Source organism: Carya illinoinensis, chromosome 12, assembly GCF_018687715.1.
Source record: "Carya illinoinensis cultivar Pawnee chromosome 12, C.illinoinensisPawnee_v1, whole genome shotgun sequence".
Taxonomy (NCBI): Eukaryota; Viridiplantae; Streptophyta; class Magnoliopsida; order Fagales; family Juglandaceae; genus Carya; species Carya illinoinensis.
In genome coordinates this window covers 21,070,913-21,143,001 of record NC_056763.1, presented here as the reverse complement: position 1 = coordinate 21,143,001, position 72,089 = coordinate 21,070,913, and the positions used below count along the sequence as shown (strand labels likewise).

The 72,089-nt window shown below is 33.7% G+C and overlaps 6 protein-coding genes and 1 pseudogene across 12 annotated transcripts; 1 reads left to right on the top strand and 6 right to left on the bottom strand.

Moving 5' to 3' along the window:
- Positions 1-200: 200 nt before the first annotated feature.
- LOC122288948 (gibberellin 2-beta-dioxygenase 1-like) lies at positions 201-1,871 on the bottom strand. The gene is made up of 3 exons (XM_043095786.1): positions 1,291-1,871; positions 853-1,201; positions 201-674 (listed from the first exon to the last, which is right to left on the bottom strand). Exons 1-3 carry the CDS (start codon positions 1,689-1,691, stop codon positions 426-428), a joined length of 999 nt encoding a protein of 332 aa, XP_042951720.1. The 5' UTR covers positions 1,692-1,871; the 3' UTR covers positions 201-425.
- A 16,880-nt stretch (positions 1,872-18,751) lies between these two features.
- LOC122290143 (heme-binding protein 2-like) lies at positions 18,752-21,935 on the bottom strand. The gene is made up of 2 exons (XM_043097701.1): positions 21,579-21,935; positions 18,752-19,413 (listed from the first exon to the last, which is right to left on the bottom strand). Exons 1-2 carry the CDS (start codon positions 21,839-21,841, stop codon positions 18,981-18,983), a joined length of 696 nt encoding a protein of 231 aa, XP_042953635.1. The 5' UTR covers positions 21,842-21,935; the 3' UTR covers positions 18,752-18,980.
- An 840-nt stretch (positions 21,936-22,775) lies between these two features.
- Positions 22,776-29,110, top strand: LOC122290194 (O-methyltransferase MdmC-like). 7 transcript variants are annotated; one of them, XR_006236325.1, is made up of 10 exons: positions 22,776-22,960; positions 23,808-24,040; positions 24,198-24,251; positions 25,024-25,107; positions 27,252-27,377; positions 27,572-27,639; positions 28,011-28,080; positions 28,202-28,280; positions 28,523-28,600; positions 28,692-29,110. XR_006236325.1 is itself a non-coding variant. In XM_043097772.1 (10 exons), the coding sequence occupies exons 2-10, from the start codon at positions 23,699-23,701 to the stop codon at positions 28,731-28,733; spliced, it is 930 nt and encodes a 309-aa protein (XP_042953706.1). In that variant the 5' UTR covers positions 22,781-22,960; positions 23,688-23,698; the 3' UTR covers positions 28,734-29,110. The 7 variants fall into 7 exon arrangements, 4 of the variants coding, with proteins under 4 accessions (XP_042953706.1, XP_042953707.1, XP_042953704.1 ...); XR_006236326.1 differs by having other exon boundaries at positions 28,509-28,600; positions 28,692-28,806; XR_006236324.1 differs by having other exon boundaries at positions 22,778-22,960; positions 28,215-28,280; positions 28,509-28,600; positions 28,692-28,806.
- A 6,995-nt stretch (positions 29,111-36,105) lies between these two features.
- LOC122289026 lies at positions 36,106-39,424 on the bottom strand. The gene is made up of 3 exons (XM_043095908.1): positions 39,012-39,424; positions 36,633-36,797; positions 36,106-36,305 (listed from the first exon to the last, which is right to left on the bottom strand). The coding sequence occupies exons 1-3, from the start codon at positions 39,256-39,258 to the stop codon at positions 36,271-36,273; spliced, it is 447 nt and encodes a 148-aa protein (XP_042951842.1). The 5' UTR covers positions 39,259-39,424; the 3' UTR covers positions 36,106-36,270.
- A 5,829-nt stretch (positions 39,425-45,253) lies between these two features.
- LOC122290145 (pentatricopeptide repeat-containing protein At1g79080, chloroplastic) lies at positions 45,254-47,730 on the bottom strand. Its single transcript, XM_043097706.1, has one exon. The coding sequence runs from the start codon at positions 47,311-47,313 to the stop codon at positions 45,607-45,609; it is 1,707 nt and encodes a 568-aa protein (XP_042953640.1). The 5' UTR covers positions 47,314-47,730; the 3' UTR covers positions 45,254-45,606.
- Positions 47,731-61,073: 13,343 nt separating this feature from the next.
- Positions 61,074-64,000, bottom strand: LOC122288967 (annotated as a pseudogene).
- A 4,368-nt stretch (positions 64,001-68,368) lies between these two features.
- Positions 68,369-71,842, bottom strand: LOC122290368 (SUMO-activating enzyme subunit 1B-1-like). Its single transcript, XM_043098012.1, has 10 exons — positions 71,607-71,842; positions 71,370-71,421; positions 71,070-71,265; positions 70,731-70,810; positions 70,529-70,645; positions 69,810-69,860; positions 69,340-69,406; positions 69,064-69,167; positions 68,837-68,941; positions 68,369-68,751 (listed from the first exon to the last, which is right to left on the bottom strand). Exons 1-10 carry the CDS (start codon positions 71,687-71,689, stop codon positions 68,635-68,637), a joined length of 972 nt encoding a protein of 323 aa, XP_042953946.1. The 5' UTR covers positions 71,690-71,842; the 3' UTR covers positions 68,369-68,634.
- Between the last annotated feature and the right edge of the window lie 247 nt (positions 71,843-72,089).

Sequence of the window (72,089 nt, the reverse complement as noted above, 5' to 3'; positions counted from 1 at the left end):
AAAATATGTAGAGTATCTTGGGGCTGACTGTAATCATTGACAGTTGAAACCAGACAGACTTGGCCAATAGATATAGTCCCAATCCATGTTGGAGAAGGCAATGGTTTGAGTGGGAAAAGTTCTTAGGCCCACTTAAATGTAATATGATTATGAGCAACGACTCAGCAATATCAAAGAAAATCTAAATCTGCAATGGTAGATAAGATAATGATAGTAAGCTTGTATTAATAACAACAAAGGAAGTTTACATTGTTTGTAGAGGAAAACAAAGACAAAAGGTAAAAATGAAAAAAGAAAAAGAAAAAAAAGCAAGATTGAAAACAGAGTATTACATCTACGGGAAATATGACTAATTTTACCTTTGCAGATATATCTTAATATATTTGAGATACCATTTTCTCCTAAAAGGTGACAATCATGTTACATTATGAGGCTATGATTCTCTCAAAGTTCACAAGCCTGTTATCTGCCAAGCTTGAATTGAAAGCAGATTTTTTGTACTCAAACCATGTAAATTCTTTGTATAAGCTTCTTTCTCCTTTCATGAGTGAGGGTAATGGAGCTATTTTCTCACTCAAAGGTGGTCCACCAAAATATATCATTGAAACTCTAGATTTCATGCTGTTTGCCAAAACCCTGTGTCTTACACTTTGGAACCTTCCATTAGTCATAACCTGCATGCAATTCACCAACAAAACACAGAAAAACACATCAAAACAGATTATATTGGTAAGGAAGAGGGAAGAAGCCCCATGCTTGACAGTGTTAATCAACACTGAAATTATCCAGAATTTATTTCCTAGTTTTCATATTGAAGTTTCTTTGTTTTTTTAGAACTGTAGCTAGCTGTACCTGTAAAGAATCCCCAACATTGATGAAAAATGAGTTCTGATCAGGTGGGACTGAAATCCAACTCCCATCTCTTAATGATATTTGGAGGCCAGATGTGTTATTAGATCTCAGCACAGAAATGATTTGTGGGTCGGTGTGCTCTCCAAAACCAATCATATTGGTATCTGTCAAGGCCTGAAGCTCTGGGCATGGAGGGTAATGATTTAGCCTGAAAAAAGAGTCACTCTGTTTATCCATCAGAAGCTTACTGAACACATTTCTTGGTTGGAGCTTCAATCCATCAGCCATCTGTTCTAGAATTTCACAGCCCATTTTCCTCACAGCTGATACATAGTCATTCAAAGCCGAGCTACAGCAACAAAAACAGCAGACACAAGAAAAACAGAGTTATTAACCATCAAATTCAACTTGAGGATGATTCTGTAAGACTTTTCTTACCGAAACTTTTCTTGGTTTTCTCCAAAAACAGAGAGAAATGACTGAGAACTTGAATCTGGATTGGTTGTGAAAAGAAGGTATTCCACCCAGCCACTGTCACCGTTGAGTCCAATCCTCTTGTTGCCATACCCCAGTGGAGCAGGAGGCCCTGCTTTTTCTTTCTCTGAGAGAGGTAAGGAGAAGAATCTTACAGCTTTAGCTTCCAAGTTGGTGATGAACTCCATTGGGACCCCATGATTAATGACCTTAAAGAATCCAAACTCTTCGCAGGCCTTGACTATGAGGTGCCCGGAGTCGGGTTTTGAGAGGTCTATCAGAGGAATTCCGGAGCATAATGTGGAGGGCATGCAGTTTCTGATATCAGAGTACTGCTCAATTGCTGGTTTGGAAAGGACCAACATTGTTGTTGGTACTGGTCGTGTTTGTTTTCACTATTTTGTGATTGGGAAGAGAGATTTGGATGGAAAGGTAGAGCTAGAGAAGAGAGATGGATTTGGGTATGAGTTGATGGATAATGGTATTGTTAGCATGAAAAGAGTTGATTCACATGGTTTGGGGTTCTTAGCTATTTATAGAACAAACTTCATGAGGAGGAGTAGAGTATACTTTCATAGCAAGTAATCGAGATTACAATTCAACTTTTTAAAATGGAACGTAAATTACGATGCCGTTAAAATGCGGTCACGTAAGAATTTAAATACTTTTTATAATTTTATAAGAAATTAAAAATAAAAATAAAAAATAGAATCAAATTAATTGTTTTAAAAATTATAAAATATATGTAAAAATAATAATAAGTTTTAGACACAGTACAGAGCAGTTGGATTTCCTTTGTATTAAATTGACATGACAAGTTTACTGCACAACATTGAAAAGGAAATGGTCACATCAATAAGATTCCTTAGATTCGATGTTCTTTTCGTCCTTAAAATTTATTTAACCATCTGGTTGGAGAGCTATCAATTGCATTCCTGTGGGTTTAAAAATCGAGAGAGAGAGAAAGAGATAGAATAAATGGGACGTGGAGAGCTATCAGTTGCAATCAATATGACTAGACGAAGAAGACTTCTTTCTGTACTTCAAACAATAAATTTGAGTGCCTGCACACACCTCTGTTCTGCTCTTCTGTTCTGCAACTTCTACCTAAACCCTTCTGAAAGTCGGTAAAATTGACACCTAAATTTGAAAAGGAAAAAAAACATAATTATATATTAATTTATATATTAATATAATGTGATTGATTAAAAAAATAAATTTTATTAAAAATAATATTAATTTAAATTTTAAATATGAATGAATTAATATTAATATACAGATTAGTATATGACTATATTTATATATAGTAAATTTTATTAAAAAATTAAAAAAAAAAAAACTTGCTCTCTACCATTCTTTGCTAAAAATACTGTTCATTAAAGACTTTTCTGCATGGCCTACCATAAATGGTAACAGGGATTTTCCCATGAGCTTTCCCTCTCTATATATCTCTGTCCCTGCAACAGATCCTGAGAAAAAATTGCATTCATGGATATGGTCCTACCCACCCACATTAATTTCTTGAAAGGGGAAAAATCATCTCAAGAATCATTCAAAATTATAGGTACCTTTCAATCACAACTTCATTAAGATCCGTTGACCAAGAGTGGTCTAAAGATAGAATGTCTTAAAATTTTACCAATGCAGCTGATAATGCTAATATAATCTACCCAATAAAAATAAACCATTGCCCTCAATTTTTTTCTCTCTAACCAAACAAAAAATTCTATAAAAATTGATCGAAATCAAAATAAAAATCGATACACGCAACAAGGACACCATTCTCCAACTTGTGTATAATGATGCAACATGCAAAGTAAGAATCAATGAATCAAGATAGACTTTTCCACAGTTTGAACAGTGGATATACAAAGGCAGTAAACACGAGCTGCATAGGTAAGGTTCAACTGAAAAAAAAAAAAAGGGGGTCCAGAGATGAACAGGACTGAAAGGGATGGACATGGCCAACAGTTTTATTAATTTATTAATTATTTATTTAAAAAAAGGGGTAAAGATTCTTTCTAAGTTCCTGTCAATGCAGCCTCTGTTGCTGTCTGCAGGGGACCATTAATATTAATGGTCAATAATAATAATAAACAATAATGGGGGAGGCCCAAAAAAAATGTGGTGAAAAGGGCTGAGAGATGGGAAAGGAGTCGGCTAAGGCCATGGAGCAGTGTGTGGGGACAGGAAGAAGAAAGCACACGTGTTAAAAGGTCAGCGTGTATTTTGGTATCTAAGTACGCGTGCATGGATGCCTATTTCCCCCATGTCCTTTTTTTTTTTTTTTTTCCATGACGTGGCTTCCTTCCATTCCTCAGCTTTCCGTGTCGGTCATTCTATTATTATTTCTATTTCTGTTTTGATCAGATCTGTCAGTGCCACGTCGTCCATATCTGTCTCCTCTCTTTTTCCTCTCAAATTCCCCGACTCCATTTCATTTTTTATTTGAAAAATACTTGTCTGCTCTCCCTCCGCGCTCCCTCAAAATTATCGTTGATTATAATTTTTTTTAATAATTAAAGAAGTAATTTTAAATATATTAATATTTTTTTATATTTTTTTAAAATATTTAAATATATTAAAAAATCTAAAAAAAAGAAAAAGATGATTATGCAATAAAATAGAACGGTACACTCTGAGCAATAAAATAACACTGTCCTTTTTATTTTATATTGTTAGAATAAAATATTATTTTTAATTAATTAATATCAAATAGAATCGACGTGTAAAATTAGTATTTTTTTTTAAATAAACTTTTTTATTTACATACTTTTTAAAAAAAATGAAGATTTGCTTATTTCTTCCTTTTTATTTTATTTTTTTAATAATTTGGGCGGTTTTGAAAGTTTATGATAATTTTCTTGTCTCATGACATGTATATTTATTGCAAGATAATAGCAATCGAGATGCTATACATGTCAATAATTGTTTGGTTGTCTCAAAGGAATAAAATGAAAATAAATATAATATTCAAAAAATTAATATTTTTAAATGAAATATCCCTTCCCTGGCCTACACAGGTGGGCCATGCTTTGGGTTGGGAGGCAGAGACTCGGCAAAGATAATAAATAATAGAATTTAGAAACCTACAGAGCATTTAAAAAATAAAAAGAAGTACAAAAATAACATTTAACCATTTTTTATATGTTGAAAGAAAATAAAAATAAAAAATAGTTAATATATTAGGCATATAATTGGCATCATGAATTTATATTTTTATTTCTTTAGATAATTATTAACGTATGAAAAATAATAGTTACAGTAATAAGTGTTTAAGCGTTGTATAATCATTTTGAAAATAATAAATAACTACAGGACTTATATAAAAAAATTAATTTTTTAATAATAATCTACTCTTTTTTAAAGTAATTATATAACGTTTATATACCCTACTACTATAACTATAATGATCTCTTCTATGAATTTTTTCATAAATTCATAATTCCTTGATTCCATGAATTCAACCGTTCTCATTTATGAGTTGACCAAATAGCAATAACAATAATTATTATTTCCACTAACTATGAAATTAAAGATATTTATTTATGTGTGTATGGACATGTCGATATATATCCAGATTGAAAGATACGATCGATCAGCTTTCATGTCATTCTCCAAAAAATAAAATAATAATAATAATAAGAATAATAATGCATGCAAGGAATCTAGGAAAGGTCAAGGCTTAAGATTAATGAATTTTCTTGTTTAAAGACCATGCTCTAAAAAAATAATATACCACCTACCTATTGTGATGTTCTCATAATTTGATCACCTACTTGTTCGAACCTCTAAGAGTGGGCTTAAGTAGTAAAGGTTTTGGTTTTAGTTGTATACTCCTTCAAGTCTAAAACTCGAATCCCTCTTATCGTAAAGAATTTCCAAGAGCTATCAAACTAAGGAAAATTTCTTTTGAATTATCTGAGGTACGGTGGATTTGCGGGAGCTACACTTATGAAAAACTTATAGTTAAGAGTCTATACATCCCCATAATTAGTTGGAATTTTATTTTTAGACCCTCGGTGCCAATAAAAAAATAAATAATACTACTTATTATTTTAATTTTCACCGTCTTATAATATGAAGAATATGATACTAAACTATATACTGCAGAAACGGATAAACATCTTATCCAAGAAAGGTCGAATCTAGACGCGGTCGACATTTGTGCCATTGGTGCGAAAAGAAGAAGAAAAAGAAGAAGAAAGAAATGCATTAATAAACACAAAGTCCACGTTTTGGGAATCTTCAATACATCTTGAATTCACTACATGACTATTTTTTTTCTCTTGTTTTGAAGATTTGAAAAATCATTATATGATAATTATAGGCTTGAATTGATGATGATGATGATGCGTACTTGTTTTTTTTTTTTTAGATATTTATTTGGGAGTCGGGGAGCTTTCGGCTTTTGGTCTGCATGCAGATGTGAATGAATCTGAGCAGCCAGGAGACATTCGGTGCCTCCATTTTAAAAAGTACTTAACTTGGTCGGTCTGAGAGCTTTAGCTATTTAGGTATGGCTGCATAAATATCTCAGCATCTGGTCGCCCTCTTTGGAAATAATAAAAAAAAAAAATAGAAAAAGAGGGAAAAAAAAAATACTTTTAAGGAAGTACTTGTTATGATCATGAGCTAGCTTTAGTTTTTTAGGCATTTTTTTTTTAATTTCTTGTGCTGCATGTAAATATAAATTATTATTATTATTATTTATCTAAAACGTTAAAGCCCTTTATTTCAGTTCAATAACTTTTTAGTCTAATATTATATTAAATCACCAATCATGATTGATTATCCAAAAGCTTAAATTGTTGGAAAGAGATATATTTAATTATTTATATTATCTTTTTAATAGTTTAGTGATCGATAATTTAATTTCGATCTTCTCCTACTATGATAGTTTATTGGAAGCAACATATTGTCATTGTGCTTAAGTTATTGATATATAGGATAATAGCTTGCTATTGATCAGAATTAAGCTTGTTGGTGAAACGACAAGAAATACCTTAAAAAGAAACTAAAATTGGGACAAAATGGGTGTTAATATGTTATGTTAGAAACTCTAGATCAGAGTATAACGGAAAAGATATTACCTCTAGCGATAAATCCTGAATCTAATCTGGTTGTTCCGTAGGCTTTTCCATAATTGTTGTTTATTCGAGTTCATCCTTCTCGAATATCTGCAGTGGGGTGTGCTATGTCAAAAAAATGAAAGGAATACCCACATGCATGTTCCATGATCAAGAGAGACCCATCCATTGAGAGAGAGCTTTTTCTTTCTTCATGTGTAGTACGAGCCAAATGGTAAGGAGAGGCTTACTATTAGCCCTCCCCACCGTTACCATTTTGCTGGCCATAATGGCCGGCCAGCCTTTTATCTTGCATGCATTTAAGTGGCCAAGGTGTAAAGCTTGTAAATCCTTAACAAGCCAAGGTGTTTTGCAAAATACTTGTCACTTTTGAAATGAAGTTCTAAACCAGCCAGAATTTGAATGCAATCGAATATGCGAAACATGTATATAATATAATTGTTTTGACCAATCATATCAGTAGAGTGCACAAAAAATACGTAAAAATAACTATATGTAACAGAACTCTTCTAGAAATATGAATAAATATATAATATTATAAAGCTGGGGAAAGATATCAGCTCATTCATATATGCCATAATGGGCTATGGCATTCTGGAGAATAAAAGTGGATGTTTGCCACTTTATTGCATGACTTAATGAGATGCACATGAAGGACTATATATAACTCCCTTAGATGATTCTCGATAATTTTTAAAAAAGTATATAATTTCTCTCTTTTTGTTCTCTTTTAAAAAAAGCATCTAGGTTATGGATGTGTTGAGTTTTACTTTAATTTATTTTACGTAGTCCACTTCACCATTAAAAGGAGACGTTTGAGGCCTTTTGAATTATTTATTCAAGTTGGACAAACTTGTGGAGCAACTTAATAAGTTATACTAGAATATTCTACTGTTTTTTCTTACAATTTATAAACCAACCAAAGAATCAGTCTTTCCCCCTTAACATAATCTCTTTGTACTCAATTTGCTCATTTCACCATGATGCACCGACAAAAATCTTATATTTTGACCAATGTAATATAAGATATAAACATATATAGAGGGAGTCTTAGAGGCATCACGTTCCTCCCCAAAAATTGTTTTTTGTTTTTTTTTTTTTTTTTTTTTTATATAATTTTTGCAAAATACTTGTCACTTTTGAGATGAAGTTCTAAACCAGCCAGAATTTGAATGCAATCGAACATGCCAAACATGTATATATGGCATATATACAATGGATTTCATAAATTGCTTGAAACTTGTCTATTGAATAGAAAACTATCTCATTTGGTTAATCAAAACAAAAAATCTTATTTCATTTCATCTTAACTCATCATTATAACTTTTTCAAATCCCAATACAAAATTAATATTAAAAAATTATATTATAATAATATTTTATTCATTACTATTCAAAACATCTCATCCTATCTCATCCGTGTAACCAAATAGGGCCTAAAAATTCAATTCTTTATCGTGGATGATGTATATAACGTTTTTTTTCATAGTAGAATCCATGCTTAGCGAATTATATATTGAGATTTCCTCAAATAATGATATATAAATAGGATAATTGATATTTGCAATTTTAGGTTGTGTAAGTTTTATGTATTCATTTTTTAAAAAGTGGGTAAATCTGGAATCTACAGAAAAAAAAAAATTTATTTTAAAAAAAATGTGCAAAGCTTGCATTTTTTATAACTTTATCTAACATTACTTTATATACAGAGTATTTTTTTTCAAACACGGCTCTCATGTCTTACAAATTTTCCTTCTGTGCACATGGGTTGCAATATTTTTCTTCCCAACACACGTAAGATCTAATGAGTAATAATTATGTACTTTTGAAATATGAGCATATAATATTCCCAACTTCTAAGATGTCAAAGTCATTTGCATCATGAAATTAATAGCGATTTGCCAATAAGATACTTAAAGATGACAATATCAATGACCAATCAATGTAAGAATCAATCTTTTCCCATACCATAACCTCCATCATCGATTAGTGATGAATTATTTAGGTCTCTAATGTTGAGATGTATTTCTTGAATATAACCATGTATTGGAGTAATTTCTTCAAACAAAAGTCCCATATATATCTTGACCTCTTCATCTTTTGTACACATGGGTGGGAGTACTCATTTTCTTCACTAGACTTAAAAGAAATTTAATAAATAATAATTAGGTATTTTAGAAATAAAAATTTTATATGCAGTTTTATATATTTTTTATATATTTTATTAATGTAATTAGATGCGTCACTTTATTTATATAAAATAATTATTTTAATCAATCACATCAATATAATATATAAATAAAAAAAATTGTATATAACATAAACTCTAAAATATAAATAGATATATAATATTTGGTGCTGTGAAAAGGTAACAGTTCTTTTACATCACGACACTGTATATTAACTGGTCATCTATTACTTAAAAAAAAAAAGATTATAATATCAATTATGTAAGGTGGAGAGACGCCCACATCAGCAAACTCTTTTATGCCATAAAGGGTTACGGCATGCTTGAGAATAAAAGCGGTTGTTTGCCACTTTATTGCATGAATTAATGAGATGCACATGAGGGTTATATATAGCCCCTAGATGATTCTAGATACTTTAAAAAAAAAAAAAAGTACATAACCTTTCTTTTTATTTTAAAAAACTCTACACAACCTTCCAATATTTTCAACATCCTACTTTTTTTTTTAAGTTTTTAATATTTTTTTAATATTTTTTTTGAATTTATTCTTTTTAAATTAATTTAATTATTTTATTCATTATTTATATATTAAATATTTAATAAAAAATAAAATAATAAAAATTAAAAAAAATATGAAATGTTGGAATGTTGGGAGATTGTATAACAAATCCCTTTTATTTTAGCTTAAAAAAGTATCTAATATATTGAATGTTATTTTAATTTATTTGCAACTTATGAAATAACTCAATAAGCCGTGCTAGAAATATTCTGTTATGTTTTCTTACAAATTATAAACCAACTAAAGAATCAATCTTTTCCTCCACTAACATAATCTCTTTGCATACTTATCTTATAAGTAATGTTACATATAGTTATAGAGTATATAAATAGCGCATAATTATTTAAAAAATAAAATAAAATTTACGATTAAAAAGTTAATTTTTTTTATATAAATTTTATATTAATTTATTTTTTATAAAAAAACTGTGAAGTGCTTACACAATCATTAGTACGGATATCATTTTTCCTATCTTCTTTCGCCACGGTGCACCGACAAAAATCTTATATTTTGACCAATGTAATATAAAGATATAAACATATATAGAGGGAATCTTAGAGGCATATGTTCCTCCCAAAAAACTGTATATATATATAATATTATATAATATTAAGAATATTTTGTAATTTTGATTTTTTTTTCTTCATCCTCGTGTTTATCTTTTTGTAGATCACTAGAACCTACTAGGACCCCTCAATCTGATAGAATTGCAGAATTAGCATATATACTTTTTACGTGGAACACGTCCCCACAGTTTAAAGATGAAATCGTCCTTTCATTTTCCCATTCAGAACACTGACAATACGCAGTACCAGAACATTACAAAAATATTATATTTTTATTTTTTATTTTTTATTTAAAAAGAAAAAACAAGAGAAAGATTACACACGCTTCGTACACCTTACAATAATTTGGCCACAGAACACAGCTCATCAGTTGGTCGAATGCATGATCGGCTTACATTTCTGATGTGACCCATGTACCTTTGACCCATGATGTTACAAATGTACTAAATTTCCCAGAGTAAATAGTGCCTTTTAAACAGAAACAACACGTAGATCTTATGATATTTATTTACAGAGAAATAATATTTACATTCTTAATTATATAAATTATATAAATGTTATATAATTTTTTTTAAAAAAATAAATTAATATGAGATTTATATATAAAAATTAATTTTTTAATCATAAATTCTATTATTTTTTAAAACGATTGTATTATTTTTACATAATTACGATTATATATAACATTATTTTTATTTATATAAAAATTTAAAATAAAATATTTTTATATTATTAAATTATAAAATAAATCTAACATATTATATAAAATTATGTTAGTTTATATATTTATTTTTATGAAATCTTTATATCTGTAATACTTTTTATACTACATATAATATTAAAATATGCAAATTTCGTCCACTCATTTTTATTTTTAAAATGCGATCTACTTAAAAAAAAATAGATATTTTTATGTGATTTTTAAATTTACCTACTTTCAAGACTTGAACACTTTTGAACTTACAAATTATTTCCCATCATAATATATACTTATAAATAAGTTTTTTCATTATGTATTTTTTTGAATTAGATTTAAATTTATTTATTTTTGTTGGGTTAAAAATATTTATTTTATATTTTATATTTTATGAAATTATCATTTATTTTAAATTTAATTATTTACATGTGGGTCAACGTCTCCCTTCAATAAGTAGATCAAATGCATAAAATATTTAATTAAATAAAATGTAAAATCAAAATTTAAATTTAATATCTCTATTATGATAAATAAAATTAAACTTTGTCTAATTAAAAAAAAGTAATTTAATTATATTATATTATATCGTGAGACTTTTAATCACACTTTGATCGTTCATAAATAGAAATACACGTCCTTTATATGGAAAGTACTACTCTTGAAATAGCAATGACCTGTGCAATGACATCTGAACAACCTAGCTAGCTAGCTAAAAAGCAGCACAGATTATTCAATGGACGTAGCACGCACATGAACGCCTCGACACGAAATATTTGCATAATGTTGACCTACCCTAACAAAATAAATAACAAAAAATAATATTGGTCGGATATTCGAATTTTTTGTGCCAACGTGGACGTTACTACTACTTCTCATTAATTATTATTCAACCCATGTAATTATTAATAATATCTCTTTCATGACACGTCACACGTGCATGCTCTTGAAATTATCTTCGATAATCTCTAATATTGCATTCAATTTCAACGTGGAAATTGGAAGGAGACAGTACGTACGTAGTACTTTGATTGAGTGATCAAACACTCCCTGTTGAGTTCCCTAATGATAATAATTATTATTACTATTAAATAAAGAAGAACACAACATTATAGAGAATAATGCATTCTACACACACACACATATATATAACTGTGGAGTCCGTGTAACCAATTTGAAAAAGAGAGATATTTATTATTAAAAAATTATTATTTGTATATAAGTCTCATATTTTATTTACTTTTTTAAAAATAAATATACTTTTTTAATTATAAAAACAAGCTTTTCAATGATATATCCTTTTCATTCATGAGTAATTATAACGTTAAGACCGTTGAAAAGTATATGCTTAATATGAACAAAGAACACGAAAAATGCAGCCTAATTAATTACTATGAAAGCCATTACAAATATAGAGAAAAAAGTTCAATTTTATAGACGTAGGACTCGTACAATTAGTAGCTAGCATGAGTCAAGCCACTTGCAATAAGAGAAATAAATATCTCAATCTTGACGTTGTGTCTAAGAGATATATATGCTAAAATATTCACAGATTATAGTATTAATTGTTATTATTATTTTGGTCGTAGGGTTCGATCTGATGATCAAGACAAGTCTTGATCTATATAACGTACGGTACACTCAAACTATGCGCTATTTTCAGGAGGCCACGTTGTATACATATTAGGTGAAACATGATGGACCAAGAAAAAAAGATTCAGATAGAGTTCCCGACGTAGAAACTACATATACCATATGACTTTTCATGCATAATTGCGTATGTATGGAGAGATATTTTCTTCTTTTCTTGAAATATCTTGCATCATGCATGTGTTTGGTTTCGTACGTTCGTTATCAATTAAATTAAAATATGCATGTACGTTCACCTATATATTAATATATAAATTAACATGTTATCTTAATGCATGATCTAGAGTTAATATATATTTTTAGAGATTATTTAAATATATCTAATCACGTTGTAGTATATTAAATAATTAAAGATAATTGCAATATATGAATTTATAGGTATGGATGTCCTAAGTAGAGCTCTCGTACTTCGAGTTTTAGGATTTCTGAAAGAAAAGAGATAGATGAATACTAATGTTAGATACAATCGAGAAATGGCCGGACACGCTGCGTCGTGCAATATTTTTAAAAAATAATGAGGTTCACTATTAAAAAATTAATTTTTTTCCTGTAGATCCTGTATTTACATGCACCATGTTCCATGACTGCAAATATATTTTCTTTTTATGTTTATTCCTCTTGCATGGCCACAAGAATTCTAGGAGGTCGATCTTGGTCTAGGCTTGGTAGGCTTAATTTACAAACTAGTGGCATATGTACGTTCTTTCTATATATATAGTGTCATGTATGGAGGTCCATAATATATGATAATTAATATATATTTGATCAGTAATGTTCTTCTTCATAATAAATGTTGTCATCTTTAGTCGCACTTGTACTACTGATGTAGCATATCTTAAGTGATTGACAGAAGAAATTAAACTATAGAAAATTTGTCATATCATCAAGTATGACTGAAGATAACAAAATTTAATATGGAAATTAACAGTGCTATATATACTTATAAAATGCTCCTCCACTATGAATTATAGAGAGCTCACCAACGCATTCTAGATACATGAGTACTATATATATAGAATATAGAGTAGAAAGACCTGTATTTTTTATCCATTAAATATTTTTAACAATTTATTGCAAGCTGAAATGTTATTAAAAACAAAAAAAAGGGAGGGATAAAGACCCTAAAATACTACTCCAATATAACTAATTAAACACATGATCAGTACTTAATTAATATATAAAACATAAAAAATTGGTGTGATCTAATTAATTAATTAATTTTTTGGACCAAGGACTAAGAAAATGATGCCAGATAAAATAGTAATTATTCTGCAGACTAGTTTTAACATATAATTTACAAGGAGAAGCTAAGAGATTTGCCAAAAACATGGAGAAAAACTTTGAATAATATTGATTAATAATAAAATTTAAAATTTAATTATGAAGCCAACAAGCCAGACTTATATAACTACAAAAATTTAAATTATTATATGAGAAATTAATACATAAATAAACAAGAATTTTACAAAAAATTTGGTCAAAATCAAATTCAGAATCACTTCCAAATTGAAACCAAATATTTACTAACAAGGTAAGAATGTGTATAAATATATAATTTTAAAGAAAATTACTGATATTATTATGAATGATTTTAGAGAAAATAATTGATACACATATCAATTTAGATTTGCATCATTCTCATCAGGTTGGAGAGAATTTGTCATTAAATTCTAAACTTTTTTGCCTCAATCTCTTAGATGTCCAGTTAGACCAATATCTTTATTTCCTTTTGTTGTATCATCCCGATGATTATGGAAAAACTAAAAATGATTATATCAGCTCGAAATAAAATAATATTAAACATCTTATACTCCAAAATTAAGTTTCTTTCTCATATCTCAAATCCAAAAAAAAAAAAAAAAAACATTTTGCATAAGAGAATTTGAAAAAAAAATCCTCAACTCCAAGAAAATCAACATAGTTAATCATTTCAAAAGTTGTTTTATGATATTCAAACTTCAAAACTTCATCACCATTTTCTTGAATCGAATTTTCTATATTTTCAATAAAAATAGTTACGTCATCCACTAGGTTATCTTCTTCAGGATAGGTATCGTAGATTGGTATGGAGTTCTACCCTATGGAAGAATGTCTATCCTCAAACTTTTCTTCATTGGAGTAGTAAATCCACTCAATTTCATGCAATAAATCAATGAAACATTTAGCCTGAAGAGTATCAAAAAATTCTGGTAAATCAACTCTAAAATCGAGGTTTCCTTGACGCTCCTCCTGCCCACAGTACTATCAGAATAGAGCACGATTAATGGATTTTCAAAACTGGAATCAGAATTGTGATCTTCCATCTCTTGATCACTGATATTTTGTGTCGTTAGACGTAGGGTTAACTCTGTAACTTGCCTTTGCAAATTCTCAGTCATCACATCCTGAAAACTACGATCATGGTGGGGGACTTCCTCGTTTGGAACCTGCTCACGACGACCATGACTATGCCCACCAGCCATGGAAATTAATGAGATATCACCCCAGAAAAGATGCGGAAACTTTGATGCCAACTGATGCCGGATAGAATAATAATTATTTTGCAGGCTACTTTCAACAGATAATTTACAAGGAGAAGCTAAGAGATTTGCCCAAAACATAGAGAAAAAATTTGAGTACTATTGATTTATAATAAAATTCAAAATCAAATTATGAAGCCCACAAGTCAGACTTAAATAATTACAAAATTCGAAATTATGAAGATTTTTCTAAAAATAGAAAAATTTATACTATTGTATGAGAAATTGATACATAAGTAAACAAAAATCTTACAAAAAATTTGGTAAAAATCAAACTCAGAATCACTTCCAAACTTAAAACTAAATGTTTGCTAACAAGGCAAATGAGTATAAATATATGATTTGAAAGAAAATAACTGATATTATTCTAAATAATTTTAAAAAAAATAATCGATATCCCGTATCAATTTAAAAAAAATTAATCAATATCCCATATCAATTTAGATCTATATCAGAAAATTAGAGCCATGGAAAACCCATGTATATGCTATATTCTTAAAGGAATCATGGATTATTTGGCTGGAACTTGGAGAGACGGGGCCTAGCTCCCATACTAGTCAATTGTTAGGAGCTAGGGTCGATCGCATTATAATTAGAGGTTGTCAATTTCAAAGATATTGTTCCTGATCATGATTATGTCATCAAGCATGATTTGATTTCATTGTTGATTAGTCTCACTTTCTTTGATACAAAAACATTATCCTCCATTAATGCGTGCCAAATTGGATAAATATTCCTAAAGTATGTACCAAAGATCATTTCTTATCGAGACGTTCGTTATAAATAATTATTTTTGTTATAAATAATATGTTATAAATATTCATTTTTCTCATAACACTGACGTATGATACGTGGATGGAGAGAGAGAGGAGAGGGGAGAGAGCACAATGCCGGACTAGACATATCATTTCGAACATATCTGATCATCTCAAGATATATATAATTGATATCTAGTTAAAATATCCGCTTTGAAGTAGTACTGCCTATATATCCAAATAAAGAAGATCATGAAGACATGCGGCATGATTCTGTCAACTAGACTTTTGGATTGAAGATGAGGAAATGTGCTGGAAAGTGACAATCTAGATAGATAGATAGATACAGGTAGGAATTAAGTGTGCATGCACATATGTATCAGTGGTGGTAGTAATAGTACTACTTATTGTAGTCAAAAAGAAGGTGCGCCCTAGCTAGCTAGTAGCTATGTGTATATGGATGGCCGTGCGCGCGCGCGCGTGCATGAAAGCCGACATGTTTGAGTCAATTAGTCAAGGCTGCATGCATCCATGCATGCCCTTTCGGCATAAGTCTACCGCCCATGATATCCGTCTTTATCCTCTGAATTTACTGTCTCACACATTTAAAAATCATGGCTAGTTAGGGTGGTAGGCTGGGGGGAAGCTTCTTCTCCTTGACATCCCGGCAGCCAGTCTGACGAAAAAGTGTCCAATTATATGCCACTTTTTAAAACCATGTTTGTTTTAAGAAAAATGAAGTCGTTTTAAGGACCAAAGATATATAATTCCTTAATTTCTGAGGTCCTTATGAGATAGATATTAGGTAATAAAAAAAAGAAATAATATTTATAATCATAAATTATGCAAACGTGCATAATCTCTTTAAAAAAATTGAATAAATATGAGATTTATATAATAAAAATTAATTTTTTAATAATCGACTTCTCTTATTTTTAAAAAGATTAGACTTTACAATTATATATAATATTACTCATATCAAATTCACTATTCGAATCTAATTAAGGTTGTTAATTTCCTGTTTTCATTTCCAATCTAATTGTTTGTGGTTCGTATATATATACATATAGTATCGCTTCAACCGTGTATTGACGATCAGGCTTGAAATATCTTAAATCTTTAGTTGGATTAATTACGGAAAAAGTGCTACTGATTTTATCTACGTCTGCTAATATAATACTATTATCATTTTTTGTAGAGTTGTTTGTTTTTGCGAGAAAAGTAATTTCCTGTGGACTAATGGCGCGCCCATGCCCAAATTCCATTATACATTTCACATCGAGTACTTGATCTGCTACACCAGACACGGCCTATGTGATAGCGATGCCTGTAATTTTTATTTTTAAATAAACATCAAAATCTCCCTCATGTCCCTCTTCCCAATCTCCCGTCCGAGATCGAAAGACCACCCAGTCCACCCAGTCTAGGATTCTGAAATGAGTAAGGCCGATATTCATCGTTTTTTTATTATTTCATGATGTGATATAAACTTATAAATATAATAAATAGTTTCTAATCATCTAATCTATTCTAAAGTTAGTTTAAGACCCCACACACCCCACACACACCTAATTACCTAACAAATCAGATTTTTTCCACGAGAAAATCTGCAAAAAGTGATATTCAACCCAAGGTAATTTGTGAATGTAATTTGTTCTATGTGTACATGTATCTTTTTCCAGCCTTTTTCCCGCTTTTATGATTAAGCCAAAGGGCCCGGTTTATTATTTTATCTTCAAACTCGGTTTGCCAGGTAATGAGATGTGTGATGTGGAGGTCTTAAATCGGCCTCTGGGTAGATTTTCTCTTCATGTCCTGGCACAACAGGTAGAAGAAACTTGAGCCAGGTCTATGAGGAATGCACACGCACTTTTAAAATCTAGTCTATATACTTTGCAGGTCATGAAAGTGGAGGACATGAGCTTATCCTTTTGAGTATTTTAATTTCCAAAGAACAAGTCCATAGGTAGATTGAATAGAAAAATTGAAACGAAGATTCTTATTTTTGTTTAATGACTATACGTAATGTCTTGATTGAAATTATATTAAAATCTCTTATCCAGAAAATCACGTTTCTATTGTTTTTAAAGCCTAAAGGTATAGGGAAATTAATATGGCTAACTACTCGAAGATATCCATGGCCAAAATGATTTTCATAGGTGCATGGCATGACCACCCCATGCATGGCCATTGTGACCATTTGGGGTTGGGCCACGCGAGTCACCTACATGGGTTGGATAGGGCTGATAATCCTTCATACAGCACAGGACTCGCACATGGAATTAGCAATTTATGATTCAAGTGTCTTTTATTTATTTATTCAAAACCTACGAACCCAACATGAGTTCAAACAGAAATTAGTAAGTTAAGATTGAAGGACTTGATTTGTTTAATTTAATGGGCTCAATTATGATTAATTATGTATGACACGAACAAGGCTTGACATGCTCCGAACCTGACATGACAGCATGAATTGCCATCCTTTTGACCATTGGAGGTGGCTCTCATAAGCCATGTTTGATGGCCATGCGAGATTGAGCCACCCCCAAATATCCTTTTCAGGGTGGTTCAACTACCCCATGGGTTTGTGAGGCCCACAGTTTGAAGACTTTCACCTGTCATTTTTAAAACTTGAGTTTTGAAAAAAACACGATTATTACTTTATTAGATAGGTTTATGGTTCGGGCACGTGCTATTTCCGTCCTATAACAGGAAGATAAGTCATTAAAAGTTAGTGTTCATGTTAGCAATTTCAATGGCATGACATCTTGTAATGAGATGAGAGTACACATCATGAAATCTTCCGAGACTACCTAATAATTTTTCTACTGTAGAGGAAATAGGCTAATGTTGGAATTCGTAGGAATTTTAGGCAAAGATATATAATTCTAAACTAATACAATAAAAAAACCTCAAATGCTATGATATGCCTATTGTCACCTGGTTAGGCCCATATGCAAGCAGACAATGCCCAATAACGGAATCGAAGGAAAATAGACTCAGAAGTTGCTCAACTAGATCATGAGAGGTTGGCAAAAAGAGGCACAATACATTATAGCCCTTAAAGGGTGAGATGGAGGAGAAAATCACTCAAGATTATTCAAGCACTAGTCATCATGTCATTCAGAATTTTTGGAGCATGCCCTTAACAAAACATTAATAGGGTAATTTGATGTTCATGAAATGCAATAAATTAGGAAAAGCCACACAAAACTAAAACCATGCAGGATTTTCATCTTCTACCAATGAGCAAAGATAGTTATTGACTTAACCATTGGAGTATGTCTCCCTAGTCAAAACCCAGAATCAGTCTTAATTCTGTGCTTTTTTTTTTATAGGATTCTCATTCATTCTTGTATGTTGGGTTCATAATCTTGGCAAAATGATCTGGAGAACAAAACTGTATGATCGGCACAACTCTATATATCATTACTACACAAAATGGTCATCAGTTCATTATACAATTATTTCATATTAGAGAGAAATTCAGTTATTTAGCAGTACAAATATTTGAAGTAACCCAGCAGATTAAGCTTAACCTATTATTTCTCTACATACATGGGACTACAACACTTTAACTGATGTTTTCAGCGCAGTCGAGTCATCGATCATCTTCTCAGAAATTCTTCTTACATTAACATGTAAGTTCGTCTTGGATGTTAAACAACATCCATATCTCATTCACCCTATCATCAAATTCAAATGGGGAATTGTACTGCGCGACAGTGTAGCCTGATTTGTGGTCAGCTCCATGGCTTTTCTCAATGGCAGCAGCCCAAACAGTGCCGGCAAGGCTTCCTTGCAAGGCGGCAGCTTCCTCTCCGACATCTGAGTCTGCCACAAATCCACTGAATTGTCTCACTGCTGCATACACGGGTTCCCATCTCTGGAGATGAAGTCCTTTTGCTGGAGGTGGGTTTGCTTGGTTAAGTTTTGGCACAGAAAAGCTGATGACAAATGATGATTCGCATAAAGGTCCATCGCTTGGTGAAACTTCGGTTATCACTGGGGCTGTCATCTCTATCTTCTGTTCATAATCGTTCTTTCCTTGGATGTAGTCAAACAGCCTACCAGAAAGACAAAGTAACTGTTAGGGACGGAAACTAAAATGAAAAATAGAATTAATTACATACGAGATAGATTTACGTGATTTAATAACGTGCTTACCTCCATATAGCTGCAAAGAATCTTATTTCTAATAATAACAAAAAACCGAACAATGACTATACAAAGGTATAATACAAGATACAAGAAAATCCTAATCCAATGACTTGGGTTGGATATCAAGAGTCAAAAGTGGGTAAGAAATTTCAGCCAAAGCCGGAGTACTACTCATGGCTCAAACCTCATTCAAAATCCACCAAGAAAAAGCTGCAACAGATCTTTATCGATGATTATTTACTCACCACAAACAGAACCAGGCTCCACGCCCAACAGTAACAAGAAACGAGAACTCAATTGTTATTGCCTAGCTATTGATATGGTTTATAGGCATGCAGATGATTGAAAGCAAGCAGTAGAATATATGTGGAAAGTATGTATTGATCAAGGAGAGGAATGAATTAATTGACACCAAAAGTTCTCTCTTTCCCGCCAGAAATATCACTAAACAATGATTTTGATCAAGTAAGATTACATGAACTGAGAATGTTTGTAAATCCACCACACTGTAAAAGGTGGAGATGGTTTTCCATTTATAGAGATATACAGACATGTACAGCAATACAACAAGAAAGGAAAACAATCACAAAAATAAATACAGCATCTCTATAATCATGGGTCAACTACTACAATCAAGGTAATGACTGAACTCAGAGGAGGATTGCGGAGAATTCTCAACACCCCCCGCAAGATGAGCTTGGGATTAGAGTAGACGCAAGCTTGGAGCGAAAAAACACAGAGAGGCCTAGAGACACTCTTGGTGAAGACATTGGCAACTTGTAGATTAGAGGGGACATGTTGAGTGTTGATAGTGCTGGCCACCACAAGTTCCTGAAGAAGATGGTAGTCAAGATCAATGTGTTTGGAACGCTTGTGAGAGACCGGATTAGAGCTCAAGAATACAGCGCTCTTGTTGTCACACAGAAGGAGAGGGCGATGTGTAGTAGGAACATGGAGATCACGAAGGAGATGAGTTAACCAAAGGACCTCAGCAACAGTAAGGGCAAGAGTAGGATACTCAAACTCACAACTGGAGCGAGAGACGGTGGGTTGCTTCTTAGCACTCCAAGACACAAGATTGTCACCAAGGTAAATAGAATAGCCTGAAGTGGAGTGACGAGTGTCCGGACAGCCCGCCCAATTGGCATTGGAGTAAGCAACAATACCAGTAGAGGATGAGGCAATAAACATCAAGCCAAAATGAAGCATTCCTTTGACATAACGAAGGATAAGTTTGACAACTTGAAAATGGTTGTTGGTGGGTGCACGCAAATATTGATTGACTGAATTAACAGAATGAGTAATGTCAGGCCGAGTGATAGTCAAATATTGCAAGGCATTGACAAGAGAGCAATAGAGAGTGATATCGGCAAAAAAGGAGCCATCAGAAGAGAGCCGCTGAGCCACGACCATAGGAGTAGGTAGCAACGGGTTGTGAGGCCAACAGCTTTGGCCATAGCTTCTTCAGAGAGAGAAGAGAGAAGAAGGCTGAAGATGCGTTGGTCTTTGAGTCTCCATTCAAGAAACTTGGGGTTAGGGTGGAAGAGCCATCGGTGGTGGTAGGAGAGGGCTTGGGGAGAGAGCCATCCACAAAAAAGCCGAGACAGTCTTGAAATCCAAGGAACCAGCTGACTCTTCCAAAGCAAGTTGTTGTTGGATTAAAGTTTGATAGTTACCATGTAGACCATAGTATTGAAAGAGAGAAGATTTGGCCATGAGAGGAAAAAAAAAAAAAACTGATATCGGATGTTAATCCAGAGAGGCTTTTGATACCATGAGAATGTTTGTAAACCCACCACAATGTAAAAGGTGGAGATGGTTTTCCATTTATAGAGATATACAGACATGTACAGCTATACAACAAGAAAGGAAAACAATCACAAAAATAAATACAGCATCTCTACAATCATGGTTCAACTACTACAATCAAGGTAATGACTGAGAATCAGAGGAGGATTGCGGAGAATCCTCAACAAGAACCAGTGAAATTAATAAAAAGAAAAGGCCAACATATATATTTATATATATATATATATATATATATGAAAGAAAAGGAAAAGAATAATCTTACTGCAAGAAGCCAGTTCTGGTAGCTTCGACCAGGGAAATATCTTGGATGGGAGAGGTAGACATCCAGACAGTGGAATTATAGCGGCGAATTTCAAAGCCATTGCCAACATGAATCACATCATAACTGGGGCACTCGATGCTGCTACACGATGGTGGAGATTTCCCTACGCTTTCACGATTACTAGCACCAGACCAGAGACTCAGATGCGAATTCGATAGGAGGCTCAAGAGAAGTGAAAGCTTGAAGATGCCGAAAGCAGCCATGGTTCTTTCAGAGATAGAGCAGGAGGAGATGTGGCGTACGTACAACAAGTGAAGATTAGATGCAATGATCAAAGGTTTACTTTATGGATATTACTAGAGAAATATCGAACATATGAATCAATGTTTTACGTCCACTCGTTTTTACAATAGGACTTGTTTGCAAGACGTGGACAAATTTCGGAAGCACAAGCCAAAGGGTTGCAGTTATTTCCTATATTGAACTTCAAATATCATAGTTGAGGAAAAAATATCCTGTATTTTATTTTTATAGTCTGCGTGTAAGTCTTACATTTTTTTTTAGAAAAAAGTGAAATTTATTATTTAAAAATATATATATGTCTTAATTTTATTAACTTTTTTAAAAAATAATTATCAAAATTTATACATTCTAAAACTGTAAATATTATTTTTTAAAAAGAAATATAGTTGAATAAATTGAGTAATCTTAAATACAATCTTAAAAACTACAAAATTATAAAATCCGCACACTCATTTTAAATAAGATAATTGTAAAAGATTACACGAAAATAAATTTAGAAATTTATATAATTTTATAGAATCTGTTAAATTTACTTTATAATAAAGATAACTTTACAATATGACATAACTCACTTACATAATTCTTTTGTATAATTTTTTTTTTTGTGTAAAGTATTTTTTTTTAAATAATAGGGTGATTTATTATTAAAAAAATATATTTTTTTATGAATAAAATTTATATACACGTGTACAAATAATTTCTTATCCAATAAAATAGGACATTAAAAAAGGAAAAAATATAATTATAAGTATAATTGTGTACTAATCTATACATTAATGTAATGTAATTGATTAAAAAATAAATTTTATTAAAATTAATATTAATTTAAATTTTAAGTAAAAATAAATCAGTATTATTATACAATTATTACGCGACTTTCTTTCCATATAAGGAAACTCGAAAGAAAGTGGCTTCAATTCTCAAACGGAACTTCATGTGCAATCTTTAAGCCATGGCTAATTTCTCTCTCTCTCTCTCTCTCTCTGCGCACCACAATAAGAATAAAGAATCGTACTCCATAATAGAGTGCACGGGTGGATGTGAAATGCATTTTCCAGTTGTTAACGTGCGCATCCGAGGTAACGTTATTCGTTGGCTTTTTCTTGTTTTTTGATCTTCATCCATGTTCTATAAGCTTAAGAACTGGAACATATTAGCCTTTTACTTGCGGATATGACTGCGAATGTAAAGGTGGAGTACGCCATTAAAATCTACCGAATTTGATGGTTTATGTCACTTTGTTTTACCAACCACTCCTGCCACCTCTTTTGAGCTCTTCCTCCTCTTTAGTGTATTATAAATAGCTCTAGAACTTGAGCAACCTTCCAACTGTATGTTCATTCATTTCTAGTAGATACTCATTTGCCATAAATTCAGGTTTGGGATTGTTTTCGTTCGTCATTATTCTCCGTCTGACTTGTGCCGCCCAGGTGTTTGAATAATTTCTTTAGGGTCAATTTCTTATGTCCATGTTGTGAAGAAGATTTAATATGCATTTCCTTAATGGATTATGGGTTCTTTAATCGGAATAGACTTCTTAGTTGTATTTCTAGTAGTTGAAATATTAGCTTAGTTGGAATTCTTATCACTTCAAAGTAGTAAAATTGAAATTAAGTAATTTTTTTTTGCCAAGTCGAAATATTTAGAAAAGAGAGGATAAGTCCTAAGCCTACCACAAAACTCCCAGGTAGCTTAGGTACTAACACGACTCAATTCAAACTATTGATGTTCTACATTTGTCTTTTTTTTAATATCAAGTCATCGGTTCAGCTGTTGTTGTTAGACGCTATCTTGTCTTGTCTTTAGTTCATTCATGAATGGCCAGCAGCAGCAGCTTGGTGCTTCATCGTTGTTGGTTTTTGTCATCCTATCAACATCTAGCTTGCCCACGGATATCTCTGAGACTAACGCTAAACTTCAATCCAGTATCTGCAATTACTGCTGTTGTTACTTCTTCAACAGTCAAGGCCTCCTCTGAGAGGTGCAGTAGTGGTCACCTTGGCTTACGGACATCCAACAGAAAGTCAAACCAGTTCTTAAGAAGATGCTCCACCAATGCATTTGTTGTTGTTAATGATGAAAAGTACGGCAATAAGCAGGTTATTAGTGTGACTCCATGCCTTTATGATTACATCCTTGCCAACACTCGAGAGCCAGAGGTATTGAAGTTATTTCCTATTTCACGCTCTAGTTTTACTCAAGAGATATTATCTTGTGTGGATATACATATATATGTATATATATATTATATGTAACAATTTATCAATTAGTTTTTGTATACTTGCCTTTTGTAATGTTTTTGGAGGTTTATTTCAGATTCTACGGCAACTTCGAGAGGAGACTGCCTCTATGCGTGGTTCTCAGATGCAGGCATTCATTTCTGCTCGCTTCTGTTGCGTATATTATTTGTGATTGCATGATGCAGGATTCTTAACACTGATTTAAATACATCCAAGAATCTTAATTATTATAGTATGTAAATCTTAATTATTATAGTATGCAGAGGCTTCTAGTTCCTCCTATTAGTCTATTTTGAATTTTGTTGGGTTTGGCTGGTGCCTGAATTTCAGTTTGTGGTGCATGGGAGTATGAGTATTTGCTCTGTAAGCCACCTTTTATCGGTACAGATACATAATAATAATTTCTATCAAATGCAACAGTCGTAAAGCTTGAGCTGAAATGAAGGAAAGAATTAGGCGTGCAGAGACTTCTGTTCTTTTCTTTTTCCCATTAAGTAACTTGTGTCAGGTACAATTCTGCACAGAAGAAGCCATCTGTGTTGAAAGTACATTAGTCTTAATAACTCGTGTCAGCTTAATTGATTCGAGATGAAGATACGTTTGTTGAAAGTACATTGGTCTTAATAACGTTCTTCTATTACAGAATGTGATGTGCCTGTTGGTACATTAGTTTTAAATATTTTATTTTCATGGGTCCTGATCAATTATACTTCTATTACAGAATTTTTAAGCAGTTGTGTGCGATTTAACTGGTGTCATCATTATCTCAGTGAATTCAATCAATGCCTTAAACTCATAGAATAAATTAGTTTCTATCAGTAGAATGTTGTACGGAATGTCCAATTTTTTATTTTAATTCCTTAATTTGTACATGAAATTTGACATCATACTGCTCTTAATAGGTATCTCCAGATCAGGCACAGCTTCTTGCAATGCTTGTTCAGATTCTTAAGGCAGAGCGGTGCATTGAAGTTGGTGTTTATACTGTATGTATATCTCATTTGAATTTAACTGAGTCATTTCAGCAAGTTTCCATGAGATTAGGTCCTTTGGTTTCTAAGTTCTCTTGTCTAGTTTGTTACATATACCTAATACCTATGTAAGCAAAATTTCGAAGTTCTTAATGTGAAGTAATGAAACTTACTAAAATATCTGCATTATACATTCTCAAGTATTTGAAATTGAGTTACATATGCTCAATGCAAGTATTTATCAAAAGCGAAATGATATTTACAGTTATGAAGTGCGCAAGTGCCGCGCAATCTCTTTGAAAAAGTGAGTAAATACAAAACCTACATGAAATGCTTTGTAATGCTTTTGGGTGAAGACTAAACTTTGATAGATAATAAAGACTAAACTTTTGGGTGAATAATCTTTTGAGGGATATCAACATTTGTAATGCTTTTCCTTAGTACTGTTTCTACTTTAGATTGTACATAGGTTTATTCTTTTGTATACTACCTGTGTACTTGGGCTATGCCTATTTACTATGAATAAAATCTCTATTATCTACCAAAAAAAAGAAAAAAGACTAATTTTTGAACAGTGGACTCCACTCTTTTTCAAAACGGTTATGCGGCGTTTGCACACTGCACGACTGTATGTTGCATTACTTTTATCAAATTGCATCTAGTTTGGTGGCACTTCACAAGGAATACTCATACATACTGGAAAAAATTGTTGACCATTTGGCTCTCACAAATAATGTGTGGTGAACATTTCTGTTGTTCCATTAAGGTTGGTGGCATAGAAGTCTTTAGAAGAAGTTTATCTACCTTCTATACGTTGAACAAGTACCTTTATTGTAAACCAGTTACCACCAGACAGCAGTATCCCTTTGCTCACTGGACTAACAAAGAACACTCAGTCAATTTTTCTATTTGAATCATCTTTGCTGCTGATCACTATGGTTAGATATCACTTAAATGACAAAATTCACATCTTCTCATCAACTTAAACTTTTGAGGCATGGTGATATAACAGCTCCACACCTTAAACTTATGAAAATTAAAACCCAATAGAAAATCTCAAGCAATCTCAAAAGCTATTCTAACCAAAATCATCAATCAGAGAGCACATTTCAATCACAGAACAAATGAATCGTGTACATAAAGCCAACACTTACGTGGAAATTGCTTTCAACTTGAAGGGAAAATGGTGGGACGGATATGAATAGACTGCTATTGTAAAATAGATTGTAGTATCTTATCAACTCTATACCAAAAGCTTGAGATCTATGCCAACTATACAAGGAATTACCTTACTCAAAATTAATGCAATTTTCTCACCTAAATTATGAATTGAACAAAGTCACGTGTCCATGTAAATCTGACACTAAAGTGGAATTATCCAACCCTAACTTCATCTGTAAGAAAATCCTTGAGAAAAATCTCAAACTTGGCATTTCCCACCTCATGTTTTCTTCCAAGAGAGAAGCACTTTCTTATTAAAAACAAATCTTGGTTATGTCAAATACTGGCAGCTCATCAAGATCGAACTAGGACTTAAAAACAATTTATTTTGTGGTATCATACATGGATAGGGCAACTCTTTTGTTTTCTTTGCCTGCATGGAATCTGACTTCAAAAATAGTTTCCTTCATTGTACTGGCTCTTATGCCAGTCATGTATCTCCATACTAAGAAAGTTCTTGTGCTTTGTAGTTAGTGAAAAACTCCCTTGTAGATATAACATGGTGGGAAATTACCAACTCAATAGCCACTCAACATTACTGTGACCAACATGCTTATATTGTTTCTCTTCATTTCTTCTTTTACCCCTTTCTTTTTTCTTCAAAGTGCATACTAGTTTCAAATGGTATTTGGTAGAAACTTCTTTTTTTTTTTTTTTTCGCTGAACCTGGTAGAACCTTTTCATCCAGGTTAAATGAACTCCCAAAATATACTGCTGATGGTTGGTCCTACACTCTTTTTTTTTTTTTTTTTTTTACCTTTTCTTCATTTTAGTTAGTAGAAAGGTCCGAACATCAATATCATGGATGTCTATGTTCATTTAAGGTAATGGATATATTATAAATACCCAGAGTGAAGCTCCCTTTTTTATTTTGTATAGAGGTTTATTTTTTACATATTCAATTAGGTAGCTACTTACCACCTTAAATCTTAATTCAGGGATATTCATCATTGGCAATTGCATTGGTCCTCCCAGAATCAGGTCATTTAGTTGCCTGCGAAAGAGATGCCAAGTCTCTTGAGATAGCAAAGAAGTACTATGAGCGTGCAGGTGTTTTGCACAAGGTAGTAGTTATCTCGTTTTTAATTTTTTATGTGGCATATACAGTTTGTACTAATTGAAGTGTACTAAAACCGCATCAATTAAACTGGAAGAGCCAATAATATTCTCAAGCAATGCAATCCGATCATTACTGTTTCTGATACTTCTAGTTCTTCTAATTTTTTCTCTATCCTCTCAAACAATTTATTTCCATTAGGTGGATGTTAGATATGGACTTGCTGCTGATGCACTAAAATCAATGATTCTGAATGGTGAAGCTTGCAGGTAAACACAGCATTCAATGTTAATATTATATTACATTTTTCATAAACAGCTTGCTGTCAATATTATTTTTCGTTTCTAGTAAAGAGCAATACTAGTCCACACTTATGCCTCAGCATGTATTGCATATTTTATTCAATTCATAAATCTATTTTCTTCCTTGTGAGTTTTGTCTCAACGAAAAGCAATTCTCAGTGAGAATTGAGTCCATATATGTGTGAACATTTTATATCCACACGTTTGAAGTCCTGTTACCATATCACTTCTCACCAAAAACTTTATTTTTAGCATCCAGAAGTTTCCAAATTTTTCGTTATTTCTGAGTGGCAGATATAACAAATTATTGTTTTTGTAACAATTCACTTTTTACTCAGCTATGATTTTGCATTTGTTGATGCCGAGAAGAGGATGAATCAGGAATACTTTGAACTGCTTCTACAACTGGTAAGAGTAACTATTTTTACAATTAATCTGAAACGAATCCATTTGCCCATCCCATTTGATTTCTTTAACAAAGTTTCTGATTCATTATCGTGCAAGCAGTTGGTAAGGATTTAATTGTTAGATTCCTTTTGCAGGTGAAGACTGGGGGTCTCATTGTGATTGATAATGTCCTTTGGCATGGAAAAGTTGTTGACCCCATGGTGAGTCAATGATCTTATTTATAAATGAGTTTTGCTATATACAATCACTTTTGTATATTCCTTGCGCACTCCATTAATATGATTGGCCAAAGCAATTATTTTATATTAAAAAAAAAGTGGTGCAACCAATCATATCAGTGGAGTGCGTAAGGAGTACACAAAAGTAAGTGCACATAGAGTTTTTATTTATAAATTTGCCTGTTTGAAATAAAATTGATTTGTTCAAAGTCTCTTTTGAGTAGGTAAACGATGCCAAGACAGTTAGCATCAGGAATTTCAACAAACGTCTACTGGAGGACAAGCGTGTAAACATTAGTATGGTAGGTCTGAACTTGCTGCTTATGTTTTGACAAGCTCTTGCAAGACTCCTTTTAGTTGGTCCCATAACCTCAAAACTTTTTGGACTGTTAGGTACCCATTGGAGATGGCATGACCATATGCCAGAAAAGATGATCTCATAGCAAAAGCTGGTTTTTTGATTAATCGACATGGCTTGTAATAACATCGTTGATTGAGTACCGCACGTGAAAAAATACTTGGTGAGTTTCAGAGCGCTTCTTGCAAAACTATGGCGGCATTCATGCATGCTTGAGGTGTGAATCAGATGTTGAAGGCGGCATATCATGCATGCTGAAGTCGTGATTCTGCCGAGTAAGCGGAAGTAGAGATCGTTTTGATGCTATTATGATTTAGTTGGCTAGTTTCGTGACCTATTGAAGGTGTTTATGAGTGAATTATAAGCTGGTTTTCCCTATAATTTTAGATACGGTTTGATATTTTTTGAAAAAATGTAGACAGTTTGATGCTTATATACATTTTATTTTTGTCCATCTCTTTCAAGGTCCAAGGTCCAACACCTCTTGGGTACAAATAATCCTTTGAGACCATACACCCAGATAAAATAAAATAAAAATTAAAAATATATGTGATGTGCAGGATGGTGAATAACAAAACTCTTTATGATTTGGCTAAGGCAATCCAAAAAGGAAGCTAAATGGGCACAGCCATGAAGCTGCCCAATATATGGCTCGTGACGAGCCATTGACAAACAAATATGGATGACAAAGTAATCTCATCTTATTACAAAATATCATGCTATTAAAAATATTAATATTGTTATAAATGGATTTGTATGACCATCTTTAGTCGTTAATTAAGACTATGTTTAACTATTAATTAAGACCGTCCTTAGCCATCAATTATGACTGCCTTTATCCGTCATAATTGACTTCCCTTAACTGTCATAATTGATCGTCCTTAGTTATCAATTATGACCGCACTTAGCCGTCAATTAAGACTTAAGTTATACCTAAACTCATTTATAGTCATATATATATGGGTATTATTCAAGGTTTTCAATATCAAATAATCCTACGCATTCTTTCATCTCTTATTCTTTCTCTCTCTCAGTCTTTCTCTCTCTCTTTTCATTAGCTTCATAACACGTTATCAGTACAAAAATTCTGACAATTCTGAAGGTAGTGGTCTTCTATTTCAAGTAAGTTTTTCAATATATTATTTGCAATCCCTAAAGTGAGTATTAAAGATTATATTCCTTATTATTACTTGATAAAATTCTACGTTTATTCCCATAGTATACATCTCATTTATATTTCTGGTGAATTAAAATTTTCATAATTTACCTTTTAATTATGTTTGTGATCATTTTTATTCACATAATTTATATACAAGTTCTATTTATTTTTTATACTTGTTATGAATTATTGATGATAAGATTCATCTTGGAATAGAAATGGAGCATCACTGAAGATCGCCCTAAACCAATAATTTTATTGAGTATCTCATAATAGAATATCTATTGATTCTGTGAGATAATTTAAATGAGTAACACGTGTACCAAAAGATTGGGATCCTCCAAAAGTTCGTTATGATTAATGCACTTGAAGTTGTATAATTGAAATTGTGTAGAGAAAAGCCACTAAAGAATATTTGTTTAAAATGAATGCCTCAATGTGCTCCTGAAGTAGTAATATCGAGTGCGAAAATTTACAAGATATTCTAAACTTATATCTTGCTTTCTAGTTGCTGAGCAAAATAATAAGTTTTTGTTAAGAAATCATTAGTCACGTTCTATTAGTTCCACATCATTCTTTAAAGTGAATGATATTGGATTTATATCATTCTCAGAAAAGAATAATACATTTTTTTCAAAGAAATCAAGAAATTGGATGTGGTAATGAATATCTTTATAATACTTCTATGATTTCGGGCTAGGAGCTCGTATTGGAAAAATTACTAATTTTCTCTTTGAGATGATATTATACAACTATTAAATCAAATATTATGATGCATCAAAAGTGATATGATTCAAAATATTTGTATGTTTTTTATGATTATCTTGATCATCCGAAATCAATTACGATAAGTCGAATAATTTTCATATGGAGGTCTATAAAAGAACCAGAAGATTCTCTTACTATAAAGCCTTCCACCATGAGTGAAAAGAAAAATTTGCTTAAAGCAAATAAAATAAAATAATTTGACGTTATCTTGACTATCATAGATGAACTAAAAGTTCAGATGATAATTAATTTATGGATGTAATAAAATAAAAATGTCTCATATTCTAGCTGCTAAAATTCTAGCGAAGATTTAAGTTCTCGTAGGACAATTAAGAAATTTAGTAGTCTAATGAACATAAGACATGTCTAAAAGCGTAGGAGACATATTGATATAAAAGATAAAGCATCTCAAAAGATAAAAGCATAAAAAAAAGAAAGAAATTGGTGCTATTGAAGAGGTTGTACCTACAAAACAAGCAATAAGATCCATCCAAACTTTATGTACAAAATTGTCTCATAATAAAAACTCTTAAAGAGTATAATCCTCCTAAAAAGTACCTCCTGAAGAAATTTTTCATGAACTGTCGTCCCTTAAAGAGGAACATGTACATGAAAATAATAAAATCTCGATACATTTAATGAGTAATAGAGAAATTCTGGATAGAAATAAAACTGTTGTAAACAACATATTTTTATATAAGATGACACTTGATATTACCATAAGTAATGAAAAAAGTGAGTTAAGAACTGTCGAAGAATACCGACGTAAAAATATTGGCCAAAATAGAAAGAAACAATTTCTGCAGAATTGATATCACCAATAAAATGTGATACATATGGACTTGTAGTCCAAACACTTAAAATGTGATACTTGTTGAATATCAGTGGATATTTGTATAAAGGAAATGAAAATGTGATATATAAATCACGAACCGGTTTCTCGTAAAAATAATATTGATATGCTTTTGAAGTTGATGAAATTATATTTAGGTTTTTATTAACTTGATAATTACCGAGAGTTTGGGTATGCATGATTAACTACATATTTATATGGATTACTAGATATGAAATGCATGAAGCATATAGTCCTGAAGTACTTATTCTATCAAGTTTCAAAAATCCTTAGATGATCTAAAACAATCTAAACACATGTGGAACAAGCTATTTTTTATATATTTTTAATATCGAGAATAGCTTTTAATGCAATTTATATAGATGATTTAAATATCATTGAGGCTCCAAAAGAGCTCATGAAAACTACATATATTTGAAATATAAATCAGAAACCATTTCGATTTCAAGGGGGAGATGAATGAAATTATTAGTTTTGAAATAACATCTCTTAAATGCACTTAGTATTTCAGATTCATATTACGGTTTTATAAGAAATGTACATGATTAAAGGAGAAATAAAATAGAGTACATAGAACATATACCAGAAGATAGAAACACAACGTAAATATTTGTGAAATATTATTTTATTATCTCGAAACAAAATTACAAAAATTTGAAACTCTTTGTCTCATTCTTTAAACGATCTCACTCTTCAAAAATTTGTATGGCATCATTGTCTAAAGGAGTAGGCAATCGAAAAGAAGAGTCAAGTAAGAATTTTAAATTCCTATTCTCTTACTTTATTGCTCATACTTTCATGTTAGACTCCAGAAAAAGTCGCTGAATGATAGAAATTTTATCGTTGAGTTTGTCAACCTCACAAGTTTTGGATTGTAGTCGTTGAAAAAATGCGACAATAATTTATTAGTATCGGGTATTAAGGCTCACAAGCTCGTAGATAGCATCATCATCTGACTTTTTAGTCAGATCATTATTGTATTGCATTATACCACCTACGGTAGAAGCAGAAACAATTGGTGAACGATGTGTAGAATACCTCATATATTAGTCACGAGAAGATTGCTAGGCTATTGCAGAGTAAGAATACAGAAAGAGATTACAGAGTAATAATGCAGACTAATTACAGAAAAATGAAGAAGATAGGATGCGAATGAAGACGAGTTGAATATTTATTTTATAGAGAAATTTATGAAAGCAAGACAAAATTATATACATTGATAGAGGATACGCTAAACATAAATATCCTACAGTTATTTACTAGACCGTGAAATTAAAAGCAGCTTGCCCCTCCTCTCTTTGAACTTGAACATTTTCAGATAGGGTTTTGCTACATACAAGCACAGTTACGCACTAATCTGTGTACCAATACTGATTTATTCATATTTAAAACTTAAATTAACACTGTTTTCAATAAAATCTACTTTTTAGCCAATCACATCACATTGGTGCACAGATTAGTGCACAATTGTGCTTGCAACTATACTTTTCCTTTCAGATATCCACGATGAGATTAAATGCAGGTTGTCCTTATTCTCTAAGTATTTAGATTTCTTCAAATACTTGTTGCTACTGATCCTGAAGATCACGTGCATACTGTTTTAGCGCCTTATTCTCCTCCTTCAGTTTCTTGTTCTTACGACTCTTCGCAGAGAGCTTCTAACGCAATTAAAATATTTAATTATTGAGTTGGTTGACCTCATTCACTTTAACTAATAACTCTTGAGACATGGTCGTAACAGAGGCAAAATATTGAGCACTAAGAAATCTTGATTCTGAAACGACATCAAAATAACTCCTTCCAGATAAATGAATATCTACTCCTATCATAAGAGCAACATCCTTAGATGAGTAAAATGAAAGACAAAACATCTTTATTACTTCACAGCGTCTCTCGTGAAGTATTTCTCTATAAGAGATAAGAGATGTATCATCATAGCCCTGCGGTGCTTATCTAATCTAAAAAGGTGGCTACTGTTTTTGTTGAATTTGGAGACTGGTGACTTAATTTTGATGACTTTTCCACTAACTATGTTATTTACAAGAACTCCAGAAGAGCACAACTCTAGAAGAGTAGTGAATTTAATGTTAAAACGATCTTGAATCAATATAGTGAATTTGTTTACCAAAACATTACCAACTGCATCATTTAAAGAATTGGTATACAATATTGAGATATATCAACCAAAGACCTTTCACTATAAAGTCTTGAAGAACTTTTATATGAACAAAACTCATCCCCTGAGTACTCCAATGGTTGTTCGATCACTTGATGTGCAGAAAGACCCAAGAAGATGAAAAAATTCTTGGTCTTGAAGTATTTTATCTCAGTGCAATTGGAACCCTGATGTATCTTGCAAATTGCACTTGGTCTGATATTGCATTATCAGTTAATTTAATTGTAAGATATAATTCCACACCAACTCGAAGACATTGGAATGGTATTAAACATGTCATTCGTTACCTCCGAGGTATGATTAATATAAGATTATTTTATCAACATGGATCAAGTCCACAATTAGTTGGATATACAGATGCAGGTTATTTTTCAGATCCACAAAGAGAGATCATTGCAATTTATGAGAAGAAATGTGAAATTGATGTTAAGCAAATACGATCAAGTGATAATTTGACAGATTTATTCACTAAAGAATTACCAACTGCAACATTTAAGAAGACTGTGCAGAACATTGGAATGCGAAGACTTCAAAATCTATCATAATGCATTTTTCATGGGGAGTAAATGTTTTAAAGACTAGTGTTGATTGTACTTTTTTTCTTTCGTTAAGGTTTTTTTCCATTGAGTTTTCCTTTGCAAGGTTTTAATGAGGCAATCCTAAAGCGCTTAGCGGTACACATGGATACTGTACTCTTTTTTTTTGTCATTGATTTTTTTTCTACAGGTTTTTTACTTGATAAGATTTTAACGAGACATATTCTTTATGTAGGGTCATCTAAAGAGGAGGTGTTATAAACGGATTTGTATGAACATTTTTAGCCGTCAATTAAGACCATGTTTAGCCATCAATTAAGACCGTCCTTAGCCATCAATTATGACCGCCCTTAGCCGTCAATTAAGACTTAATCTATACCTAAACTCTTTTGTACTTCTATATGTATGGGTATCATTCAAGGTTTTCAATATCAAATAATCATACGCATTCTTTCATCTTTCTTTCTTTTTCTTTCTCTCTGTCTTTCCCTTTCTCTCTTTTCATTAGTTTCATAACAAATATAAAATACCAAGTAAGAGATTAGTAAATAATTACTCTTATAGCAATACAAAAGAATGTTGTCCTAATGAACATAAAAATAAAAATAATTATATCGACTTAATAAATTGGTCTTGACCTATATTCCTTGTTGAACCTGAACGATGAGAGGATCCCATAATGGCTATCCATTTGGCAGATTGACTAGGTGTGATACCCGCATAGTGCGGGGTGAGAGAGACCCTTCCCCATACCCCTCCCCACACCACACGGCGTAGGGATTTTCATCCCCCCGTCCCCCGCCTTCCCCCCCACCCCCCTCCTCCCCCCGGGGTCAACCCAATGACCCCATTGGGTTTATAAATTTTTTTAGGTCTAAAATTTTTGTTTGGACCCAAATTATAACATAATTTAATTTATAAATTAAAATTTATACATTAAAAAAAAATATAAACTCATTAGAGTTTATTTTGGATTACCTTGATCTCCTAGGCTAACTTTTATATAAGAAGCCAAGATAATATAATAGTCATTCATAAGCAATGTGGGACTCAATATCCCACCCCCCGTCTCTGCATGGATGGTGCAGGATAGCTCATCTGCCCATGCGGGGGGGCATACCCTCCCTACCCATCCCTAGGATTGATGAGATGCGCTGCTATCACCATTTTGGGGAGTTTGATTTAGAAACCCACTCGTTGCTTCAAATCCTCGACAAAAGAGGTGATAAAAGACATGCTTTAAGAACTTTTTTTTTTGAGAAAAATTAAGAACTTGTTTGATTATATAGATGAGATAAAAAAAATTTGTGAATAGTAGTAAAATAATTGTAAATAGTAGTAAGATAATTTGTAAATAGTAATAACATAATTTGAATTAAGATATTTTTATAGAGTTTTGGAAAATAAGAGGAAAAAAAATTAAATAAAAATACTATATAGTTAAATTTTATTATAATATTATTTTTGTTTTGAGATTTGAAAAAGTTGAATTATTTTTTGTATTTTGTTTGAAAGTTTAAAAAAATTATAATTATCAGGTAATGATTAGATGAAAAAGTTAAAAATTTGAAATTAAAAAAATATTAGTGTTTGTGTGTTTAGATGAAATGTGATGAATTGAGATTGTATGTGAACCCACACAAGGCCTAAGTGAATGGAGAAAAAAGATTGAAGAAGCATTGGTTGAGATGGCGTGTGGGTGGGTGTTCATGGTAGGCAAGACGACTCTAACTCCCGACATCTTCCATAAAAATTGGGAGCAAAAGGCTTCAATGACCAAAAATTTACAGATCAAAGCGGTAGTCGGCCAGATTTTATTTAAAAATAAAATTGAAAATGACAAGGAAAAAAACTTTTTTATAAACAGTGGCTCCTTTCACATTAATGCTAAGACATTTTGTATTCAAAGTCTAGTAACTGAACCTATGTGTGTGATATGTGGACGGAAAGCAAATACTTGTCCAAGAACCGAAGTTTGCAATTCTTGGGGAAGAATCATAATTCATTAACTTGCAGTCACCATCACAACTGATATAATTCTCACGGAATGCGAGTAAAAGGAGGAAGAATAAAGATCAAACATGTACCAAAGATTCCAAGCACCTGTAATACATGACCAATGCTAATGTTGTCCAGAACTTTCAACCGCCATTTTCTCTGCATGATACACAACCCTTTTCAGTTCCAAGAATGGGAAGTAATAAGAAAGCAAAGTAAAATAAATTGACAAATCATCAATCATGTGTATAATCAGGATTCCAATTACAATCCACAAAATGCTTCACTTGCGAGAGCTTAAAAGATAAGGAATTTGAGAAATTTTAATGGTACCCATTGATGTAGACTACACCTAACGTAGTATAGCGTATACTAATCACTGAATATATTACAACAATGAAGATATAAGTACTGAAAGAGTAAAAAACTCATTGATGAGGAAAACAAAGAGACATTAGCATGCCGTTCAGGGAGAATTGTGAGTACCATGTAACACGCCCATAGATAGCATTCGATCTATATTATCAAACCGATGTTGTATGGATTTTAAAACTGAATTCAGTGATGAAACTCTCTTTCTAACACCTGAAATCTTAGCAGCATGCTGCATGATGAATGGTAACGGTGCATCTTCTAACAGTTGATCAAGTTCTGTCAAAGCATGAGGTACTTATGTCAATATAATACTTCAAAACATAGAATTTCTATTTACACAAGGAAAAGGCACAGCATAGAATCTGAGTATAAGTAAACTACCTCATATAAATCCATAACAAGGAACTACAGAATTTAACAAGTCTATAAGCCATGTACCAGCAAAGTATCATCGTCCTTATCAACTAATTAAGACCATTGGACCATTGTCCATATTTATGGTTTCTAAGGTATTCTGTAAAAAGGTTCTGTGAAAGCTATTCTTCAAAATCATTTTTGGGCTTGCTGCTCTGACAACTGATTGTCAGCCTCAGTTATAAGGCAATATGTAAGACAATACAATTCTGGATAAAAGGTTTACTGCAAAAAAATTGAAGCAATTTAGGAAGATAATGGAAACCAAGTCAATTTCTGGGCAGGGCCCCTTTGGGCTTTGCATAACTGAGCTAGTTTAAACCAAATCTCATATCGCGGGAAGAAGAAATTACATGCATAGGTGGGGATCGGGGGGAATCATTGAAGGAGGTGATTCCATATAACTTTCTTAAATTGTTGAAAGCCAACATTAGGGATTATATATATATATTAATCCTAAAGCAATCAAATTTTACATCATATAATAAAGGCAAGCAAAGCCTCATTAAGTAGACAAGCATTTTCTATCAAATAATTATCCAGGGATAATTACAGTTTTCATCCACAAACTATTACTCCATTGTCGTTTACTCCCAAAACTTTAACTCAATGCAACTCAAACCCTCATCTGAAGTTACAGTGTTAGTTACTCCTATATGTAAAAAGTTACAGTTAACATTCTTTGAAGATTGTGAGCGATGGAAGAACATAGAATTTATCTCTTCGATACTCTATCTTTGTACAGCCAATATAGATATGGGCCAAGTTTTCATGACTTTCTTATATCTTTTTCTATTTCAATTAGGTGTTACTCCTGTATGACCAGGGTAATTGGGCCGTGTCTTTTTCTATTTCAAATATGGCTATTTCTTGTTATAGAGGTAAACAAAAGTACAATCCCTACCTAGAGCCAGCGGAGTGAAAAAAAAATCCACATAGGCAGCCCCAGTGAGAATTAAGGCTCAGTCGAGTTACCTAGAAACTATGCTGGAACATACTTATACCTAATAATGAAACAACCAAAACATTATCGATAACTCAGGGACCATTGTACAGTCAGCCCAGAAAATCTGAAAATCACAGAAATATTGTAGCTTACAAAATGTCTAAACAAACAAAGAACATTAAACAAATACCAACAGCATACAAACTTTAAAATTTAAAATAGATAAGACTTTATGGCTCCATTAAGAGTTTTGAAAAATCACAAGCAAGTCCATCAACTCTGGACCGTATTTCCAGGTTTCTTATGTCTTGAAATTTACCATTCCTTGATCTGTTGTAATCTATATCACATGTTCTTTACAATTATCAGTACCCAGTGCCTCTACAACTACTCGTCCTCCCTTGCCCACCCGTACCCCACCTTCATCCCATACAACGTAAGATATGCAACCAAAAGTTTACCAACTCTATCCAACTCCAAATCAAATTTCAGATTTTGATGATGGTTATTGGAGACCTGCCCAAACATGCAGCCAGAAATGCATCTTTGTCCTCATTTATGTCAAACAAAGTAAGAAATGCTAATTACATAGGTGCTCCCCATGCCAAATATCATGCTAGAACCGAGCCCCCAGGCCCCAGAATGTCCCATCTTATGCCATACCAAATGGTTCCAAATGCCCACTAGTAAGAACTCACAAGACTATCAGGCCATTCAACTACCCCATCTGCACACCTCTTCCTTATCTCAAGCTTAGAAAGAGTGCATCCTTTTCTAGAACATAATTCAAAAGCCATCACTGTGGAAGAGCTCGATGCTTCTAACCTCCGAACGGAACACCTAAGGTCCCCCAGGATATCATAAAGAGACGAAATATGTGAAAGTCTAGTGCGCCAATGCACCGATACTTACAAATACCCATACGCACTTTGAATGATACCGTTTGGCTCTGATTTACAAGTTAGAAATCCAGTAGTGATGAGTAAGGGAAGTTGTACTTGTTGAAGGATTTTGGTGCCGCTTATTCATATCATACTGCAATTCACGTCTACAAGTACACTTGCGCACACAAAAAATAAAACAGAAAATAAAAAGGTAAAATGCGAGAGTGATCCAGGTGCAAATTAAACCTCGAGTAAGACGATGGAGAGCGGAGGAGAGCTGGTCCTGGCTTCTGAGAGCGTCCTCAGCTCTGGAATCGAAGTCTCTAATTACAGTGGCGAGCGTCGAAGACAGCCCTCTGGACACAGCATCAGAAGAGCTCTTAACAACATCGGATTCAGATTGTGAATTCGGAGAAACATGAGTATGATTTTGAAAAGAAACACTGCTATCATCCTCAGTGGTATCGCAATTGCTGTTGTCCACAGTTTCCATTAATTTGGCTCAGCAGAGATCTTCCAATTATCGGTTCTTCGGCTGCTGGGGATTTGTTCGTCCTCCCAATCAAATCCAACATTTACATCTATGGCATCGCCCAAATACTCAAGAGGACTGCCGAGAAAAATGTAAATAAATGAGAACTGGGAGGTCGAGGAACTTTTCAAATAACTCTTACGTTTTACAATTTCTTTTTTTTTTTTTTTAAATACTTCCGGCCGGCCAAAGAAATATCGTAGGTGAGTAAATCGCGTGAAATTATAAAATTATTTTTATTATAAAATAAATATAATATATTATATAAAATTATATCAATTTATAAATTTATTTTTTTAGAATTTATTTATTGTTATAATAATTTTTTTCTATCAATATATTAAAATTATAATTAAACAAAAAAAAATGATACGCGATAATTTTTTTCACAATACTTTATACAAACTTGTTTAAATGATAAATAATTTTATAAAATAATTTATAAAAGCAATATCATTCTAAAGAAATATCATCAATTTAAAATATGATTGTATAAAAAATTATAAAAAGGATTTTATGTGTGTCATTCATCAATTAACAATATTAAATAAAAAGAAATTATAATTGCAGTGCACAAATACCATATAATCACTTTAAAAAATAATAAATACGAAATCTACATGAAAAGAAATTACTTTATTAATCGTAGATTTTATTTTTTTCAAAACAACTATATAGTATTTATGTATTTTAGGACTGTATGTAACATTATTTATATTTCAATATATATATATTATGAAGTTGGGGTTTTAAGGTTGCAATTGTGAATGGGGAACTATGGTGGCCATATTTAGTTTCCTCTTCCATCTCATCGCTTAAATACCAACGTTTGGGGCACACAAGGCGGCGATTGTGGGAAGGGACATCTCTTAGAGACTTGTGGTTAGATGTGGTGTAGGTGAAGTTCATATGTGTCACACACTGGTCTATTGATAGTGCTATATTGATGGTGCTATAGGATAAGTATTCCATGTGGTGCATGTAAGCCTGTAGTCATCGAGGTTGTTATGTTTGTTGGCAACACAATTGCCAACAAATTTGCAAGCTCGGGAGACAAGTTCACTGTATAGTTAGTGAAAAGTCCTCTTAATGAACAGAAGAAAGGTTGAAAAATGTGAGATGAGATAGTTTTGTGTTTCGACATTTTGTTTGGATACTTGAGATGGTCTCACCGTACGAGACGGTTTCACCTCATCTGTGTTTCAACTCAAGCCCCAAACAACGTATTAAATGTTCTCGAGAAAGCAGGAAAACATACATGCGGAAAAGGAACTGTTAGCACCTATGTATCCTCTCTTATTTTTATTTTTTCTTCTAAATAAGCGATATTATATGGAAAATTATACCATTACAAGACACAATATTTTAGAGGGGTGGGAGTCCCTAACAATTACCCCTAAACAAACAAAAGTATACCAAGAAAGATAAAAAAAAAAAAAAAAAAAAAAAAAAAAAGTGGATTTTAGAGTCAAAAGTATGACTCCTACCCAATCCCATTAAGGGGATTCCGCTTAAAGCCGTTTCAAAATAATCTGATGAACAGACTATTAAACTACAATCAAAAGCCGCAATTGAAAAATGTGTGTTGCTTTTTGTTGATCCGGTCCAACTAAAGGGGATTCTCACAACCATTTTATCTTGATATTTGATTAGGAAAAACATAAGGATGTAACAATTGGAAGATGTTCTGATACACCGGTGAAAGATCGTCACTAGCTGTACATGCCACCCTAGGCGAAGAAAAGGAAGTCGAATATGAAAGATCCAAGGTTGCTATCCCCAATGGTGCCACGTGTGGAGGCAGGGGACTCTTTCACAATCCCTAGGAGGATTACCCGAGACCACATCTTGATACAGCTCTTGGAGGATCAAAACAGTCACATGGCTAGCCCGCATGTATGACTTGGCTCATGCTCAGACACATAGCAAGCACCATGGAGGCTATTGGCTGCGTGCAGGCCTACGCATTCCCTTACTTGTACGCATGCGCACCCCAGCACCACTCAACAAGGTTAGTGGTGTCCCCTCACAAGCATTCCATCTAGCGCACAACTCCAAACCGTGCCTTGCAGACATGCCATCCAGCGCATGGCTCCAACCCGTGCCTTATAGTCCAGTGCCTAGACCATCAGCTTGGGCCATGCATGCCCATCGCCCAGGCCACCAGCTTGGGCCATGCAAGACCAGCGTACAAGCCACTTGACTAGGCCTCACAGCAATAACACGGCATCACCCTGTGTTTACCATCAGGCCTAGGCATGGCACCATGCCATGCCCACCATCAGCAGGCCACGCACAGTACCACATCGTGCCCACCATCAGACCAACACATGGCACCATACCATGCCATGTAGCCAGCCATCGGACCGGACCAGAACTAGCCCCGCCGTGGGCCATGCACCATCCTTGCCCACCATGGGCCTTGCATGCCACGACCATCATAGGGCCTTTTATCGATAATGTTTATTTTATTTATTTAATTTAATAATTTGCTAGGGACTTATTAGGGGTTTCCAATTTGTAAGCTCTATAAATAGGACTCTTAGTCATTTCATTGGGATCTTTTTGAACATTTGACATTTGTCTTGTATGGCTGGCCATTGTGCCTAGGATTCTCTATTCGATGCTTAACACTTGGGCTTCTTGGGGTGCAATTCGTGAATCTCCAATGAGAAGGATCACATCTTACAATTTGTGAATATGTGCGATTCTATTTATCTTTATTTATCAGAGGTTTCCTTTCAATCTTTGTGCAATTCGTGAATCAAAGTTGATTGGTCATCTTTTGCTCTTTGGAGTTTATCAGTGAGATTGTTGTGAAGTGTGGTTGATTGGAGGGGCATTGTGCTTCTCGAATTTGTGCTTGAGTTCTTCAAGTTATTCTTGTGTTCATATATTTTCTTGCATGTTCATAAGTTTTTCTTGAGGATTCTTGAAGTTTTCCATTTGCCAAACACACTATTCAGCCAACCCTTACCCCACCACTTACCTTGCACGCCCACACCACTTTCCATGGCCGACCATCAATCAAAACCTTATTTACCATATTGAGCCATTTGGCCATAGCCTAATTGGCTTGACCGAAACCCTACTTCCCATATTACCCCCACCATATCTTTCCATATATTATTTGATTAGTCATTATCCCTTAATTGACTCAATCAAATCACATCCCCAACCAAATCAAATCCAACCATTATCCTTTATCCCTATAGTCGGCCAACCCATTCCAAATCAAAATTCAAATTGCAATCTCAATAATTTAGGAGATCGCCATCAACCTAAGCCGTAGCCGAATCCCATCACTACCCTTAGCTGAAACACACATCCAACCTTAGCATCATTCACCCATCTTCCAACCCCAAACCACTCAAGTGGCGCCTAGCAGTCAAGAAAGTCCTTGTCATGCCCCATTACCACCATACCCTAGATCACCATAGCCCATACACCACCATTATTCCTACCACCAAACATTAGCCTTCATTCACCCAAGCTCCCATATTAGGCTACACGTGATCAAGGCTAAGCAAAAGAGTCCATTCGGTCAATCAAAGAGTAACAAGGAGAGGATAGACCCCTTAGTGTGTGAAGGCTTGATCGAGGTCCCCAACAGACTCGCCCAGGCACAGTAGCACGTGGGTTGCATGCACAACCCGTTTCGACATATTTCTCCTTTCGTCCGACAGATTAGGGGTTGGGGAGTCCAGTGGAGGGGCGCATGGCGGTCTTAGAAGTCCGATGAGCAGTAGATCAAAACACCAAGGTGCTACGGGCAAAAGTTTAGGAAAAAAAAAAAAACAGGAAAACACCATATAAAACAACTAAAGGTGACTGAACAGGCAGAGGGAGGGAAGAGCCAAAGCTCCAACCCCCCTGGGCAGAGCGGCTATGGTTGGCTGGGCGCTAAGCAGAGAAAAATTATCACTGGAGAGAAAGGAGGATCCCAATTGTTTCTTGATCTGTTAGCACCTATGTATTTGCTAACATATATGTCGCCTAACCTTACTTCTATAAAGAATAGGGTAATAATATCCTTACACATCTTTTATTATTATTTTTACTAGCAATGTTACGTATAGTCCCTAAATGGGGACTACAATACAGGCCTAGTCAATTTTATCTTTAAAATTATAAAAATATCCCTCCTAAAATGATGTTTTTTCTCATTTAATAAAGGGCCTGTAGAATTTATCTTTTTTTTACTACCTAGTTATTTTTTAGACCAATTATTTAATAACACATCAGGAAATGATGATTGGATGATAAGAAAAATAATGACAAATAGTTTTTTCCATATTTTAAATGTCGTTTGGATAATGAGTTTAAAATAGATGATATAAAAGTTAAAAAGTAAATAAAATGTTATTAAAATATTATTTTTTAGTAATAGAGATTTGAAAAACTTGAACTGTTTATTATATTTTATGTGAAAATTTGAAAAAATTATAATAATAAGATGAAACACTTTTATTATTCAAACGAGGTCTTATTCTATTTCAATGATTACTTGTTAAAAAACAGCATTCATGTTTGGCATGAAATTTTTGAAAGATGTATTCTTTTAGGTCTTCTGAGAGCGATTTGGTCAAGTGAAATTGCCATAGTCTGACCTTTGAGTTTGAAAACTTAGGTACTTCTGGATTGGCCAAATTTTGTGATCGTGTTAAAGAAAAGTTGGGGTCAATGTGTTCATTTTTCACCTGACAATTACATGAAATAAGCACATTGCAACCTAAATTTCAAATCAGAAAGTCAAGTACTTAAATTGATAGCTTAGATATCACTCTGCAAAATAAATGATAATCCAGGACCCTTTTATTGGCCACTTCGGAATAAGCTATTAAACATGCATGTGCATCTCCTATTCTATGGTTTGAAATCTAATCTTTCCTGGCCTATGTATGGATGCTTTAGAAAAGTTGCTGCATACATGGAAAACATATCATAAACAGCAACATTATTGTGATCTGGTTTTACGAGATTCTCGGATGGAGGTCCCATGTGGCCGGCGCCCCGCCGGGGGGGGGGGGGGAGAGAGACGGACTTGTTTGGAGATGCGGAAGAGAATGCCCGAGCTTGCAAAGTGTTCTGCACTATTGTTTTTATCTGTGATGCCAGCTAAATGGCATTGAGATGAAAGTGTCAGCTTTCTCTGCAGTATTGTCTTTTGTCAAACAGCTGCCAAACTAGAAGAGCATGTGCCCACCATTCTAAATCCATTTCTTTGACAGCATATTGTGGAAAGTGATGAAGGGAGTTGAGATGATTAGGATTGGGGTGCAAGATTTCGGATGGAATCCATGGTTGGCTTCCCGACAAGATTTAAGATGTCCGCCGGCCACCATCCTATAGAAGTGGAAACTAGAAAGATGCCTACTTGTTTCAATATGTGAGTTGCAAAGGGGAATTGCCATGACTTCTTCCCTAGTTGTGGGGAATATGTGCCTATTTTATCTAATGATACCACCTTCCATTCCCCGGGGACCAAGTGCGCCTGTGACAGCGAAGTCATTAGGAAGCAGTAGATTAGTGATTCTCGAAACGTTTATGGTTCTGGTTTTCGCTAGCCATTCAACCTTTCGTCTACGTTCACATTAAGTTGCTCAAATTCCCGCAAACAATGTGAAACTGATGAAGCATACAGGTGACTGTGGTAACCCAATGGTATGGTGTTTCATTCTTAAAAGGGAAGCCCTGCTTACTAGGAAGAGAAAGGGAACGCAACATGGCAGTGACCGTGGTCACTCAATGGTCTCCTCCCTCCCTCACTCACTCACTCACTCAACCAGCTTCCCAGGACCCAGTGTATGATCCTGTTACTATCTGACACTGTAAAAATGACAGTGAACTTTTAAGCTTGCGAGTATAGAAAAAGCTCAAGAGCACAAAGCAATATATAAATCTTTATTTTCTCTTCTTTAAATGTTAACTTTTTTTTTTTAACAGCTATTAAATATATGAAATAACAGATAGAAAGGTTAAGCAGTTACAATTACAAAGGAGCTCCAAAGATTAAGTTGACCCATCAATACCATATCAGCTGTTAGACTAAAATTATGGTGTTGAATGAGCGTAAAAGTACTAACAAACAAAGTAAAAACCTTGAAGCAAAACCCTCGTTACCGCAAAGCTGAGGTCCTAGGCGTGAACTCAATTACTTCTAAACATTTGAAATACAATATCAATCTTTCAAAAGTGGCTTTGTTTCATTGTGCAATCTACAGCTCCCAACCAAATAATAGAATCATTATCCTACACGACCCATGATCCTGTTTGCTTCATTCTATACTCCTGGTATCCTCAGGTTATCTATATTAGCAAACCCTCGAGGTCATACTGCATAACAAGTCTTTCCACTGTACTCTGACTCACCACCTGTCTAAGTTGCAGCTCTTTCAAAACGTCAGCTGCCAGCTCTGTTTCTTTTTCGTGCGCGATCCCTTCCACAAGAATGGTATAAGTTGTTTCATTGGGCATATACCCTTTCCCAATCATAATCTCAAAAATCTCCAAAGACAAATCTGTTCTTTTTGATTTGCAAAACCCAAGTATAAGTGCATTGAAATTGTCAGTATCAGGTCTACAGTTATTTTCTTCCATTACCCAGAATATCTCCATGGCCTGATCTAGCATTCCCTCTGTACACAATCCTCTGATTAAAGAGGAATAGGTATAAGAATCTGGCTTAAATCCAAGCTTTGTCATCTCATATAAAAGCTGAAATGCTGGATAAGTGTTCCCTTTCCTACACAAGCTTGTAATCACACTTCTGTAGTAGTCATGCAGGGAGGCATCATGCTTATTACCCAAGCTTTGAATTATAGAGAATGCCTCTTGCACCATCCCCACACCACAGAGCAGAGCAATGGCATTGTAGGTTCCTTCATTAGGATTAATTTGATGATGCATCATTTGGTCTAAATACTTAACCACAAGATCTACCTTCCCCTCTGTGCAGAGACGAGCAATTATCGGGGTGTAAGTAGCTGCTGTAGGCCTGAACGGTCCCTTCATCATCTCATCCAAAACCTCAAGAGCATGTTTAATTCTGCCATGCAGAGCAAGCGAACCAATCAATATGTTATAAGTCACGATTGATGGCGAGCGCTCCTCACCAACCATCTCAGCCAGAAGCTCTTTGGCTTCTTCCCACCGCCCCTCATGGCACAGACTCCTCAACAAAATGTTATAACTCACAACATTTGGATTGAACCCCTTTAAAGGGAAATCCCTGAAGTAACAGATCGCCTCTTCAATCCTTCCTTCCCTGCACAATCCAGTTAACAATATGTTGTAACAAACCAAATTAGGCTTCCCACCCTTTGCAATTACATCATCCAATAGTTTCATGGCTTCATTCACTCCTTTTTCCTTATAAGCAGCTTCAAGCAAGAAGGAGTATGTGAATGCATTTGGGATCAGCCCTTTCTGCATCAATCGATCCAAAAGCAGCAAGCTCTGGTTCAAGTTTCCATGCATACAAAGTCCTCTAACAAGCGAATTGTAGGTAACAGTATTGGTTGGGAAGCCATGTTCCTCCATTTTTTCAACCAATTGCATTGCATACCCAACATTCCCTCTTTTACACAAATAGTTGATCAAGTACGTGAATGAAGCTGCATCAGGTATAATGCCAGAACCAATGATCATCTCCATTACTCCAACCGCTTTTCTCATCTTGTTTGCTTTGCACAGATCATACAAGAGCTGAGTTGCTTGAGCTACATCAGGCTTTTGGCCCTTCCTTACCATATACTCTAAATGAAGAAACGCGTCATTGAGTCTAAGTTCCCTACTTCTTGAGTCGCTCTTCCCATACCTCCAGTTGGGGAGAGTGAAAACAGTGTCTTTTGGAGAAATGGTGATCTGGGTGGATGCCAAAACTTTTGAAAATCCCTTGTTAAGTGAAAAAGTATGGAGATTTGGGATGTGTGAGAAAAACCCATAACTACCCCTTCTTATAGCTTCTGGTGACGGGTTACCAACTGGGGACACTGAATTCAGTAGGGTTGCCATGGCTAAAGAATCAAACGTAGTTTACACAGTAGAGATTTTTACCTGGTCCTATTATATATACAACACTCAATATGTTCACTTCAGTATGAACAAATTAAAAAGCATAGAGAAAGAGAGAGAACTATATGAGGTCAATAATGCAAGGTCCAGAGAATGCTTTCCAGCAAACAAAATAAAGGTTCAGAGAAGAACAGAAGAGGAAGAGATAGAAGATAAAAAATGGATCAACATACGCTGGATTTCACTAGATGATGTTTCTTTAAATCTCGATTCTTCTGAAATACGAGAGAAAGAGAGAGCAAGAAGTTGAGCACAGCAGTGCTGTATTTTTCGTGCAATGGATTTTTGCGTCTCTCATTACTCCGGTCCGTCCACACCTCCGTCTCTCGTTATCCAAGCGTTAGGGATTGGTGTTCGCCACTGTCACACGTATGAAGGGCATAATGGGCAAAAGGGGCTAACGGGCTTGACGTGGGCCAGGGTATGGAAGGCTGAGATGGTATTTGCAGTAAAGAAGGCCTGGAGTTACGTTGGTGGGCTTTAGCCGAGTTATTTGCAGTAAATAGTAAAATCTTATTACCATTTTACCCCTTTTCTGTTATGAGATACTGTAATCTCATTGGGTGGATCTCTAAGAATGTCGCAGGGTGAATTCTTTAGCTACTATTATCCTCAAGTTGTCTAAGAAATCATCAAAATGATTATTTGAATACAAGTTTTTTAAACTTCTCTCAATTTCTCTCTACTTTTTCTGGAGGATATCCCCTCCTCGAAGTGGGCAAAATTACTTAACTTAAACTTGATTTCACTGTGTGTTATATTCTGATATTAAAGATTTCGATCTCATACTATGAAGATGGTGGAGGGCACCCCGCATGAGTCAATTACGGGAAGGGCTGGTGAACCTTACAAGGTCCACTGATTCGCAATTCGAAATAGTAGAAACTGAGATCCTAGCCTTGAAGCATCAATCAAATGCCATGTTGCAGCAGATGGCAACTCTGACTTCTAAGTTGCAGAAGCAAAAGTCTCCAGTCATCGGATGGGGAAACTCCACCTTATAATTTTCAGCGAGAAGGAGCACGGGAACCTGCAGGAGATTCAAGACCAAGGTCAGTTCGCATAGATTTTCCAAGCTTTGGTGGGGAAAATCACATTGGTTGGCTTTATAAGGCTAACCACTTCCTTACATTTTATAATATCCTACCCCCATCACAAATTGCTATTGGCCTCATTTCATATGAAAGGTCAGGCGTTGATTTGGTTCCAAGACTTAAAGGAGTCTAGAAACTTGACTGATTGGGAAGGGTTTACGCAAGCCCTCCTAACCAGGTTTGGGCCTAGCTCATATGACGACCTGATAGAGGCCTTAACAAGGCTAAAACAGGTGGGGATAGTGGAAGATTATAAGTCAAGATTTGATGCTATCTCGAATAGACTTAGGGTTTGTCTGAGCCCTATAAGCTCAACACTTTTTAAAGGTCTTAGGCCTCGTTTGATTCCTTAACTGCATTGAGTGCAATTCACTTTTAAGCATCTTCTATCATCCAAACACCAACTTGGACTACATCATAAATAAGTTCAGTGGTCTATATTGTACATAAATGTTACGGGTCCTGACCAATGACAGCTTTTTTATAGTGACATCATTATGCCTGCAAACCGAAGGGTGGAAAAAGAAAAGTCATGTTTTGTCTATTTTTCCCTTATTTAACTTTAGGTGGATGGCTACAAGTGCAGCTTGGGAAAAAAAATTGCCCTTTAAGGATTTGACACCAGCAGTTCATTTTTTGTATGTCAGATGAATAATTGAATTTCATGATGAAACTCATTTATTTTACAACTTCCTATAAATATATCTAAATTCATTTTAATATCCAAATACACTTAAACTCATGTCAAGTGGACTCCACAAAACTCACTCAACCATCTCAACTCACTATTATTCATAAAATAAAAAATAAAAAAAACTCAACTCAACTCAACATCTAAACGCAGCCTCAAAGGATGATATAAGGCTGCCAGTGAGAATGTTTAAACTAGACACCTTACTCATAGCCTATGGGCTAGTTAAGATTTAACAAGAGCACCTTTGAGTGACCAGGAAGAGCTATAAGGGACTATTACCCCTTCTTGAGTCAAGAACTGTGAAGTATTCAAGTAGTAATCATGTAACAACCCCAAAATGACCTTCTAAAACCTTGGTTCCAGTTCAAAAAACTAACCAAAATCGGATAAAGGAGATGAGGAATAAAGTGTCTATTACTATGGTAATTCCAAATAGAATCCAAGACACAAATGCCCAAATCCCAAACTGTTCTTGATTAAGGAGATAAAGGAAAAGGGTGAGGGAAGAGAATAACCCAAAAAGGGAGATGGGGAAGGAAGAAGTTCTGGAAATTCAACCCAAAACCCAGCAACCTGAGATCTCTTTTCACGCTTTAGTGGGATCACAAAATCCTAAAACTATAAGGATTATGGAGCAGGTGAGAGTTCAGAATGTGGCGGTGCCTATCGATTCAGGAAGCGCTCATAATTTCTCAGACCCATCTGTAATTAAAAAGGAAAAAATTCCAATCTAGGTGAAAAAAATGGTGAAGGTTCAAGTAGCTAATAGAGATGGAATTTATAGTGAGAAAAGATGCCCTACGTTGAAATTTAAACTGCAAGGGACTAAATTTGTAACCAAGATGCATGTGCTGATCCTGACAGGTTGTAAATAGTGCTTGGGGTATAGTGGTTAAGGGAATTTGGGCCTATACTGTGGAATTTTAAAGATTTGACTATGGGCTTCTAGCAGAATGATACAAAGTGCAACTTAAGGGGTTAAACCCCTCTATCAGTATTGAAGAGGGAGGCCTTCACAAAGTACAATAAGTTAGAGAAGAAGCGGTTGTGGTTGCAATTAATAAAAGAAGAAATCAAGCAAGGTTCTAGATTTTATCAAGGAACTGCTAGACCAATTTTCAAATATTTTTGGGGAACCTTAAGGGTTACCACCCCACAGGAGACATAATCATTCAATCAACCTTATGCCTAATACTCCACCAGTGTTTGTAAGGTCCTATAGGTACCCGCATTTTCAAAAAGAGGAGATAGAGAAAATAGTGCATTAACTATTAAAGACTTAGGTGATTCAGCCCAATTAAAGCCCCTATTCTTCCCTAGTACTTTTAGTAAAGAATATCGATGGCTCATGGTAGATGTGTGTTGACTATAGAGCATAAGACCAATGTAAAAGATAAATACCCCATACCCATGGTTAAGGAGTTGTTGGATGAGTTAAGTGGGGCCAAGATCTTCTCTAAACTGGAACTTTGCTCAGGATACCACCAGATTAGGGTAAGAAAGGAGGACATTCTTGGAACTACATTCAAGATATATGAGGTCCATTATGAGTTTTTAGGTATGCCCTTTGGACTAGCTAATGCTCCCTCAACTTTTTAGAACTTTATGAACGACATATTCAAGCTTTATTTGAGGAGGTTTGTTTTGGTATTATTTTACAATATCTTGGTGTATAGTAAACTTGTTGAAGACCATTTACAACATCTTAGATGGACTTTGAAAACGCTAAGGGGCATCAATTATTGGCCAAGCCATCCAATCACAGTTTTGCATGCATTGAAGTGGCCTATCTGGGTCATTTAATTTCTATATAGGGTATAAGGGTAGACCTTGAGAACGTTAAGGCTATGGATGAGTGGCCTTTTCTAAAGTCCCTCAAAGCCCTAAGAGGTTTCCTAAACTTGACAAGCTATTACAAGAAATTCATCAAGGGGTATGTGAGCATTGATGGGCCCTAAACTGGACTGTTAAAAAAAATCAGTTTGTATAGACACAAGAGGCCAGGGAGGCTTTTGAGAAGTTAGTTACAAATCCTCTTGTTTTAGCCCTGCCAAATTTCACACTTCCTTCTATTATAGAGTGTGATACCTCAAGGTAGGACATAGGGGTAGTATTAATGCATAAAAATAGACCCGTTGCTTATTTTAGTCAAGCCATTAAGGGCATGGTGTTGGCCTAGCGGCTGCAATTAAGAAACAAAGACCTTATCTGACATGGTAGGTTTTCACGGTAAGAACTAATTACCAAAATTTGAAATACTTTTTTTAGCAGAAGGTGAGAACCCCTACTCAGCAAAAATGGATTTCCAAATTGTTAGAATATGACATCAACGTAGAATACAAGAAGGGGTGGACAATAGAGTGGCATCTGCTTTATCTAGGAGGAATGAATGCACTAAGCAAGATCTAGAAATGAGCATCTCAGTTTTGTTGATGGTCACTACTGAATGGTGGGAAGAAGTCAAGATAGGGTACAACAAGAACCCTTATGCAATTAGTCTTTTCTCAAAGTTTGAAGAAGGGAAGCTCCCACTGAAATTCACAATCAGAGGGGGGTTGATTTACAATGAACAAAGGTTGCTAATTGCTGATCATGGGGGGTCTAAACAAAAGGTTTTATAGACACTCAGTGCACCACTAGGTGGACACTCTAGTTATGACAAAACCTTACACAGAATTAAGAGGGAGTTTTATTGGCCTAGACTGAGTTCAAATTTAAATAAGCATATCAGGGAATGTTAGGTATGCCAAGGGGTAAAGGTAGATCAATCTAAGCCAAGTGGGTTGCTGCAACCCCTTCCAATTCCCTCACAGCCATGGATACACATTACCATGGACTTCATGGAAGGGCTGCCCAATTCTCAAGGGTTCAATAGTGTGTGGGTGGTGGTGGACCACCTCACTAAACATGCTCACTTCACTCCTTTAGCTCACCATTTTATGCCAAGATAGTGGTCTAGCTTTTTGTCAAAAATATCCTAAAGTTACATGGCATGCCTCACTCAATTGTTTCAGATAGGGGAAGTGTCTTTACCAGTTTGTTTTGGCAAGAACTCTTCAATGTGTAGGGCATTTAATTAGCATTCAGCACCTCCTAACACCCACACACGGATGGTTAGAGTGAAGCTGTTAACAAATGTCTAGAGAACTACCTAATGAGCTTTGTGGGAGATCAACCTAAGGCATGGGCTTATTGAATTCCTTGGTGTTTGCAGTGATGAAGGCCTAGAGTTACGTTGGTCGGCTTTAACCTAGTTATCTATTTCTTTTCCCTTTCTTTAGTTGTAAGGCCTTACTAAGTCATTAGAATCTTAGATAAAACCTTATTACTATTTTACCTTTTTTTCTATTATGAGATGTTGTCATCTCATTGGATGAATATCTGGGAATGCTGCGGAGTGAATTCCTTAGCTACTAGTATCTTCAGGTTGTGTAAGAAATCATCAGAATGGTTATTTGAATATAATTTCCTTAACTTTCTCTCAATTTCTCTTTACGTTTTTTGGAGGATATCCCCCCTCGAAATGAGCAATATTACTTAACTCAATCTTGATTTCACTATGTGTTACAGCCACACGCCCTCACACGCTTCTAGAATACTAATCTCAATTGTTTTGTTTGTTTGTTCTTTTTTTCCTCTTTTTTCTTTTGATGATATTTTTAAATAATCTTTTTAATATTTAGTGAAAATGGAGCCTTAGAAAATGAACTTTAATAAAAATATATATCTTAATTATTTTTTGATTTTACAACAAAGAAAATCTAAAAAGCTATTAGAAATTTTTTAAGCCAATCCAAACAACCCATTACATTTTCTAGCTAAATAAAATATCACAGCTTTAATAATTAGCTTCAATAATCATTTCCAACTATCACCATTCTCACCTAATATTTCACTGATCCCTTTTTTCACATTCAAGCTTAATTTTTTAAGTTGTTTGTATGTTCCAATTCAAAACTAAATATAAAGTTTTAATCCCAAATGACTTAAAATTAGTTGGGACTCAAAGAAATATGTCTGATCTTATAAAAGCAAACTTATAAATTGTGTATTGATGTGGAATTATTGAACCCAAGATTTTAAGCATCATATAATTATATATCTTGATATGGTTTTTTATGATAACAAACAAGTTCAAATATAAATGAGTCTCAAGCTCAAGTTATATACATAATGGAGCTAAACACATCAAAGTATCAAGTATAAGGAAGGAAGGAAACAAGCTTACAAATAAAACTCTTAAAATAAATTTTGTATATCTCTTTCAAAATTCGAAATAAGATTAAGGTTAAAAAATAATATTTTCTCATAAAGTATAAAGTTACATTTTCCACATATACATGATATATTTGAAAATTCAAAACTTGGAATTTGAGTTTTTTAAAGATGATTATTTGTCATTTTTCATATTTGCATTATATGATTAAAAATTTGAGTTTTAAAAATTTCAAAGATGATTGATTTTCATCTCTCACATGTGTATGATAAGTTTGAAAATTTTGAAAATTGATTGATACTCTTTTTGACATATGTAAAAGGTAATTGTTTTTGTTTGAAAATTTTGAAAAGTGATTGATACTCTTTTTTATATATACAAAAAGTATAAAATTTGATTTGAAAAATTGGAAAAAGTTAATTATGTTGTCTTTGACAATTACAAAGAGGAGAAACTTTTATTTGAAATCTTTGATAAATGAGTTATGCTCCTTTTTGACATTTAAATATTTTAGAATTTAAAAACAAAATCTCATATGTCTATAAATAGCTCATTTGATGTCTTCAAAATAATAACACTACACATCAACTACAAGCTTTAAAATATTCATTCATCAAAAGTTTTAAATTTCTGTTCTCTAAACATCAAGCCTTAACACTTATCATTTTAAGAGAGATATAATTTGCACTATACTATTTTCATTTAATTCATTGAAGAATATTTTCTGATAACCTACTCACTATCAGCTCTTGTATCAGTAAAATTGTGTGTATAACCCTTGTGCATATAGTATGAGTTCTATACAAGGAATAGTTGAATCACCACGTGTAAAAAGATTGTAAGTGTAGAAGGTAATCTACATGTATTCTTTAAAGCGGTACTACTCAAATATATAATATGTTTTTATCTCCACCTGAAGGGGGTTGAATAATGGATTTGAAAATCTTTAAGGAATAGCTTGAAACAATGACATAGGCAGTAGGGATGAATCTCGTTAAAATACTGAATTTATTTCTCTCGTATTCTTACTCTTTATATTTACTACTGCTTCTTATTTTATTCACATTTTATATTGTGTATTTGGTTTATAATCGTTAATTTTTTTTAAAGCAACCCAATTCATCCCCCATTGTGTTAGTCATCAGGATAACAATTGGAATCAAAGAAATGAGCTCTTTTGTAAGATTAACTATCTTTTGAGTTAAATATCTTATAATTAACAGTTCACTACCTTTGGTGAAAGTCAATCCAGTGGTCTGCCTTTACTATTTTGTGGAGATAATTACACATTTTAGAAAGTTAGAATGAAAATATTTCTTTAGGCTCAAGATCAAAAAATTTGGAAATATGTTATAAATAGACCTTATATCCCAACAAAAATTGTTGATAGAATAAATGTCAAAAAAGGATAAGAGGATTTGGATCGTGAAAAGGAGATATTTCTAACATTGAATTCAACATCTATAAACTTTTTATATTATGCTCTTGATGGGAATGAATTCAATAGAATAATGACTTACAAGTCAGCAAAGGAAATTTAGGATAAGTTGTAAATAACTTATAAAAGAATTTCGCAAGTCAAATAATCAAAATTTTTTTATTTTTACTTATGAATATGAAATATTTAAAATAAATAATGATGAATCTATTTCTACTATATATACTCGTTTTGCTAACATTATAAATATCTTGACAGCTCTCGATAAGGTTTATTCCAACTTGGATATAGTAAAAATATTTTCAGCTTTCTGCCAAAATATTGGGAATCAAAAGTGACAATAATTTTGAAGTTAGAGACCTTATGAAACTCGAGATAAATAAACTCATCGGGTCACTTATCACCCACGAGTACATATTGAAAAGAGGAGAAGAATAAAAAAAATTAAAGAAGAGTTTGGTACTTAAAGTCGTTCTTCATGAAAGTGAAAGTTATGAAAATGAGGAAACTAAAGACAAAAATGAAGAAATTACAATATTAACAAGGAAATTTAAGAGATTCTTAAAGAAAAATAAAATTCATTCAAGGAAATCTTTTAAAAAGTTTTTCAAGAAATATATATGTAAAAATGGCTCTTTAACTTGTTATAAATACAATAAGCTAGGATCAAGACGGATTGTTTTCTACTAAAAAAAATATCAAAATAAGGGCAAGAAAGAAATGAAAACTACATAGGATGATGATTTAAGTAGCTCAATAGCGAAGCAAGTAATGAATAATCGGCTAATCTTTGTCTTATGTCTAAAGATGACCCTGAGGTAACAACTATTGTTAAGATTTTTTACCTCAAGATCATCTTTAACTATTAGACAAAGATTTGTTGTTTCTTTATTACTTGTTTCGCTATCAAAACTACTTGAGTTATCATTCCTTATAACTTTTATTGCTTTCTTACCTTTATTTTGATATTTCTTTAGTAGACGACAATCCACATTGATATGTCCAAGTTTATTATATTTGTAACAAGTTAGAGAATCATTTTTACTTGTATATTTCTTAGAAAACTTTTTGAAAGATTTCTTTGAAGGAAATTTATTTCTCTTTAAGAATCTCTTAAATTTCCTTGTTAACATTGCAACTTTTTCATCTTTATCTTCAATTTTTTCATGTTCATCACTTTCAATTTCATAAGGAACGACTTAGTGCCAAACTCTTATTTAATTTTCATTCTTCTTCTCCTTTTTTTCGATATGTACTCATGGATCATAAATGACCTGATGATTTCATTTATCTTGAGTTTCGTAAGGTCTGTAGATTCACCAATCACTATCACTTTTGATTCCTAACATTTTGGCTAAATTGAGAATTTTTCTTGCTATCTCCAAGTTGAAATAAATCTTACCAAGAGCTGTTAAACTATTTATAATATTAGTAAAACAAGTGTACATAATATAAATAGATTTATCATCATTCATTCTAAACATTTTATATTCACGAACAAGAATGCAAATTCTTGATTCATTGACTTGCGAAATTTATTCATAAGTTACTTCCAACTTATCTCAAATTTCCTTTACCGAATTGCCTTTCATTATTCTATTGAACTCATTCTCATTGCACAATATAAGAAATTTGTAGCCATCACATCAATGTTAAAAGATCTCTTGTCTTCATGATTCAACTTTTCTTCTTTTGCGACCTTTACTCCAATAAATTTTGTTGAGATATAAGATCTATTTACAAAAATTTTTTAAATTTCTCGATCTTGAATTTGAATGAATAATTTCGTTCTAATTTTTTAGAATGTGTAATTGTCTCCACAAAATAGTGAAGGCTGACCACTGAATTGACCTTTACCAAAAATAGCTGAAATGTTAGCTATAAGATTTTTAACTTAAAAGATAGTTTAATCTTACAAAAAAGTCATTTACTCTGATACCAATTATTACCTAGATAACTAACATAATAGGGTGGTGAATTGGTTGTTTCATAAAATTAACAATTGTAAACCAAATATATAACATAAAATGTGAATAAAATACGAATCACCAGTAAATATAAAGAGTAAAAATAAAAGAGAAACAAACTCAGTATTTCAAAGAGGTTTAGCCTCATTGCCTACGTCCTCACTTTAAGCTACCTCTTGAGAATTTTTAAATTCACTATTCAACCTCTTTCAGGTGGAGATAAAAACCTAATACACATTTGAGCAATACTGCTTCAAAGAATCAGTGTAGAATACCTTCTACACTTACAATCACCTTATACGTGGTGATTTAACTATTCATTATGCAGAACTCCTACTACAAGCACAAGAGTTATATACATCATTTTATTGATACAAGAGCTGATAATGGGTAGGTTATCAGAACACACTCCTCAATGAGTGAAATAAAAATAATACTATGCAAACTATATCTCTTTTAAAATAAATAAGAGTTAAGGCTCAATATTTAAAGAATGGAGATTGAAAGTTTTTTATGAATGAATATCATAAAACTTGTGGTTGATGTGTAGAATTGTTATTTTGAAGATTTCAAGTGAGCTATTTATAAACAAATTAGACTTCCTTTTCAAATCTCAAAATATTCAAATGTTAAAAAGGAGCATCACTCATTTTTCAAAGATTTCAAATAAAAGTTTCTCATTTTTGCAATTGTCAAAAACAAAATTATTCATTTTTCAAAATTTTTAAACCAAATCTTTTACTTTTTGTATATGTCAAAAAGAGAATCAATCATTTTTCAAATTTAAAAAAAAAAAAACAACTACCTTTTGTATATGTCAAAAAGAGTATGAATCACTTTTCAAAATTTTCAAATAAAAGAAACTACATTTTGTATATGTCAAGAAGAGCATCAATCACTTTTCAAAATTTTCAAACAAAAACATCTATATTTTGCATATGTCAAAAAGAGTATTACTCACTTTTCAAAATTTTCAAACTTATCATGTACATGTGAGAGATGATAATTAATCATCTTTCAAATTTTCAAAAATCAAACTTTTAATCATTTCATGCACTTGTAAGATGACAATCAATCATCTTTCAAAAATTCAAATTTCAAACTTTTAATTTTCAAATATATCATGCACGTGTAGAAAATGCAACTTGATGCTTTATGATAAAATATTCTTTTTTAGCCTTAATCCTATTTTGAATTTTGAAAGAGGTGTATAAACTTTACTCTAAGAATTTTATTTGTAAGCTTGTTCCATTTCTTACTCATGTTTGATATATTGATGTGCTCGTGTATAACTTGAACTTGAGACTCATTTATGCATGAACTTATTTGTTATCATCAAAATGCATATATAAATATATAATTATATGATGCTTGAAATCTTGGACTCAACATCTAGCACTTTTTTTCAAAATAATTGCATTTCGATTCAAACTTGATGACTATCTAGCACAAATTCTCTGGGTTACTCGTGACTTAAGAGTAGTTGATTCACTTCTATTCTTCCATAACTCGTCAGATGCTAAAATAATTTTGGTTTTAGCACTTTCATAACACCCTATTCCCAACTTTTGGCCTTCACTCTTAACCAACAACAATAAACTATCAAACTAAGAATTTTTAGCAACAATAGTCACATCACCAAGCCTTTCTCTATCAAACATATTTATAGCACTAAGTATTTATTCATAGTAACTGCAATAACTAATTACTAAAAGGAAATTAAAATAAACATGGCTATGATAAATCAATAGCATAAAAAAAGCATTCCTACCATAGCCAACATCAATTACGTTCACTAGGTGCTTGAGGTAGGGCTGTTCATCCGGATTTCGGATTGGGTATCCGGGTATACCCGGTCCGGAACCTGGATTTCAAATCCGGATTGGGTTCCAGACCGGATATACATGGGTTTTGACCCGAGCCGAAACCCGGATGGATCCGGATTTTAACAATCCGGAGTTCCAGGTTTCGGATTGTACCCTTTTTTTTTTTTTTTTTTTAAACAGAGGCTATATTATTACTTTTTTTCCCAGAAAAACATATTGCTGAAAATATTTTTCTTTTTTTTCCTTTTTTTTTATGTTTATCTAAAAGCCTATATTCTATTACAATTTTTTTCAAGAATAAATTTTGAAAAACATTTTTTTATATAAAACTAATTATCTTTTTAACTAAATGCATCTAAAAAATAGTAATTCAATATTTATAATATAAAATGCATGCAATACATAATTCCACCCACTTCATTACATCATTTGGTATTTAATTACATTATAAAATACAAAACAACAAGCCATTGTCATAGATTGATCATCTTCAGTCCAATCAGTGGAGTTTCTGCAATACTCTGCCATATCTCCTTCACTGCTCCAGTTGAATCTTCATAGTCAAAGTATCAACTCAGCTAATGTTGAATCTTCCATTTGCCATTTGGAGAACACTAACTGACCCCAAAACAAAAAAAAAAAAGAAAACACAAAATCGTTTATGTTTCATACATACCCACAGATAATTAAAGGAAGAAAATCCAAAAATCTAATCATCAAAGCAACCAGATCCAACCCAAACTTCCTAATCAGAAACTTAAAAAAAATGAACAAAGAAAGAAGGCTAGTCAAAGACCCATAGATCCATACCAACCAAAGTTCTAACACAGCAAATCCAATCAGAACACCAAATTAAAATAACTAAAACAAAGAATAAACACACCATTGTTCTGGCTTTTGAGTTCCTGGTGAAGTTTTGTTTTGGTTTTGAGAACAAACCACTCCCGATAATGTGATCTGAGACATATGCTATTTATCAAAACTATTCCAACAATCTCAAAAGAAGCTGATGTCTCCACAACAAATCCATTTACAATAAATTTGAAGAACAGAACAATGCTCTTGAATGGAAATGCTAGAAATATGCTAGTAACTTAGATAACAAGGGTTACAACAGGTTTTTGTACAACAGCAACAACGGCGTACCTTTGGACATTTATCAGAAAAATCAGTTGCTAGTCAACCTGCAAGGAGTTTTGTTTCTCAAGAAATCTAGGCCCAAAAAGATGAACGAAACATCAATTGAAGTATATGTACTAACCCTTTGCAAATCTGAAACATCAAGGGGTTTTGTTAGATCTCCCCGATAGCTACCAGTATCCACTGATTTGGGATCCTTTGCAAATCTGGAAAAAGAAAAACCAAAACAAAACAAAACACCCATAAAAACCCTTTCCGACAGGTTCCAATAGTTTAGAAAACAACTTCTCTATTCTAAAAGCCCAATATCCACGAGAACCAAAATACGTACAAAGCCATCAAAAGCTTGCATATTTGAAAGCATAAACATCAAGAAAATGAACGACAAACAAAAAGTAAACAAAACCCATTGAAATTAAATGCAAAAACCCTAAATGCAAAACTATTTACACATACCAAAATGCACGAAACAGAGGTGGGTATCTGCCAGTGGGTAACCTTCCATCGACTATTCTGGGGAAATTGGCCCCCTGGTGCTCGAGCTGCCCAGCGGCTGATGAAGGCGAGAGAGAATGAGGCAAAGATAAGCGGCGGCTAGGGTTTGTTTCAGAACCTTATATGAGAGAGAGAGAGAGAGAGAGAGAGAGAGAGAGGATATTTAGTCGGGGGAGAAAAGAAAAATAAAGAAACCGGGTACCGGGTTTTTAATCCAGTACCCGGATTTTAAATCCCTACCCGGACCGCATAGGTCCGGGTTTTGCAATCCGGATTTTGGGCCGAATTCAATCCGGGCCGAAACCCGGAACCGGAATCCGGTAAAACCGGATAAAATCCAACCCGGTTGAACAGCCCTAGCTTGAGGGGCTTTACCTAAAAAGCTGTCCTCATTTTAATGTACTTGTGTTTATCAAACCATTTGTTGATGCAGCAAGTTGAACAAATTACTAGCAAACTGTACCATCCTCTCTCGGGTTGCAAGCTTCATTGTGGAGAATCCTGGATCGGAAACCTACACAGCTACACTTCATCTCAAAAACCAAGTTGAACTAAATCCGAATGCTCCATCAAAGAGTCAAAAAGGCAAGTTTTCATAAGAGTAGAATTTTAACTTGAATTTTCAGGTTAACATCACTGAATCAAATCCTCCCTAGAGAAACAGAACATAAGCTTAGTAAAGGGGACAAAATTACTAGCAGATTTTGGAGATCTTTTTCCATTGATGCAATTGAATGAAAAGTTACTTTAACACATTATTAAAAGCACAATGAATATAGGCAGACAAAAAACTCAGTCATAACGAGAGAGAAAGAACCTTCAAACCTCAATTGATCAAGAAAATCGGTAATATGAAAATAATTACTGCAGTTCATTTTCTCAGCTAATAATGAATTCACACTACATTTCTGCATTGTTGCAGTATATTCAATTACATTGAGGTAATACAAACGATGGCACCCAGAACATCATAGCTGTTTAGTAGTCAAGTACATTCATAGCTGTTTAGCTGTTCAGAACATCATAGCCACTTATATAAAAGAAAATTCGTGATTTACATCATAAAACCCAATTGCTGCTGCTGCCATTAGAGCTTTAAAGTCTAGTCAACTTGGAAATGGAATCCTGGTTAGAAAGCCTCTCATTTCAAATGTATGCCTCAGAGCTTCAAGATTTGCGCGGCAGTTGACAGTACATTAGACAACCAGCTCTCACCCAATCACCTTGGAAGCCAAGCCGTGTCGCTGCTGTGAAAGTTTAGGCTAATGATTCTACTAATAAGCAAGTACAGCAAAGTTAAAAGATAACTATTTTCATTCTCTCATCCATTACTCACACACGAAATCATCCCAAAATCTTATTCAGCTTCTAATTATTAATCGACACTTCATCAGTAACTTTGAAATCAAGCATATTCATATCAAGATGGGCTGTTCCTCATGCTCTCCACAATTATCTCTTTAACTAGAAACCGCTTCAATCCTCTGCCACATGTGCCCCTCCCGGATAGCATATCTCCCACTAGGTGGAGTTGGAAATTTACTAAAACATGTGATGAACAATTCGCATACCTGAAATGGCCATTCCCCATTGATCTTTGACATTGATTTGCAGAAAACAATCTTGGTCATAAATTTAATGGCATTATTACAGTTCCCACATATCCTCAAATTCTTAATGACTCAAATTGATGATATCCCAATCAAATTAAGCATTCCAAAAGCAGCATGAAGCTTCTCGCCACATATGCAAAGAATATCCTGTGTCTTTTAGATCCATATCTTGCATAACAGATTTCAGTGTTGGGAATTACATACCAAGACAATCTCCTTTTTTCATATAAATCGTCCAAAGATTTATAGATGTTATCACTTGCAGACTGTTCATTTTTCTTATCAATAACAATTACACATTAGACACTATTTCTCACCTAGACCCAACTATAGCCTGGTTCTTTTGTAATTCCTCTGTCTCTCATCAAGTTTCTAATTTCTGAGGCTTCGTCCCATAGTTTGGCAGAGGCAAAAGTATTTGATAATAGTACATAGTTTCCAGGGTTATTAGGTTCAATCTCAAAAAGCCGGTTTGCAGCAATTTTTGCTAACTCCATGTTCTTATGTACTTTACATGCACCAAGCAATGCTCCCCAAGCACCAGCAGTTGGTTCTAAAGGCATTTTCTGTATAAAATCATATGCTTCTTCTAGGCGACCAGCTCGGCTAAGTATATCAACTATGCAGGAGTAGTGATCTGCATCAGGTTCTATTGAGTAATCCCTAATTGAATTAAAAAATAAGAGGCCTTCGTCAACAAGTAGTGAATGACTACAACCAGACAAAACACCAGTAAAAGTAACAGAATTGGGCTTTTGTCCTGAGTCCAACATTTTCTGAAAAAGCAACAAGGCTTCTTCTCCTTTCCCATGCATAGAGTTTGCAATGATGATTGTGTTCCAAGCAACAGTATCCTTTTTTGGCATCAGACTGAAGACCTTTCGTGAGAGTTCCAAATCACCACATTTAGCATACATGAAAACCACAGCTGTTGTGGTCGTTAAGTCCTCAATAAACCAATTCCTAAAGATATAGCCATGAATCTCTTTGCCAGTCCCCAACCTTTCAAAACCTGTGCAAGCTGGTAAGACACTGGTAATAGTTATCTGATTAGGTCTGAAACCAGAATTTTGCATCTGTCCAAGCATCTCCAGCGCCAGTTCAGTTCTCCCATTTTGTGTGCATCCACCAATAACAGCATTCCATGAAGCATCATTCAATTGGACACCATCGTATCTCATCTTATAAAATAAATCAAGACCCTTCTCACATTCTTTATTTGAGAAGTATGCTGTTAAGATTACATTCCACAACACAATATCTCGTTGAGACATGTTATCAAATACCAATTGGGCTTGCCTCATGCTTAGACAATTAGCATACATGCTAACAAGCGCACTACAAACAAATAAATTCTCTTCCATTCCATGCTTCACTACAAACCCATGAATCTCTCTTCCCAATTTCAAAGTTCTGAGTTCAGAGCACGCTGGCAGAATAGAAGAAACTGTCACCGCATTCGGTCTCACCCTATTTAACACCATCTCGCGAAATTCGTCCAAACCTCGTCGAGGTAGACAACAAGTAACGTAACAAGACGTCAAAGAGGTCCAAGAAACCACATCTTTCACTGGCATATCATCAAAAACCCGTCTCGCATCTTCAACACACTTGCATTTAGCAAACATATCAATGAACGCATTACCCAATAAAGTATCTGAATGAAACCCGAATCGAATTGCATCCTCGTAAACCTCTTTGGCTTTTATAGTGTCCCTCAAAGTGGAACATGCCTTTGCGACCGACAGAAGTAGTAGCTTATCGGGATTGATTTCCCGTACTCTCAATAAAGAGTAAATCTTTATAGAATCCTTAGGAAGTCCATGTCTAGTGTAAGCTGAGATTAAGACGGTCCACGTGCGTAGGTCTGGTTCGCCAATTTTATCGAACAGGTTGCGCGCGCGTGGCAAATCACCAGAATCGCATGCTGCCTTCATGAATTTAAGGCCTAGCTGACAGGGAAGGTTAGTAGGAAGCTTTGGAACCATATGATCCTATGGTTTTAGCACCCAGTTTTACTTTTCGTGTTCGTGCCTCTGTCAAGACTAGAACTTGAAAGTATAGATCTTATAGTCGAAAGCTGGAAAGGGGAAACCCAGAGAAATTCAGGAAGAAGAAGAAACGACGCCACTTAGAGCAGCCTACCAATAGCTCTGTCTACAAGTTGTTAAATTGAGAAATACTAACATATATAAAAAATAATTAACAAATTTTATAGTTTGATGTAACTGTATATTAGACTATAAAATTATTTTTATTAAAAAATAAATTTAACGAATTATATAAATTCATATTAATTTATATATTTACTTTTATAGAATCTCTTTATAATTATATTATTTCTGTATTAAATTTGCGACATAAATATAATCATAAATATTTCGTAATGAAAAATGATAATTACAGTCATGAATGAACAAACGCCGTACAATAACTTCAAAAAATAAATAAATACAGAATTTACATAAAAAAATTTAATATTTTAATAGTAGACCTTACTTTTTTTTAAAATGACTATACTATATTTACACATTCTATGACTGTATGTAACATTACTTATTACAACTGATTAATCTGGCTTAAATGATTTTATATATCAATTATTTAAATATAACATATTTAAAATTAAGATACATCAACCAACCGCTATAATTAGAGGTTACAGAATTTTAGATAAAGTTAGCATTTCATAATCACTTATTTTTTTAAGTTAATGGCTAAAAGTGGATGAGAATAGTGTTTGATGAGAAAGTAATATTGATTCGCATTTATGTGTTAATGCTTTTCATACGAGAGATTCTACATTTTCTTAATGAGAAATTCTAGTTATAATACATAAAATGTAACATTGTTAATGCTACGTACAGTCACTCAACCTATCATTTTTCTTTCGTATGGTTGTTGTAATAGATATATTAATGTTGGTCATATTAACAATGCCATGCAGGTCATGTTTCCCTTGGGATGTCACAAACAATTGACTTCAATCTCTATACTAACTGGAGTGCATGTGTGGATGGAAGAAGGATGGGTATGATTTGTGTCTAGGGGTCTAATGGCATAAAATCGGACAAGTCAAAATGGGAGAAGGAATATATCTAGCCTAAGATGTTGGTTCGAGCCTCGCATCCTAGGTCGGAATTCCATAATGGCGGTTCGGGATATCAGTATAATATTAGTACGTACATCCATAGCAATAAATAAAAAAAAAAAATTCAAGAAATATAAATAAAGAAAAAGACACGTAAATTTGCATAAGGCCTACGTCTACGGATCGTTTGAATGACAAATCTACTATAATGAAAATATTTTCAGTCTCTCATGATCTCTCATAACTCACTATACAATAAATCTTAAAGAAAATAATAACATTATTGGATTCTCTCATCGTGATTGAAGCTGGTCATTTTTATCCAATAAAATCTCCTTTTATTGAGACATTTGTGAGAGGTGAGAAAAAGCAATTTTAAATCACCTCACCCTTTACATATGTGACTTGTCTTTCTCTTTCAAATCTTACTTTGTCTAAGTTATATTTTCCCACTTTCTTCCTGATGAAGCTTTATAGTGGACTCGGCCTGGTACATTTATCCGAACAAGGGGTGAATATGATTCTAAAAAATTCAAAATTTAAAACTTCGATAGAGGATTCTTATTGTGATCAGTTTGTTTTGCATGCTTGATGTTGAAAATTGAAATAAAATCAAGAGTTATTATTCGAAATCATTTTGTTTCAAAAAATGATTGATGCATGGATAGATCATAGGTGCACGTTGTGTGAAAAAAGGGTAAAGATTATATTACTGTTCATGGGCTGTTCATAAGTGTCATATACATATCACTATTTTTCGACTGTAAGAAGGGAGAAACATGAATCTCATGTGCTGGATTTTTCATGGTTTCTTGAAGCTCCCAAGTACAACTGAATTTTGAAGAACAATTTCCAAATAATGAATGTAAATTTAAAGCGAAATCCAATTCATCCGCATCCATAGATAAAGATTGAAGATCAAAAGTAGAACTCCTCTAGCATCACTCACAATCTAAAAATGATCAAATTCACAGAAATTACAATGTGAGAGAGATCAGAGAGAGAGAGAGAGATTGATCATTTCATGTTGGAACAAGAAGCATCTCATGATGTTCATCTCCATATCCACCAAAGATCCTCATTGGGGCAATGAAAACTGCATATATAATCGAAGCAAAAGCAAACCAACCCATGAAAACCATCCATCTTCTCCCATTATTAATAATATTGCCATTTCTGCCATTATAAGCAACTCTCCTCCTTTCCACACTAGTTGCCTGCACTTTCTTTTCCTCCTCCACTGCTTGTATTTCCACATTTTGATGAGAAGGAGATGATGATGATGATGAACTGCAATGAAAACAACCTCCAGGCAGTTCATTGCTCACACCAGATTCAGGTTCATGATCAGAATCATAAAAAGGCACCGATCTTACTTCAGTAGTACTGATCTCTTGAACCAAATTAATACCATTAATCCTACCGTACTTGTTATATACCTTCTCATGATCATCATCCGATGAACGCCCTCGCAAAACCATCTCAGTTTCATCCTCCACTGCCTGAAAAAGACGCCGCCCTTTCAACCTTCCGCTCTCGATCACCAATCTGCGCTCTCTAAGCATCTCTTCTGCTGCCAAATCATTTGTCCTTATCTTCCAGTTCCCTCCTTTCGGAGGAGACCATTTTTGCTGAAGCGAAGATATGAAGTTGCTTGGGGAGCTGTCAAGCAGTTGATCAACAGCTTTAGCCATGGCTGCCGAATTATCTGTTGAATACCTACGTACTGTTCTGGGGATAGACTGGACGTAGGATTCCCATTCTTGCTCCAAAACCTCGAACTTCTGGTGCAGTTTAATATTATCTCCATCGCCTTCTTTCTGATCTACTATATGAGAAGAGTAGTCATTCATGGTGGGGTCCGTTGATATTCCATTTGCATTCATTCTATCCTTGCTTTTGTATCGATATCTCACGTAAAAGATGGCTTTTTGAATTGAATCGAGAAGGAAAGAGGTTAGCTGGTTTTGATTTGAATATGAGATCAGATTATAGCGGGATAAGAACCACCCACGTTCTAGTTTTTCATATTTTTGAAATTTTTTCTGTTTTCCTAGTAATTCAAGGAATTTAGACCCCTCAATCAGGAGGTTTGAATTTACATAAAATAATTTTGTTACTTATCATCTTCACACATTATAGATCATATTTTTTTTATTTTTCTTAAATTAATTAGATTCTTCTATTCATAATTCATATACTACACATTTAATAAGAAAAAAATTATTAAAAAATTAAAAAAATATATAAGAGCATGACCAGGCAATCTTAAATGCTCTCTCCCTTTTTGTTCCTCGGATCCGAGAATTCCCTTTGCTTTTAGTTTTTTAGTTCCTTTTCATTGGTATTAATAGCCTAGGTGATATGTTTTTCACCTTTCCTCTTCTTTTTAAAAATAAAAATAAAAATAAAAACTTTGTCCCCTCCTTTCAAGCTTTTTGTCCCCTCTTTTTCGGAAGTAGGGACTCCTTCTACTTATCCCTCAACATTTTTTTTTTTTTGTGAATTTTAAATTTTAAAATAAAGAGATAAATACATGATATAAGATTTACAATATTTGTTTAGCATTTAATTGTTTTAGAGGAATTCACTTTGACAAATTTTAAATGCTGGCTGTAGAACCACTTTCTATATTTATCTCTCTCATTTTAGGTTCTTAAAATTCCAACTAATAAATTTGGGAGAGTCTTCGTATAAGTATAAATTATCACATATATTGCAAAACCACATCTTCCATTTCTAGTTCATAAGAGTTATTTTGTTCTCATCTCGATGTGTAGTTCATACCTAGTAAGTATTTAGACAAAGGAAAATACAAGTTAATCCGCTCAAGTGTACTGCTCAAGTTACCGTTAGCGTATTTTGTATTTTAAAATGTTTAAATAAGTTACTACTAGCATATTTGTGTATTTTATTTTATTTTTTTAAAACAAAAATCAAAATATACTAAGGATACACTTAAGGGGGCTAAGTGAAGTGCCTTAGTGGCACCATCCTTATTGTATGCTTTACACGCAGACTTGAAAATAAAATTTTATAATTTATAAAATTTAGAAGCTTAAAAGGTTTTCTCTTTGTACATACGAAAATAGTCGAATTACAAGTATGTAATATATTCAAGTAGGGCATCAGTTAAGAAAGAAAAATCCAAATATTATTCACAAGGTCTTATTCCATTCAAGCAGGACAATTTGAGCAAATTAACGGTGACTTTATGGCAGACTTATTATTCACGGTGTGTTTTTCCTTAACCCAAAAAGTTTATACCAGAATTCAAAATTCAACAAATAAGTCTTATGGCTCTTTAAAAAAAAAAACACACAGAATGGCCTCTCAAACTTTTCACAGGACTACCAGCATGCACCATAGATCGATTTTCCAGCTCCTAAAACACATATACAACTTAAATGTGCACATTAAGAACATGAAAGTGTCAGCCATCAAGTGTCATAACTTAAAAAGTCTGTGCAAGAATTGCAGAAATATCAGTATGTCCTACAATCTGGTGCAATCTAAGCTTCAAAGATTAGGAACAACAACAATATATCCTCCAGAAGGGGTCAGTTTCTTGGATAAATCTGTGTAAATCTGTGATCGAAATTCTCTGATTAACTACAAAGAAGCTATCACAAATGCTTCTAGTTCTAGTAATACCTCTCTTTCAAAAGCTTCCCTCAGAAAGGTAGATCAACTTCCACTGTCGGGGCTTGAAATATCCTCTATTATGCCTTTCCCATCCATAGCATCGAAGAAGAAGAAATTTTTTAGGGGTTCCCCTTTGCCTGAGATCGCTTTGATAACCTCCTATGAATATCATGATGAAAAATGTCAAAACAATGTGTTAAACATTATGAAAACACACTGGTAACAAAATAACTTGATATGGCACCTGTCCAAGGATTCCTCCAATGATGGCACAAACTGGAGGGAATTCTCTAGTACACATTACCAATCTTTCAAGGAGTTTGTCAGGAACATGAGATTCATTCAGCGACTGCCACAGTATTATGTAAGCAAGGGTGAGAAGATGAAAAATGTGATTTAAAAAAAAAAAAAAGGAACAAAGATGAAAAATGTGATTAAAAATAAATAAAGAACAAATTTCACGTATAATACATTTGCCTCACAAAGTTCCTTTTTCAGCTTCAGGATACCAGGAAGATCTGCACTTGAAACATCCCCTGGATTACGCTTCTCAACCTCTTCAAACCTTTCCATCACTGGAACAAGAGTGAGGATAATTTAGTCATTATTATTCTATGGATTTAGACAATTTGTACCAATTAAGGCCAATCTCAAATGCACAAGTGAAAACAAAATGAGGATGATAAGCAACGTAAATTTTTTTCATTATATTTAACTTAGAAGCTACAATTATATAATTTACCAGACCTCTCATGGCAAAGTATAGCTTTGTCACTTTCCTTGGAAGTGCCCGCCAAGGTACTGAAATCGCTTCCTGCAATGGAAGTATGATGCATTATCATCAGAAAGTTTCTCTGAAGCACACATTACCTGTAGTCAGACAAAAGTGCTATACACTGATACATCTTATTCAATAAACTTATTCTGTTTCAACTTCATATAGGGGCCCTGAGTCCTTATTCCTGGTACGTTCATATGTTAGGATACTTCTATGGAGCTTAAAGAAATCACAGCTGTTGGTGTAGAGTGGTGATCGCATGGCACTCAAGTGGGAATGTTAGGGTTAGATTCAAATTTTACAATAAATCTCCGCTCTCCACCTCCATACTAAATGAATGGGTAAATAAAAGCTCATTGGAAAAATGGGATGTAGTATGAGGAGGGTATGTAGATAGAGTAATTAAACAACATCAATAGAAAGAACCATAAAGCCATACCTCAATACTTGGATACTGAAGTTGGCATTCGATGTTCTCATCAAGTTTTTTCTGCCAAGAAATTATAACAAAAGCATTAAAATAAGTACTGCTTCTGTCACTGAGCATAGAATCTATAAAAATAAAATAAATAAATGGTAAAGACGCTGAAAAGCTAAAGCATTCAAAATACTGGTCGAAGCATGGGCCAAGCAGAAACATTTTAGCACCATCATATGAGCTATTAACCATTCCAGGGCCATAGCAATTCAGTGGAGACTCTTGATATTAGTACAGAGAGTCAGGTTCCATTTTCAGTTAACTCCAAGGGCTTTAATACCAATCTAAAGTAACAAGCTCACAGTGACATATCCACCAGAGATATAATAAGTACACTGTATAAAAAGAAGTAAATGTTTAAATAGTTTGATGCAGCAGAAATGGCATGCACTAATGCCTTTTTTTCAAATAAGTAAACAGTAGCAGTAATGCTATTGTCATTTTTCATCCAAATCAACGGTTAATAAAACAAATAAAACAGCCCTGTACATAAAGCAAGAAAATTACGCCAACAAAGCAGCACCCACAGTGAAACAAAATTTGGTATTGCCAAGTTTGAAGTCAAATAGCGACAGAACAAGTGAAGCGAAAATAACACAATGATAACACAGAGGAAAAAACAAACAAACGAATCCTAGCAACAGAGAAATGTGAAGATTTAGATGGAGTAAGATGATCACCTTTGAATATCTATGGTGTTGCAGGTCGACAAATATTTCACCACAAGAGTCTCTACAATCAACCGTATAGAATGCTATATGCTTTGATAACTTCCGGCATTTCTCATTGATTGATTTCTGCAGCCGAGAGTTTTGGAACATGTCAAAGAAACTTATACAGAAGCAATGAATACATATTAAAGCAATTGTGTTTATAGAGTACTTTGGTCGCAAGGGAGCAACAACTGGCAACTACGACATCATATTTATCAAAGAAATCTCCACCAAAGCTCGAAACGTCACCTGCAAGTTTGGAAATTGAGTTTTAATAATATATTTTTCACATTTACTTGCACCAATAAATGTAGATAATCTTTTGTACAAGTACCAATAAATGTAGATCATTAGTTAAATCAAGTTGATGCTGTCAGAGTTAAATTTATTACCATGGAAATTTTTGTACAAATATTATACACATGATAAGAATCTTCAACTAGAACACTAGCAAGTTGAACGAGAACCGAAAAATATTAAAAGGATGCAAAAGCAAAAAGGAATTAACCTTTTTCTACTGAAACACGAACCATCGGGTTGAAGTCTTTCAAAGAATCACAACAAAGCTCGGCAAGTGTCTTTCCACCATACGCATTCTCATCAGGAGGTATCAAAAAGTTCGCAGAGATAGCTTCTTCAGTCGCTACGCGATCATCCACCAATGTCAAACTACTAACTCCAGCTAGAACAATGTTCTTGCAAAACTACCCATAAAAATATCGAATTGACACTAAAATTATTCAGAGAGAAATAAGCCAGCTTCATCGAAGACGGTTCCATGAAAATTGTTAAATAAACTCAGATTTACCTCAGCAACAGTCCCTTTCATTCCACATACCAATATATGAGCTTTGCTCAGTCTAGGACAAGAAAATTAAAAAGAAAAAATAGAAACTTCAAATTAAATATTCCAACACGAAAATTAACAAATTATTGATAAGAAAAGCAAACCACACACTGTAATATTTAATATCATTGAATAAGGAAAAAAAAAAAAAGGATAAATAACACACACACACACACACACACACACATATATAAGTACCTTCTTTGTGTATCAACACCCCAAACCCTAATTTGGCGGTCATAGAGTGCAGTCTCCTGCTCCGTCAACACCTCGCCGTCCATTCCTTACTGCAGGCTATTCCACGAATTCAAAGTCTTCAACGAGTGCCGAACAAAAAAGGAAACCCTGACAATCGGAATTGAAAGTAGACAAATGAAACCCAGAAAAGCTCGAAGGGTGAAGTAAAGAAGCAGCAGCAGCAGCAGCAGCGAGAAGAACTCACGATCCGGTTTTGGAAAGTAACTCTGGGCTCACTCGCTTACCATTTGGGCCTTTCTTTTCCTTGGACCTTTTTTGCAAATTATAAAAACAAGAATATTGGGCTGATTAAATCCAGCCCAATTATCCATTCAAGTATTGCAATGAAGATGATGACGTAAAGCTTTGGGAGTTTTTATAATAATAAATTTATAATTGGTCTATAATTATTTTCTCACTCTACTTGAAACGAAGGGTAGTTGT

Excerpts from the sequence above, each read along its gene's own strand:
- LOC122290194 (XM_043097770.1), top strand. The coding sequence starts at position 22,834 with ATGGCTAATTTCTCTCTCTCTCTCTCTCTCTCTGCGCACCACAATAAG. Across the intron at positions 22,961-23,807 it reads TGTTAACGTGCGCATCCGAG|TATCTGCAATTACTGCTGTT; the intron begins GTAACGTTATTC and ends ACTTCAATCCAG. Across the intron at positions 28,281-28,522 it reads GAAAAGTTGTTGACCCCATG|GTAAACGATGCCAAGACAGT; the intron begins GTGAGTCAATGA and ends TCTTTTGAGTAG.
- LOC122288948 (XM_043095786.1), bottom strand. The coding sequence starts at position 1,691 with ATGTTGGTCCTTTCCAAACCAGCAATTGAGCAGTACTCTGATATCAGA. Across the intron at positions 1,202-1,290 it reads GAAAACCAAGAAAAGTTTCG|CTCGGCTTTGAATGACTATG; the intron begins GTAAGAAAAGTC and ends TTGTTGCTGTAG. Across the intron at positions 675-852 it reads ATGTTGGGGATTCTTTACAG|GTTATGACTAATGGAAGGTT; the intron begins GTACAGCTAGCT and ends AATTGCATGCAG.
- LOC122290368 (XM_043098012.1), bottom strand. The coding sequence starts at position 71,689 with ATGGACGGCGAGGTGTTGACGGAGCAGGAGACTGCACTCTATGACCGC. Across the intron at positions 70,811-71,069 it reads TCGTGTTTCAGTAGAAAAAG|GTGACGTTTCGAGCTTTGGT; the intron begins GTTAATTCCTTT and ends CCAAACTTGCAG. Across the intron at positions 68,942-69,063 it reads AGGAACTTTGTGAGGCAAAT|TCGCTGAATGAATCTCATGT; the intron begins GTATTATACGTG and ends ATACTGTGGCAG.
- LOC122290143 (XM_043097701.1), bottom strand. The coding sequence starts at position 21,841 with ATGGCTGCTTTCGGCATCTTCAAGCTTTCACTTCTCTTGAGCCTCCTA. Across the intron at positions 19,414-21,578 it reads ACCAGAACTGGCTTCTTGCA|GCTGTTTGACTACATCCAAG; the intron begins GTAAGATTATTC and ends TCTTTCTGGTAG.
- LOC122290145 (XM_043097706.1), bottom strand. The coding sequence starts at position 47,313 with ATGGCAACCCTACTGAATTCAGTGTCCCCAGTTGGTAACCCGTCACCA.
- LOC122289026 (XM_043095908.1), bottom strand. The coding sequence starts at position 39,258 with ATGGAAACTGTGGACAACAGCAATTGCGATACCACTGAGGATGATAGC. Across the intron at positions 36,798-39,011 it reads TCTCCATCGTCTTACTCGAG|AACTTGATCAACTGTTAGAA; the intron begins GTTTAATTTGCA and ends ATGCTTTGACAG. Across the intron at positions 36,306-36,632 it reads ATCTATGGGCGTGTTACATG|AGAAAATGGCGGTTGAAAGT; the intron begins GTACTCACAATT and ends TGTATCATGCAG.